This window comes from Calonectris borealis, unplaced genomic scaffold (assembly GCF_964195595.1).
Source record: "Calonectris borealis unplaced genomic scaffold, bCalBor7.hap1.2 HAP1_SCAFFOLD_169, whole genome shotgun sequence".
Classification (NCBI taxonomy): Eukaryota; Metazoa; Chordata; class Aves; order Procellariiformes; family Procellariidae; genus Calonectris; species Calonectris borealis.
This window is the reverse complement of record NW_027441555.1, coordinates 61,309-122,500: the sequence shown is the minus strand read 5'-3', so window position 1 is coordinate 122,500 and position 61,192 is coordinate 61,309. Positions and strand designations below refer to the sequence as shown.

The 61,192-nt window shown below is 51.6% G+C and overlaps 4 long non-coding RNA genes across 4 annotated transcripts; all 4 read right to left on the bottom strand.

Moving 5' to 3' along the window:
- Window positions 1-1,285: 1,285 nt before the first annotated feature.
- LOC142077167 (uncharacterized) lies at window positions 1,286-7,231 on the bottom strand. The gene is made up of 4 exons (XR_012671589.1): window positions 5,676-7,231; window positions 3,383-3,626; window positions 2,453-2,568; window positions 1,286-2,336 (listed from the first exon to the last, which is right to left on the bottom strand). It is a non-coding gene; the product is annotated as an uncharacterized LOC142077167 (long non-coding RNA).
- Window positions 7,232-20,390: 13,159 nt separating this feature from the next.
- LOC142077166 (uncharacterized) lies at window positions 20,391-21,014 on the bottom strand. Its single transcript, XR_012671588.1, has 3 exons — window positions 20,954-21,014; window positions 20,818-20,870; window positions 20,391-20,432 (listed from the first exon to the last, which is right to left on the bottom strand). It is a non-coding gene; the product is annotated as an uncharacterized LOC142077166 (long non-coding RNA).
- A 1,168-nt stretch (window positions 21,015-22,182) lies between these two features.
- LOC142077164 (uncharacterized) lies at window positions 22,183-22,515 on the bottom strand. Its single transcript, XR_012671586.1, has 3 exons — window positions 22,473-22,515; window positions 22,336-22,389; window positions 22,183-22,228 (listed from the first exon to the last, which is right to left on the bottom strand). It is a non-coding gene; the product is annotated as an uncharacterized LOC142077164 (long non-coding RNA).
- Window positions 22,516-23,694: 1,179 nt separating this feature from the next.
- On the bottom strand, window positions 23,695-25,648 carry LOC142077165 (uncharacterized). Its single transcript, XR_012671587.1, has 3 exons — window positions 25,468-25,648; window positions 24,837-24,958; window positions 23,695-24,135 (listed from the first exon to the last, which is right to left on the bottom strand). It is a non-coding gene; the product is annotated as an uncharacterized LOC142077165 (long non-coding RNA).
- Between the last annotated feature and the right edge of the window lie 35,544 nt (window positions 25,649-61,192).

The window sequence follows — 61,192 nt, the reverse complement described above, 5'->3', positions numbered from 1 at the left end:
GTGTTTGCTGGAGGACTTCCGGTGTAGTTGGAGGACTTCCAGACTACAGAGACGAACGTCCGGTATTGTGCTCTATGGTCCGGAAGTCCGTCTCTATGGTGCAGCAGTCCTCCGGCTGTACTCTATGGTCCGGAAGTCCGTCTCTGTGGTGCGGCAGTCCTCCGTCTGTACTCTATGGTCCGGAAGTCCGTCTCTGTGGTGCGGCAGTCCTCCGGCTGTACTCTATGGTCCGGAAGTCCGTCTCTATGGTGCGGCAGTCCTCCGGCTGTACTCTATGGTCCGGAAGTCCGTGTCTATGGTGCGGCAGTCCTCCGGCTCTACTCTATGGTCCGGAAGTCCGTCTCTATGGTCCGGCAGTCCTCCGGCTGTACTCTATGGTCCGGAAGTCCGTCTCTATGGTGCGGCAGTCCTCCGGCTGTACTCTATGGTTCTAACGGTTCTCTCTGTGGTCCAGACGTCCTCCAGCTGTGTGCAGTGGTAGCTTTTTTAATTCCCCAGAATGTGCATTCAATTTGTGTGCCTTTTTGTGTTGTGGGGGAAAAAAATTTTGCATCTTCTTTGTATAATTTGCTGCTTATTTTGCATGGTAACTAATTAATTAGTATTCTTAGAGGGAGTAAGGAATGCTTACTGTAGTCTTTGGGCTTTTTTGATTATTCAAATCAGAGATTACTCCCACTTGGAATACTAGTAATGTGTAGTCATGGTATAAGAAACAATTAAAAATAATAAATCTGGTGCAACAGTAGAAAATGGCACACACCCTGGGAGTAATTTTTTAAAAATACTATTATTTTGTAATCTATTTGTGTTAGTTACTCCCAGGAAGCATGCCATTTTCTACTGCTACTATTTACATTTTAAATAGCAAACACACACAAAAAAAAACACACCACAAAAGCCCAAACACCAAGACTGATGTGCACAAAAAAAACCCCACAACCGCCAAAGACCAAGACTGACACGCACAAAAAAAACAAAACCCCCAAAGACCAAGACCAATGCATGCAAAAAAAAAACCACCCACACAACCCCCCAAGGCCAATACAGAAAATTCCCTCCTCCAACCCCACAGGAAACTCAAAAAAAACACCACACCAAGACACAAACAGAGAGAGACAACAAAATCAAAGACCAAAACAAAGCAAAACAACATCAATGACAAAAACCAGAGAGACAACATCAAAAGACACCAGACAGACACACAAAAAAACCCCCTAGAGACAGAGAAAAAAAAAACCACCAGAGACAAACACAGACATTAAAAAAACACAGGAGACACAAAACAGATCAAAGAAAATTTTATTTAAACTTTATTGCAAAATCATTTTCTTTTAAGATACCTTAGAACCCTATTAAGGAGTGGTTTAACTACCATAATTAGCTCTTTCTGCAATTAAGGTAATTGAACACAGCCATATTACCATTCCATCTTTACTGCCTAGTTTGATATTTTCCTTATGATACTACTCAGATACAATTCATGCCTGCTAGTGTCTTACTAAGATCAGTGTTTCAATTGCACATCATTTATGCCGAAGTAGTATTCTACATTTCTTTAAAACTACTCAAAGTAATTAAAAAACTTTACACAATTACTAATAGTTTAAATATACTTAGGAGCCAGTAATGCACATGCTTTCTTTTAACCTGTCAATAGCTACATTTATCTATAGGTATTGACAACTCTCCCTCTAATGACTAATTCTCATTTAAATTATCACATACAAACATTATTGCCATAATAGTCCTCAAGCAAGAGCTGTCAATGCCTGTAACAATTCCCCACCACCACCACCACCACCACCCTCCAATTGGCAATTTTGGTTAATAGGTATTAACAACACCCACTTAGTTTTGTACTTTCATTTGTTATTTCAGTTTTTACTGTGATTCCAATAGGGATACATTACTGCCTGTATTTTGTTTTTATAATTTTCAATTTAAAATTGGTCCATTGCTAATTCCAGTAGATTTTCCCATATTATTTTTTACATTTCAATTCTACAATATACTTGTACTACAGAGACAAAAATTACTCTCAGGTTGATCAAATACTTGCTACAATTACATTTATTCACTTCTCACTCTTTGAAATTCACTCTTTGAAATGCATTTGACCTCTAAAAATTCATCATTACCTTTACAGTCGGCGCAAGTATTTAGTGCCTGTGATTCTATACCTAGTAGTCTTTTCCACGTTTCTCCCTCCCATTACATTCTCAGTCTATTGCTTTACATCTCTGTTTGCCTCTTCGAGGCGACATCGTCTCCACAATTGGGATTCCTAGGCAGAAAGTGACCGAGCTCCGCTCATCTCAATGGGCGCCCTACTTCTGTGCTTGCGCACAAAAATAAAAAAAAAAAATCATAAAGTGTCATTACATCAGAAACTACAAAGCCCCTCAAAAGAATTTACAATCCTAACAGTAAACAATAAAGTTTAGCCCACCTGCTTCACAAGCTGGTCCTCTTCAACACTGACAACCTGCTCCAATTTCCCCACACCCTTCAACTGCAAGATCATCAATCATCTTCCCATGACCATTCGCTACACAACATACCTCCCTGCAATGACAGGCAAATGCCACATTCCAGCACAGCGCTCCCCAGGAATGGTGTTCCCAGAGGCCTTGAAAAAACCACCCTCTCTGCAAAAACTTCAGCCCGAGCCCAACCTCCACCCAAACATTGGCAATCAACTCCCTTACAGAGTTGCTGGGACCGGGGCAGGGGGGGAACACAACACACACACCCAACATACACACCCCTAGACGGGGGGGCAGGAGGGGTGGTGTGGAAATCCCTTGTCTAGGTTTTAATATAATTTTTTTTGTAACTCTCTGAACACAAAAAAACCACTCAACTCCACACACAACCTGCAAAGAAACATAAAAAAACACCACATAATGAAACAAGGTTATATACATTCAAAACACACCGCTCATTCAGCTACCACACAAGCTACCCCTCACTCTTGCCGATCCATTCTGCGACCAGCCTGCCACAATGGGACATCACCCCGTGTCTGCGCCGCTCCCCAGGAACAGCATTCCCAGAGGCCTCAAAAATCACCCTGCCTGCAAAAACCCCGGCCCAAGCCTGACGTCTGCCCAGACATTGGCGATGAACGTCACCTTGCAGAGCAGCCGGGACCGGGGGAAAAAAAACCCCAGCTGGGGGGGTAAAAAAAAGAAAAATCCCCCAGCCGGGGTTTTTTTTTTATTATAATTTAAAAAAAAAAAATACTACTCTCAACATTAAATACAACCTGCGATAAAATACTTCACACATACAAGATTAGGCACATTGAAAAACTAACACTCATTCAACAACCACTTGCTTCACCCCTCACTCAAAACACCATTGTTTCACCACCCACCTGCCACGATGGCATATTGCCCCCATTCTAGACCCATCCCCGGAACTGTCTCGCCACACACTTCAAAGCAACGTTGCCGTTCCGTACAACTCCAAAGTTTCAGCCTTCTTAACAGCAAGCCGAGGAAGACGCTTCGCTACATTCACCGGGCCTGCTCCTTCTTCACTTAATTTGGACGCTCTGGCAAGATGCGCTCGAGAATTTTCTCCACGGATCCAAATCACCCTGGGGCACCTGCAAAAAACTACAAAAGGGACTGTACACCCTGCTTAGCAATACCTACTGGCTATACAAAAAAACATCCCAGACAACCTCCATCCAAACAGCCTGTGCTAATCAAAGCATGTAAAGCAAGTCACCTGGATGCTGACCGATAGCTTGACATGACTAAAAGCCTGTCTTGTTTTGCATATGCCTTCTAACTGCAGATGGAAAAAAAACCACACCAGATATTAAGCCCTACATAGACAAGTTAAGGCAAGTTCAAGATACAGTCCACTCGACTACCTTGCAAACTGCCACTCCCAAGAGGCCAGAGTGCAGCCTCTAGCACCCACAAAACACAACGAAAGTAACTGTGGCCGCTCTCTAGAGCTACTTGCCCAGAGATGGACTGTACAGTCTTTGCCTAAAGAATCTGGCCAGATCAACATATAACCATATCACCATAAAGCTATAATATATTTATTATTGCTACGCTCCCAGGCAGCGCAGCTCCAACCCTGACACACAGACAGAGACTGCACGCAGACGCCACAATGTGATCGTGAGACACGAGAAGACCACAAGCGAGAATGACTGCCGTAGGGAAGATGCCTCCAGCACAGAAGCCCTAAGGTGCCACAATGGCACAAATGCTCTATAGCGCCCCAGGAAAGAGAGTCAACTGCCACAGCCCATGAGAGAAAACTACCATCAAACCCAGAACGATGGATGCATGAGAAGCTGGGCTTTAAGACCGTTAAGGACACGGGGGTGAAACCTCTAAAGACAACTGTGGAAACAGAACTCCTGAGAGCAGAGCTGCTGGCACCACCTGGCTCACCGCCGCAAGAGATACCCCTCAGAAACATCTATGATGCAACGCTGACCAGGCATGTCCATGCTTGAAGCTACAACGGCAAGATAAGAAGGGCTCAACAGGCACTATGCTGATGAGACAATGCATTTGAGACCCTGGGGAGGGCTACCGAGGCGCCTGCTGATCTTAAAGAGCTATGGAGACATCAAGGCCTGAGAAAACTACGGTAGAAGACACAGAAGAGAGTCCTCAGAAACTACACAACACCACAGACGCAGGCTGGAACTGCCAAGCCCGGCACACACCAGCATCATGCTGAAGAATAACCCGCTCCCTTTACACCTTCCCAAAAGGGACTGTTGCTGGACAGTTCTCTCCCCTACGCTAACTTCATAACTCCTTCCTGCAATTCCCAACCTTGTTCCCTCCCCAGCCCTGGTCCCTCAACTTAGTTTTCAGAGGGCCAGGGATCTCAATCCATCTTAAAAAAAAAAAAAGAAAACAAACCCAAAACACTAACTAGGATGTTGCTGCACTCACCTGGTTCCTCTTTATATGCAAAAAAAAAAGCCACACCCACACCAAAAAAAACCCCACCAAACCACAAGAGTACTAGTATTCAGCATCACACTAGCCTCCTCCTCAAAAGCACCATAGTGCTCTGCTTACCTGCTCCACACTAATTCCAAAGTCAGATGCTGCAACTGTCACTCGTCGCACCCAAGATGTCAAGAGACACAAAGTTACCGTTGCGCTTGGGCGAAATCACCAGCCCCACGCTCCTCCTCGCCAGCACAGCTCCCGCAAAACCAAAAGGTAAATGGTTAACCGAGATGCCATGTCATACTTGCTTATTAAATGGTGACCCAGCCGACAACCTCCTCACCTTCTCCGACCGCTTCTCAGTGGGCAGCTATGCCCCTCTGAGGCTACCTGCGGCATGTGGAAAAACCCAAACTAAAAGCACAGCCTGCCTGCAGCAATTCTCATCTTCCCCACCTTTACCTTGGCCTTTACCTGCACACCCAGCCCCCATCATTTGGGGCTGCCATGTTGAAGCTTGTGTACCACCTGTAAAGCCCAAACAGCAGGTAAAGCTTATAACTTCACCGACAATACACACCTGAAAAGTAACTGCTACTTCAGCCCACGAGTCATTGTTCAACTTGCCTGAGTCAACTCCCACGCCCATATCCCACTTGCCTCATTGCTTTGCATCTTTGGGAAAAAAAAACCACAACATTATGCAGTCATACAACCAACAAGACTCACCTTCCCTCCAACACCAAAGGCTGACGCGCTTTAATCACAGAATCACAGAATACCAAGTTGCAAGGGACCTCAAGGATCATCCGGTCCAGCCTTTCTTGGCAAAAGCACGGTCTAGACGAGATAGCCCAGCACCCCGTCTGGCCAAATCTTACAAGTGTCCGATGTTGGGGAATCTGCCGCTTCCCTGGGGAGATTATCCCAATGGCTGATTGTTCTCATTGTGAAAAGTTTTCCTCTTGTGTCCAATCGGAATCTCCTCAAGAGTAACTTGTACCCATTACCACTCATCTTTTCCATGTGACTCCTTGTAAAAGGGGAGTCTCCATCATCTCTGTAACCACAATTTACCTACCGGAACATGGTGATGAGGTCTCCCCTAAGCCTTCTTTTCTCAAGACTACACACAATTCTCTCAGCCTTTCCTCATGTATCAGGGTTCCCAGTCTTTTGATCATATTTGTGGCCCTTCTCTGGACCCTCTCCAGCCTGTTCACATCTTTTTTTGTATAATGGGGACCAACACCACACACAGTATTCCAGGTGTGACCTGGTGAGCGCCGAGTAGAGGGGGATGATGACTTCTATCTCTCTGCTGGTGATGCCCTTGTTGATGCAATCCAGCATCATCTTGGCCTTCTTTGCTGCAGCAGCACACCGTTTGCTCAGATTTAGCTTGTTCTCCACCGGGACCCCCGGGTCCCTTTCCACAGCTGCTCCCCAGCTGGATAGTTCCCAGCCTGTACCGCACTCCTGGATATGCTTTCCTAGGTGCAAGACCTAACTTTTGACTTTGTTGAACTTCATAAGGTTCTCATTAGACCATTCTTCCAGCCTATCCAAGTCTTCCTGCAGAGTGGCTCTCCGCTCCAAAGCGTTCGCTTGCCCACTCAGTTTGGTATCATCATCAAGCTTCATCAGGGTACGCTCGATCCCATCATCCACATCACTTATGAAGATATTTAACAGTGTTGGGCCCAATATCGATCCCTGGGGGATCCCGCTTGTGACAGGTTGCCAGTTTGAAAAGGAGCTATTTACTACCACCCTCTGGGGGTTGCCTGTCAGCAAGTTCCCCACCCACCAAACAGACCGCTTGTCTAGACTGTAACACATCACTTTCTCTAGGAGGCTGTGGGAAACCATATCAAAAGCCTTGGAGAAATCCAGGACCATGTCCACCGCTCGCCCCACATCAACCAAGCAGGTCACTTTGTCATAGAAGGCAATCAGGTTTGTCAAGCATGATCTGCCCTTGGTGAATCCATGCTGGCTTTTCCCAATCATGTGCTTCATTGGACTTGTGGTACCACACAGGAGGATTCAATCCACAGCTTTCCCAGGGACTGAAGTATGACTGATGGGCTTACAATTTCCTGGATCCTCCTTTATGCCCTTCATGTAGATGGCGTGACATTAGCCTTCTTCCAGTCTTCTGGGACATCACCCAATCTCCGCAACTTCTCAAAGATTATGGAAAGCAGCCTTACCACAACCTTCTTACGGTGCTACACTCGCCTCCTCTGTCACTCTTTGGTGTATGGCTCCTTCCTAGGTATCTGCAAAAACAATAATATCAAACAAGTCACCCGGTTGCAGAGCAATAGCTTAACAATTCCAAAAGTCTTGTTTCCATTTAAGAATCAATCTGCTTCACTACCCCTGAACAGCCCCTCCCACACGGCTCGGCTCATCCCCATAAAACACCATTGCAAGAGCTGTCCACACAGCCTGCCAACAGCTACCGAGTCCGAGATGACTGTACAACCGTTGCCTCGACGGTCTAGGCATATCAACATATTAACCATAGACTCTTATGGCTATTCCACCTCCCCCTGACTCTACACTCCCAGGCAGGGCTGCTCCAAGCCACACACACATGCACAGACCAACACTATACAGAACACTACAAACAACGCGCCTCAAAGAGGAGAGAAAACTCTCGGCAAGAAGAATGACACCTAAACGGAAGACGCCGTCGGGCAAGAAGACCTGCAGGGCTGTGACATGACGAGGCTCTATGGCAACACCAGAGAAAGAGTAGAACGTCATGACCCATGACAAGAAGCTGCTTTCAAAACTGAGAAGATGTATGCGCAAGAAGCCTGGCCTCTAGACCTAAGAGCGTAAGGATGCAGGGAAACAATCCCAGTCTGCAAAAATAGATGTCTAGAGAGCAGAGCTGCTCACGCAGCCGGGAAGGCTGCCGCAAAAGAGGACCGTCGAGAAACTTCGAGACACGAGACCGATCCACGCTTTCAGCTTGTAACGCAAGAAAAAAAGCGCCCTATTGGCCCTATGCCAATGAGTACAGGCGTTCAAGATCCTAGGGATGGCGCCTGAGGCATGTGCTGTGCTCCTCGAGCGCAAAGAGGACATCGAGACTCGAGGAAGGCCTAGGACACAGAAGACAGACCACACAAACTGCACAACAACAGACACAGGCTGGAACTGCCCTGCCCGGCTCATACTAACATCATGCTGATAAGTAACCTGCTCCCTTTAACTGCCCAAGAGGGACTGTCCCTGGACAGTCCCCTGCCCTACACTGTCTTTAAAACCCCTTCATACAATTGCCAACCCGGTCCCCTCCCTCCCTCGACCGATCTCCAGCACCAGTGCCTCAACTTAGCTTTCAGAGGACCGGGAGTCTGAATCCATCCTCTACAGGAAAAACCACAATCAACCCACTGGGTTAATCCTGCAGTCGCCAGGTTCCTCTTCATCACCTGCAAAAAACAAACACCAATGCATGCACAACAGTGCCGCCAGTCAGCGTCACATCCGTCAACATGGACCTTTCCCACAACATCCTCCACCTCAGACACACCATTGCATTCCACTCACCTGCTCCACGCCGATTCCAGAGGCGGACGCTGCAGCTGTCATCGCTTGTGATGCCTAGGATACCAAGAGACACAAAGTTACCATTGCACTTGCCAGAAACCCCCAGCCCCATACTCCTCCTCTCTACTACCCAGCTCACCTCAAATGCTCATCCAATTCCAAAGGCAGCCCGCACGGCACCTGCAAAACCACAGAGAAACACTTCAGTTGCCATGTAACACTTTGCTATTAGACGCCAACCCGGCCCACAATCGCCTCACCTTCTCGGACCCCTTCGTCAGCATGCGGCAGAGGCACCCCTTTGAGCCTGCGTGCGACACCTGCAAAAACCCAAGCGTAAAGGCACGTGCTGAGATACTGCCTGAAACTGCAGCCTGCCCACAGTGATTCCTATCTCCCTCTCCTTTACCTTGGCCGCTCAGCTGAGCGGCCTCCATCAGCTTGGGTTGCCACATTGAAGCTTGCGCACCACCTGTAAGACACAAACAACAAGGCTTGCTTATAACTTCACCAGCAATACAACACCTGAAACATAACCGCTACTTCAGCCCACCAATCACCGGTCACCTTGCCCGAGTCAGCTCTGGTGCCCATATCCCACATTGCTCTTTGCTTTACACCTTCAAATTAAAAGAAAAATAGAAATACCATAATGTAGTCGTATAGCCACCAGTCACATCTTCCCTCTAATACCACCCACCAACCCACCTTCTTCTAGTGCTCCGCTCGCCTCTTGACCATCGCCCTGCACTGCTCATCCCTCTGCATCTGCAAAAACAATATTGAATGAGTCAGCCGGATGCAGAGCAATAGTTTAATAATTCCAGAGGACTTATTTCCGTGTAGGAATACTATCTAGAATCTAACTATACATCCTATCATTAAACAAAATTTAGAAGTCAAACATTTAGCCCTACACATACAAGCCTTAACACCTTTGAGACTCAATTTCCTTCACTACCCCTGAACAGCCCCTCCCACACGGCTCGGCTCATCCCCATAAAACACCATTGCAAGAGCTGTCCACACAGCCTGCCAACAGCTACTGAGTCCGAGATGACTGTACAACCGTTGCCTCGACGGTCTAGGCATATCAACATATTAGCCATAGACTTTTATGGCTATTCCACCTATCCCTGACTCTACACCCTCGGGCAGGGCAGCTCCTAGCCACACACACATGCACAGACCAACACTACATGGAACCCTGTTGGAGAAAGTTAGCCAGACTAGGCCGCGGTGGGAAAATTCTGAGTCATGCTGACAAGGGAGAAAAGAAAGTCATGCTGACCTTGCTCTGTGCAGATAAGCAACTTTGAGGAAGTACAGTATAAGAAAAACAGGATGGAACCCGGACCACGTAGCAGTAACCGAAAGTAGGAGGAATATGATAATGTAATTTTTAGAGCTAAGCCAATGATTGTGAGACAAGTATGCATAAGGTAGAACTTAGTGTATAAATATGTGTAGGGTTTTACAATAAAGTTGAAGCTGGCCTTATCACTCACATTGAGTCGACTGCCTGCCTTCCCTCGCTCGTCGCAAGTGGCGCCCGAACAGGGACCCCCCATCCCTGTTTTCCACCGGACAGCGAGATCGGAGAAGCACTGGTAGCAGCGACCAGGGAGCAGAAGATCAGTAGACGCTGTCGCGGCGTGCCTGATCCGTGCTTGAACCCAGGATGATTAAAAGGGGTTCGCCGTCCGATAGAAGGCTACCCGTGGGAAAAGGCTGCAAACGACCGGATAATTAAGAGGGTCAAGAGAAGCGCGCAATGGAAGTAGAGGTAGCCTTCGATATTTTAAAATGCTTTTTAGAAGAGCGGGGAGTAAGCCAATTAAAAGACCTGGCTGGGTTAATTGCATTAGGGAAAGCGAAAGGGTTTTTTAAAGACCCTGAAAGCATGTTTGAAGTAGACGAGTGGCGTTCTTATGGAGATTGTTTGTGGGATCTAGTAATTGATGATGATAAATCAGCAAGAAAATTAATGAAATCTTGGAGAGATGTTATTAATTGTATAAAAAGATATAAAACTGAAAGGCGAATAGCTACAGCCACCTCAGATCGGCTTGAGCAGTCCGATCCTGCCGCTGGACGTCTCACAGCAGAGGGTGACTACTTTTCACCTCGGCCTTCGGGAATTCCTGTTCCCGTTGTTTGCCAACCCTCTCGTCCCCCTCCTGATCCGCCGACAGAAAGGGAGGGGGAGAGGGAGGGTCCAAGTGAAAATGAGAGGGTAGACAGTAGCGGACAGGAGACTGCTCAAGCTGAAAGTCTTCTAAAGGCCCCACCCCCCCCTCCCGTCCCAAGCTCATCAACAGCCGCGTTTAGTGCGGGTTAGTTGGGACAAAATAGCACGAGAAGCTGTTGAACAAAAAGATTTTGATTTATTAGATCAAATTAGCCCTCAAGCCTTCCCGGTAATCTACCAGGTAGATAACGCGGGGGCTATGACTGGGGTGCATCAGGCCCTAGATTGGAAAATATTAAATCAATTGCAAAACACAGTTAATGTGCAAGGCAAATGCTAAACTATATCTGGGGTAGCGGAATGCTATGTCCAGAAGATATTAAGAACATAATGAGGCCTATTTTGAAGCAATCACAACAATTACTTTGGCAAGCTCACTGGCAAAGACTTTGTGAAATATCTGCGCACTTGCCCCGAGCACCAAATGATCATTTAGCTGGAGTAACTGTAGAACAACTAATGGGTATAGGTCCTTTTGCCTCTGTAGAAATGCAGATGCAAACTGGTCCAGACGTGTTGTTAGAATCTATGAAATTAGCACGAGAAGCCTTGCAGAAAGTTAAAACTACACCAGCTCCTCCCTCATATATATCAATTAAACAAGGAAGAGAGGAGCCTTTTGCATCTTTTGTAGATAGAGTCACAGACGCTATTGACCACGCAGATATGGCAGATTTTATGAAAGGACCTTTGCTGAGACAGTGTGTATTAGAGAATTGTAATACTTATACGAAGGGCATCCTTGTCACCTTACCCTTAGACGCCACCATAGAAGTCATGTTAGAGCGAATGAGTAGAGTTCCTGTAGGAGCTCAAGCCATGTTAGTTGAAACAACCAGAGAACTAGGGGAAAAATTAGTCAAGGCGCAGGGACAGGCGTTTGCAGCTCTTGCCCCACTGAAGCCTCCGGATGCCCACCAAAGTAAGACGACTGGCCGACGACAGTATAAGTGCTTCCGATGTGGCTACCCAGGACATCTGCGTCGACAATGTCGGGAGCTGCCAGAACTGTCAAATGAATAATCATAATACTACGGTCTGCCGGCGTTCGGGAAACGGGAAACCGAGCGCCAAGAGCCGCAGCGCGCCGACACCAATCGCGGCTCCGGTCACCTTCAGGCCAACGGCAGCCCCCAACCAAACGACAGTGCAGAGATACCAGACGCCATTGCCCAGCTTCGACCAGCAACCCAACTTCGACCAGCAACCAGGGGGAGCCTCGGATTGGATCTGGCAACAGCAGTAGATGTCACGCTAATTGACGACCGGCCGCGAAAAATTGCTACAGGAATTAAAGGGCCCATAGTTATCAATGGACAATCTCATGGAGCGTTGTTGTTGGGGCGATCATCCAGTGGTCTCCAAGGACTTTTTATATTACGAGGACTTATCGATTGTGATTCAAAAACTCAGTACCCACATCGTTGACCGAGCAGTGGATCGTATTGACCCTGACTTACCTGTGGACTTAACCGTTTTGCACGGCCCCACACATTTTATTGGTGCACTCACGCAGTGCAAAAAGAAAAAGGGGGAGACTGTGAGAGTATTAGAATGGATATTTACCGGAATGCAACCAAAGACTACAATTCAAGATAACGACACGTTTGATTGGAATGTGCTAGATTGAATTTATAGCTGTTACTGCTGTTTAGCTATTAATTCGCAGGCTCTTTTGCTTGCCATGGGCCTTGCTTGCCTTAATGTGTATTAGAGTCTTGTGCTCGTTAGTGGCTGCTTTTTTGCTCTCGCTGCTTGCTGTACTGCTGCACTGCTTATCGTCTTACTGTGCTGTGCCTGGGAACATTCTGATAACAGCAATAGGGATGCGCCTGGGCCGGCAGATGGCCAGGGCATCGCTGCTGCTTCTGTGCTGCTGTGCTGGACAGGCTGGAACTGCAGCGTGAACTCGAATCAAAGGGACTGTGACCTGTGGCTGAGTCCATGCGGGACAGGACACCCCGAGGTGTCTGTGACTGTGGATAAGCCCATGCCCAAGCAGCAGGAACCACCTGAACCAACGGAGGACAAACTTTACAAGGAGCAGCGCAAGTGCAGCAGTGACCCGACCTGAGCCGGCTTTGGTGCCCAGTAACTCCATGCAACGCACCACCTCTGCTGACCTGAGTGACCACCATAACAGATGGAGCCCAAAGTCATGGACTAAATGAATGCAGTGGACATTTTGTGTACATTTATGGATATTTTATGGACATTTTACAGGGGATTGTGTGGGCCTGTCCTACGTGTAGCCACCATGGGCCTGGTCTCGGAATCGGCGTGAATCCCAGGGGACTCGAGGCCAGAGAATTGTGGCAAGTGGATGTGACTCACGTTGCTGACTTTGGCAGACTGAGATATATACATGTTACGATTGACACCTATAGCAAATTTATATGGGCCACGGCACAAACAGGAGAACGAGCACTCCACGTAATGCGACATTTGACTAGTTGTTTTGCAGTTATGGGAGTGCCACAAACGATAAAAACTGACAATGGCCCTGCATACACAAGCGCCAAAGTGAAACGTTTTTTCCAAACGTGGGGAGTGCGACATACTACTGGTATTCCACACTCACCCACGGGACAAGCTATCATTGAAAGGGCGCATCAAACGCTGAAACAATATTTGCAAAAATTTAGGGAAATCTCAGATGTACAAGAAAGACTTGTTAAGACTCTTTTTGTGCTAAATCATTTATGTATTTTTGCAGATCAGAAAGAGCCACCAGCATGGGTGCATGGTTATCCTAAAGAAAATAAGGATGACAAGCCAGTTTTCGTTATGTATAGAGATCCAGCAACCGGACTGTGGAAAGGTCCAGCAGAAGTGAAGTATATGGGTAGAGGTTATATGTGTGTACTTACTCCCACAGGGCCGAAGTGGATTCCAAGCCGCTGGACCAAAGCTGCTGTTGCTGATGATGATCAATGCAGCTCTGTCTGTACTGATCCCAGCGATGCCGTTGCCCAGCCGTGCGAACTTATGGGTGGCGTGGGCGAATAAAACTGGGACGACAGACTTTTGCCTGAGTTCAGCTACGGCAACTGAGCCCTTTAAAACATGTCTGATAGGCTTTCCTGAAATTATTGCCAGAGATTTTGATAATTGGACGTCTGTAACAGTTAATTGTATAAATGTTACTGTAGCAAATTGCTCGGTACAACTAATAAGAGCCCTAAATCACACTCTCCCTTGGGACCCCCAAGAAATTGACCTTTTGGGGTCAGAAAAAATTGGAAATGCAACTGATAACGTTACTACTCAGACATGTTTTGTGTTTGGCAGCTTTAGCCGCTTTGCCGCACAGGCCCAGACCTTTCAGTCATTGATCGGCATAAGCAGCCGCACTGATGATAACAACCCTTTTGTTAATACCACCGGTTGGACTGTTGTTTCACCTTTTACGAAAGGATTCGAAATAGGCCAATATTGTGGGAATTATAACGCTTCCAAAACACTCAGTGCCTATGGACGGAGTATGAAGGGAACCAATAACTCTTTGTGGAACAATGATACGGCCAAAGCTCTTCCCCCCGGATATTTTTTGATCTGTGGGGATCGAGCATGGCCTGGCATTCCAAAGAACGCCTTTGGAGGGCCTTGTTATGTAGGTAAATTAACTCTGCTCACAGTTAGCTGACAAAGTTGGCTCAATATAACTACAGTAGCGACAAATCGACACAAAAGGTCTATACATCAATTGCAAGCAGATTGTAACAACAATATAGAATTATGGTCAACCACAGCCAAGGTATTTGCTTCCCTAGTGCCCAACATAGGCACTGAGCAAGCGCTGGCTTGGTATTTTATTAACAATTATAGTTATAGTAAAAATAGCATATCACTGTATTTTAAATAATGTTGTAAAAATGAACCACAATGTACTGGTGGTCCAAAAAGAAAAAGGGGGAAATGTTGGAGAAAGTTAGCCAGACTAGGCCGCGGTGGGAAAATTCTGAGTCATGCTGACAAGGGAGAAAAGAAAGTCATGCTGACCTTGCTCTGTGCAGATAAGCAACTTTGAGGAAGTACAGTATAAGAAAAACAGGATGGAACCCGGACCACGTAGCAGTAACCGAAAGTAGGAGGAATATGATAATGTAATTTTTAGAGCTAAGCCAATGATTGTGAGACAAGTATGCATAAGGTAGAACTTAGTGTATAAATATGTGTAGGGTTTTACAATAAAGTTGAAGCTGGCCTTATCACTCACATTGAGTCGACTGCCTGCCTTCCCTCGCTCGTCGCAGAACCCTACAAACAACATGGCTTAAAGAGGAGAGAAAACTCTTGGCAAGAAGAATGACACCCGGATGGAAGACACCGCTTGGCAAGACGACGCATGGGACTGCGACAGTGATGTGAGGAGGCTCTGAGGCAACCCCAGAAAGAGTAGAACGTCATGGCCCGTGACAAGAAGTTATTCTCAAAACTGAGAGGATGTACAAGCAAGAAGCCTGGCCTCAAGACCTAAGAGCGTAAGGATGCAGGGAAGAAATCCCAGTCCATGAAAAGAGACTGCTAGAGAGCAGAGCTGCTCACGCAGCCGGGAAGGATGCCGCAAAAGAGGACCGTCTGGAAACTTCAAGACACAAGACCGATCCACGCTTTCAGCTTGTAACGCAAGGAAAAAGGGCCCTATTGGCGCTATGCCAACGAGTACAGGCATTCAAGATCCTAGAGATGGCGCTGGAGGCTTGTGCTGTGCTCCTCGAGCACAAAGAGGACATCGAGACTTAAGGAAGGCCTAAGACACAGAAGACAGACCACACAAACTACACAACAACAGACACAGGCTGGAACTGCCCTGCCCGGCTCACGCTAACGTCATGCTGATAAGTAACCTGCTCCCTTTATCTGCCCAAGGGGGACTGTCCCTGGACAGCCCTTTGCCCTAACTAACTTTAAATGCACCTTCCTGCCGTTGCCAATCTTGTGTCTCCCTGCCCCCTCCCCAGCCATCGTCCCTCAACTCAGCTTTCAGAGGGCCGGGAGGTCTGAATCCATCCTTGACAAAAAACACATTGGCTAGCTGATATTTTCCTGCAGTCACCAGGTTCCTCTTCAGGATCTGGAAAAAAAAACACCAACCAACACACACACCAGCAGTAAGCATCATGACAGTAGACGCCACTCTCTTCCACAACACCCTCATCCTCACAAGAGCCCTGGCATTGCACTTGCCTCTTCCACGCCGATTCCAGAGTGGGACACTGCGGCCGCCATTACTTGTGACACCTAAGATACCAAGACACACAAAGTTAACATTGCGTTTGTGAGAAATCACCAGTCCCATGCTCCTCCTCTCTACCCCCCAGCTCACCTCAAATGCTCATCCAATTCCAAAGGCGGCCCACACGGCACCTGCAAAACCACAGAGAAACACTTTGCTGAGTTGCCGTCTAATACTTTAGACGCCAACCTGGCCCACAACTGCCTCACCTTCTCGGACCCCTTCGTCAGCATGTGGCGGCGGCGTCCCTCCAAGCCTGCGTGCGGCACCTGCAGAAACCCAAGCGAAAAGGCACGTGCTGAGATACTGCCTGAAACTGCAGCCTGCCCACAGTGTTTCCTATCACCCTCTCATTGACCTTGGCCACTCAGCTGTCCAGCCTCTATCATTTTGGGTTGCAACATTGAGGTTTGTGCACCACCTGTAAGAGACCCAAAGAACATGGGTTGCTTATAACTTCACCAGCAATACAACACCTGAAGCATAACCGCTCCTTCAGCTCACCAATCACCGCCCACCTTGGCCGAGTCAGCTCCAGTGCCCATATCCCACGGTCCTCCTCCCTTTGCACCTTCAAATAAAAAAAAAAATACAGTAGTGTAGTCATATAGCCACCAGTCACATCTTCCCTCTAATACCACCCATCAATCCTCCTTCTTTTAGTGCTCTGCTCATCCCTCTACATCTGCAAAAACAATACTGAATGAGTCACTCGGATGCAGAGCAATAGCTTAACAATTGCAGACGACTTGTTTCCATGCAGGAATACTATCTAGAATCCAACTATACTTCCTGCCATTAAACAAATTTTATAACTCAAACATTAAGTCATACACATGCAAGCCTTAACGCCTTTGAGATTCAATTTCCTTCACTAACCCTGCACAGCACCTCACACATGGCTCAGCTCATCCCCATAAAACGTTATCAAAAGAGCTGTCCATGCAGCCTGCCAACAGCTACTGAGTCTGAGATGACTGTACAGCCTTTGCCTCAACAGTCTAGGCATATCAACATATTAACCATAGACTATTATGGCTATTCCACCTACCCCCGACTCTACACCCCCAGGCATAGCAGCTCCAAGCCACACACACACACACGCACAGACCAACACTACATGGAACCCTACAAAAAATGCACCTCAAAGAGGAGAGAAAACTCTCGGCAAGAAGAATGACACCCAGATAGAAGATACTGTCGGGCAAGACGACCTGTGGGACCATAACGGTGACGTGAGGAGGCTCTGTGGCAACCCCAGAAAAAGGAGTAGAACCTCACGGCCCGTGACAAGAAGATACTCTCAAAACTGAGAGGATGGATGTGCAAGAAGCCTGGCCTCAAGGCCTAAGAACCTAAGGATGCAGGGAAGAAATCCCAGTCCGTGAAAATGGACAGCTGGAGAGCAGAGCTGCTCACGCAGCCAGGAAGGATGCTGCAAAAGATGACCATCCGGAAAGTTTGAGACACGAGACTGATCCACACTTTCAGCTTGTAATGCAAGAAAAGAAGTGCCTATCAGGTGCTATGCTGATGAGTGAAGGCATTCAAGGCCTTAGGGATGGCACCCATGCCCCTCAAGCGCAAAGAGCAATGAGGACATCGAGACCTGAGGAAGGCCTAAGACACAGAAGACAGACCACACAAACTACACAACAGACAGGCTGGAACTGCCCTGCCCAGCGTCATAGTGAAGAGTGGCCAGCTCCCTTTATCTGCCCAAAGCAGACTGTTCCTGGACAGCCCCCTGCCCTACACTACCTTTAAAACCCCTTCATGCAATTGCCAACCTTGTCCACTAAGCCTTATCCACTAGCTCCCCCTGATTCCTCTCCAGCACCAGTGCCTCAAAACTTAGCTTTCAGATGGCCAGGAGACGGAATCCATCCTCAACATGGAAAACCAGTCAGCCCACTGGATTAATCTTGCAGTCGCCAGGTTCCTCTTCATCACCTGCAAAAAACAAACACCAATGCATGCACAACAATGCCATCAGTCAGCATCACATCAGTCAACATGGACCTTTCCCCCAACATCCCTCACCTCAGACATGCTGTGGCATTCCGCTCACCTGCTCCACGCTGATTCTAGTATCAGAGGCTGCAGCTGTCATCGCTTGTGGCGCATATGGTACCAAGAGACACGAAAGCACCTGTCCTGTGCTCCTCCTTTCTGCTACTCAGCTCACCTCAAACACTCATCCAGTTCCAAAGGCAGCCCGCTCAGCACCTGCAAGATCAGGGAGAAGCATCATGGAGAAGATTCACAGAGTTGCTATGTAATACTTTGCTACAAGATGCCAACCCGGCCCACAATTGCCTCACCTTCTCAGGCCCCTTGTCAGCACACAGCAGCAGAACCCCTCCAAGTCTGCATGCAGCACCTGCAGAAACCCAAGCAAAAAGGCACATGCTGAGATACTGCCCGAAACTGCAGCCTGCCCACACCAATTCGTGTCTCACACTCCTTTACCTTGACAGCCCTCCCACCTGGCCTCTGTCAGCTTTGGTTGCCACGTTGATGTTTGTGTACCACCTGTAGACCCAAACAACATGCATTGCTTATAACTTCACCAGCAATACAACACCTGAAAAATAACCGCTAATTCAGCCCACCAATCACCACTCACCCGCTCGCCTTACCCAAGTCAGCTCCGGTGCCTATATCCCACATTGCTCTTCACTTTGTCCCTTCAAATTAAAAAAAAAAACCACTGTAATGTAATCATATAGCCACCAGTCACATCTTCCCTCTAATACCACACACCAACCCATCTAGTTACAGCACTCTGCTCCGCTCTCCTCTGTCGCCCTGTGGTGCGCAGCTCGTCCCTCTGCATCTGCCAAAAACATAATGATCGAACAAGTCACAGGGTTGCAGAGCAATAGCTTAACAATTCCAGAGGACCTGTTTCCTGTTAAGAACACCATCTAGAATCCAAACAAACATACATCCTGCCGTTAAAAAAAAAAACAAACCCAACCGACAACGTTGAAGCCCCACACATACAACACCTTTGAGATTTAATCTGTTTCACTACCCCTGAACAGCCCCTCCGACACAACCCTGCTCATCCCCATAAAAGCTATTGAAAAAGCTGACCAAGCAGCCTGCCGATGGCTACTTGATCTGAGATGACTGCACAACCTTGGCCTCAACAGTCTAGGCATATCTACATATTAGCCATAGACTCTTGTCGCTATTCCACCTACCCCTGACTCTACACCCACGGGCAGGGCGGCTCCAAGCCAAACGCACACACGCACAGACCAACAGTACACGGAATGCTACAGACAACATGCCTCAAAAGGCGAGAGAAAACTCTTGGCAAGAATGACAACACCCGGACAGAAGACGCCATCAGGCGAGACGACCCGCAGGACCATGACGGTGATGTGAGGAGGCTCTATGGCAACCCCAGAGAAAGTATAACGTCGTGGCCCGTGACAAAAAGTTGCTCTCAAAACTGATAAGATGTACGTGCAAGAAGCCTGGCCTCAAGACCTAAGAGCGTAAGGATGCGGGGAAGAAATCCCAGTTCGCAAAAAAAGTGGATGGCTAGAGAGCAGAGCCGCTCAAGCAGCTGGGTAGGATGCCACAGAAGAGGACCATTGGGAAATTTCCCAGATGGGAGACGAATCCGCGCTTTAAGCTAGTAATGCAAGAAAACAGGCACCTGATTGTCACTATGCTGATGAGTACAGGCGTTCGAGACGCTCGGGATGGTGCCCAGGCACGTGCCGTGCTCCTCGAGCGCAAAGAGTAACATGGACACCAAGACCCGAAGAAGGCCTAAGGCGCAGAAGACAGACCACACAAACTACACAACAACAGACACAGGCTGGAACTGCCCTGCCTGGCCCACGCTAGTGTCATGCTGAAGAGTAGCCGTCTGCCTTTAACTGCCTGAAGCAGACTGTTCCTGGACAGCTCTCTGCCCTACACTGTCCTTAAAACCCCTTCATGCAATTGCCAACCCAGTCCCCTCCCTCACCCAGCGCCAGTGGCCCAACTTAGCTTTCAGACGGCCAGGAGTATCGATCCGTCCTCAACAAGGAAAACCACAATCATCCCACTGGATTAATCCTGCAGTCACCAGGTTCCTCTTCAGTATCTGAAAAAAAAAAACCAACCAAACAAAAATCAATGCATGCACAACAGTGCCGTCAGTCAGCATCACGACGGCCAACATCAACCTTCCCACAACACCCGCCACCTCAGATGCGTGTGGCATTCCACTCACCTGCTCTGTGCTGATTCCAGAGTCAGACGATGCGGCTGTAGTCGCTTATGATGCCTAGGGTACCAAAAGACACAAAATTACCGTTGCACTTGCCAGAAATCACCAGCCCCATGCTCCTCCTCTCTACTACCCAGCTCACCTCAAACGCTCAGCCAATTCCAAAGGCAGCCCCCACAGAACCTGCAAAACCAGAGAGAAACACTTCGCTGACTTGCCATATAATACTTTGCTATTAGACGCCAGCCCGGCCCACAACTGCCTCGCCTTCTTGGACCGCTTGTCAGCACACGGTGTCACCCCTCCGAGCCCGTGTGCGGCGCCTGCAAAAACACAAGCTAGAAGGCACATGCCGAGATACTGCTGGAAACCGCAGCCCATGCCGATCTCTGTGTCTTCCGCTCCTTTACCTGGACAGCTCGCCCATCCAGCCTCTGTCAGCTTGGGTTGCCACCCTGAGGTTTCTGCACCGCATGCAAGACGCAAACAACACAGATTGCTTATAATTACATCAGGAATAGAACACCTGAAGAATAACTGCTACTTCAGCTCACCAACCGCTGCTCACCTTGCCCAAGTAAGCTCCGGTGCCTATATCCCATGTTGCTCCTCGCTTCGCACCTTCCAATTAAAAAAAACTTTACTATAATGTGGTCATATAGCCACCAGTCACATTTTCCTCCTAAAACCACACGCCAACCCACCTCGTTACAGCGCTCCGCTCTTCCATCACCCTTGGGTGTGCAGCTTGTCCCTCTGCATCTGCAAAACCAATATCATCAAACAAGTAACCCGGATGCACAGTGATAGCTTAACAATTCCAGAGGACTTGCTTCCTGTTAGGAATACCATCTAGAATCAAACTACAGCCTGCCATTAAACGAAAGATATAAATCAAACATTAAGCCCTATGCATACAAGCCTTAACACCTTGGAGGTTCCATCTGCTCAACTACCACTATAGCTCACTCTCCCACACAGCTCCAGTCATCCCCTCTGCACCTGCAAAACACTACAGAAATTGCTTTCCTCACCTGCTGCTGACAGCTACTCAGTCAAGATGACTGCACAACCTTTGCCTCGATAGTCTAGGCATATCAACATATTAACCGTAGACTCTTATCGCTGTTCTAACTACCCCTGACTCTACACCCACGGGCAGGGCGGCTCCAAGCCAAACGCACACACACACAGACCGACACTACACGGAACGTTACAAACAACACACCTCAAAGGTAAGAGAAAACTCTTGGCGAGAAGAATGACACCCAGACGGAAGATGTTGTCAGGCAAGACTACCCATCTCACGGTGACGTGAGGAGGCTCTACGGCAACCCCAGAGAAAGAGTAGAACGTCGTGACCCATGACAAGAAGTTACTCTCAAAACTGAGAAGACGTACACACAATAAGCCTGGCTTCGAGACCCAAGAAAGGTAAGGATGGAGGGAAATGATCCCAGTCAGCAAAAATGGACAACTATACAGTAGAGGTGCTCACACAGCCAGGAAGAACGCTGCAAAAGATGACCATCTGGAAAAATCCAGGATGCGAGAGCGATCCACGCTTTAAGCTAGGAACGCAAGAAAACAAGCACCCGATCGGCGCTACGGCGGTAAGTACAGGCATTCGAGGCCCTAGGAATAGCGCTCGAGACCTGAGGACGATCTAAGACACAGAAGACAGACCACACAAACTACACAACAGGCTAGAACTGCCCTGCCCGGCACATGCTGGTGTCATGCTGAAGAGTAACCCGCTCCCTTTACCTGCCCAAAGGAGACTGTTCCTGGACAGCCCTTTGCCCTACAGGAAATGTAAATCCCCATTCCTGCAATTGCCAACCTTGGCCCCTGCCCCCTCGCCAGTGCCAGTCCCTCAACTTAGCTTTCAGAGAACTGGGAGGTCTGAATCTATCCTTGACAAAAAACAACTCATCTGGCTGATACTTTCCTGCAGTTACCAGGTTCCTCTTCATCATCTGCAGAAAAGAAATACCCGCAACACCAGCAGTAAGCATCATGACAGTAGACGCCAACCTCTTCCACAACAACCTCATCCTCAGAAGCGCCGTGTTGTTCCGCTCACCTGCTCCATGTCGATGGCAGAGTCCGAGGCTGCGGCCGCTGTTATTTGTGGCACCTAAGATACCAAGAGACAAAATTACCATCGCACTTGTGCGAAATCACCGGTCCTGTGCTCCTCCTCTCTACTGCCCAGCTCACCTCAAATGCTCATCCAGTTCCAAAGGTGGCCTGCATGGCACCTACAAAACCAAAGACAAAAGCTTCATGGAGCTGCCGCAGGATACTTTCCTCTCGGACACTGACTGGGCTGACGCTCGCCTCACCTTCTCAGACCACTTGTCAAGGTGCCGCTTTGCTCCTCGGACGCTATGTGCGTCACCTGCAAAAATCAAAGCAACAAAGCAAATAACGCATGCCTCACTTGACTATCCTGCTTATCCTAGACCCGTTACTTAACTGCAAGAATAACTCAAACCACCCACCGACATACAAAAATTACAGTTACTGCCAGATGACTCAAATATAAATAAAGACCGATTGGCCAAATGGCTAAAGAAGTACGGATAGCAAATGACCGTGGCTGGTGTAAGACAGACTCTTCCTTTATGGATAAATAACTCTGTGAGCTACAGCATGGAGAACCCCTCAGTAGACAGCATGCTCAAATGAGAACACTGACATATACGGGACAGTAGATTGGGCTGCCAGAAGCTACTTGCAGACAGAATGCTACTACTAGATAACATTCCACTATAAAGTCTTAAACCAAAACTGCATAGTAGTTACAGGAGAGCTGAGTGCAGACAGATGCCAAATATGACTTGATGGTCACAAAATCTAATGAAGACAGGCACCAAAAGTCTAATAGAGACCGCTCAGAGCCAAATGCTTGATGAGAGATGCTTCTTGCAAAAATATGAGCTCGATGAGGAAAAGCCAAAGGTGATGCAGACCGAGCTATTAAAATCTCAATACAGAAGTACGCATTACTTCAGGTGGCGGGATGGTTCTGCCAGGTTGGTCTGACCCAAGCACTGGGTTCTAACACCTGTCCAGTGGTATACGTGATATCTCACAGCCTCCCATCTAATAGACAGCTCCCCAGTCCAGGACCCTGTTATACATGTCCCAGCCCCCCTCAGCCCCATGATGAAAATCAAACAGTGAAAATAAGGACTCTGCTTCATCACCTTGGCCTCCGAAAAAAGCTTGCTTCCTCTGCTGATGGTCGACACCAATATCCTCGAGCTGTTCCTTGAATGTGGGCTGTACTGCCTTGGGTGCCTGTACTGCCAAAGGAAGAGAAAATAATTATGCTCTTTGAACATGCTCCATCATCCTCTTGTTCTTCAAGAAATCAAAAGAAAACTATCCCGATTTGTGCAGGAGATGGCTGAGGCCATCCCCATAAATGGAAAACTCTGCTATGGCCCTGCTTTGCCTGTCAGCGACAGTGTCCACCATCGGGGTGCCACAAACCCCTTCATGAGTCGCTAAGAAAATCATACAATTAGTTAAAAACATCTGGCAAATAAGATATGACCTAAAACCATGTGTACCCCACCTTACCCCAAAACCAGTCAGACAGCTGGCTTCCTCCCACACAAAACTCAAATCTTCAACAAATAGACAGAACAGAACAACATTACATCAAACAGAACAAAATCCTTACCCTCTGACACGCTCCGAAAGGGATTAGTGCACCCACATAATATGTACTCACACTCCCCACCCACGTACCGGCTTCCTCAGGGTCAGCCCTGTAAAGACGGGAGGAAGCCCGACTCTACCTCCCCGGGTGCCCCGGCATGCCACACCCCTCTCTGCCACTCCCATTGAGCGAAAACACTGGTGATGATATCTGGCAAAAAAAGAAGAGCAAAGACAGTCACAGGGACCTGCATGTCAAAAAATGACCTGACTTAACCTGCAGGAATAAACAAAAGAAGTCCTACAAAAAAAATTCTAACTAAAAAACCAGAAAATATTAAAAACCCATGAAGCTCAAAAAGACAGGACATTGTACCACACAGCAACCAAGACTGCTAGACAGATGAAGCCGTGAGGACAAGATGTCTGCCACAAAAACAGCTTGAGCCCAATTACCTATAAAGCCCTTTAGGGAATTACAGCAGCAGTCGGCCAATGGAAAAACCACGACGGTGTGATGTGGTGACTCAGAGATCTAAAATGGACACCCTTTCGCTACAGAAACTGATACTAAAACAAGAACAAGAGAACTGACGACTGACTAGAGCAAACTTCATTGGATGCTTGAGGAAAAAGGCACAACTGGGAAAACAAAAAAAGCTTGTGTGTCCAGGACTGCAGTAAAGGAAACACCCTTGTCTGGAGATTGTTATGAGCACAAACACCACACATCTCCAAGAAATTCTAGGGAAGACAGCAACGCAAGCCTGTGCTGAAAATAAATGCCTAGCCAATACCACAAAGTAACAATGACTGTGACATCCAGAAGGATGCAAAAAATAAGTAAGTAAAAGGTACAGAAGTAAAGACCTCAGAGTTCTGGAGGATATATTTTGATGTACCTTAACATACCTAATGCTTTCCGAGATGAGACTTCTCTGACGTTCAGCCCTCTATGTTGTAATGCGGAGGCCCGGATGGTTTACTCTGCATCTCCCGTGACTTTGTTGTATCTCCCATCAGCTGCAGACAGACTAAAACAGAACAGACCTCATCAACACCCAAATCCAACTGCAAAACCCACCTCAGTAAGGCTCGTGAACACACCTCCCTTTCCCAACCATCCCCTGGTCCCAGAATTTTAGAAACCCCTTCTCTTCTCCTCAACTGTCAGGGAAGGAACTCCACTCCTTCCTGACAGCTCCTGCTCTGTATTTGCACCCCTGAACCCCCTGTGTCGGCCGCTCCTCGGGAGCTGCTCTTCCCAGCTATGCCCAGTCTTCTGCAAGCACCTCCTGTCTTCCATCTTCCCACAGACTCTGACCTCTGCTACAGCCCCACAAAATAAGTGAAGTCCTGACGCTTATAATCTACGAGGGGCTGGCCGCAAGCTGCATTGGTTCTAGAGACAACATGATACCCTGTGGGCAATTGGGAAAGGCCATAAGCCGTTCCATACGCTGAAAGACACTATGTCTTATGTCCCTGCTACTTTCTTGAACAATGCTAGAACTCCATATGCAGATGCATACAAGATGCTCACCTCAACCCCTGCTAAATACTCTCACCATTGCTCCTATCAAGAGATGATGTCAACAGCTTCTGCAACATACAGCAAAGCTGGTGAAAAACAAGGTTCCATCTTCAATAAAGTCAGGAATTCTAAAACAATACAATGCACCTGGAATAAAATAAAAACCAAAACCATATTATTAAACCATCTTTCCACCTCTGAACACCAAATACAAACCTACTGACCTGGAAAAAAAACCCCAACACATACAAGTGTACTTTCTTCTACACATGTAGCTGAACCTTGACTTGTCCTGAAGCCCTTAGCTTAAACAGACACCTCTGCTTCTCTAAATATCAAAACATGACTACCCAAATAGCTTAGACAGCTCAAAAGCTACTTCCAAAGTGGCAATCAGCTGAAGGAACAGCAGACCACCACCTCCAGAGAAGCCCAGCAGCAGAATGAGCTGCCTGAGGAGAGGCTGTACCTCATATACCCCAGGCCCCGCCCACCACCCTTCCCACAATCACCTGGCAAGGGGGAGGAGCGAACCACCAGAAGGGATAAAGGCAGCCAGAGGAGCAGCAGGGAGTTTTCTCACCTGCCTGAAGTTTACAGCATACAAAGCACCAAACAGAGGAAGCCCCCCTTACAGCAAACGACCATACCTGCTCTTTTACTACAACTGCATCTATTGCATCAGCAATGTGACCAGGTAGGGACTTAAACTTAATTTTTCTGGGGCGCAGATAGAAAAAGATAGATGTCATACTAAGCTATGCAGGAAAGTAGATCATTCAATGCAATAAAAATATCATTATTAAGAATTATGTGCTTTGGTTTCCTCTGAAAAACCCAAAATGCTATGGGGTTAGACTTAATTTCTAGCAACACCATGCATGCTACCTAACTTTCAACATACCTGTATTCTGGATAGGACTGAACGACAAAGCAGAATTAGATCCTGTAAGAACCCCTTCTCAAAAATATCTCTAGATGCAAAGCAAATTATTTGATGTAAATCACCAACAATTCAGAGACCCCCCAGGGGCACCTAGAGACGCCCTGGAGCAAACCAAGAACCCCCAGAAGCACCCCAAGACCCTCAGGAGCATCCTGTGGGCACCCAGGACACCCAGGAGCACCCCAAAAACACCAGAAGCACCCCATGAGCACCCAGAGATCCCCAGGGGATCCACGAGGGCACTCAAGAGACACAAGTACTCTCCAAAGACCCCCCAGGAGCACCCCATGGGCATCCAGAGACCCCCAGGAGCAATCAAAGACCCTAGAAGCATCCCACAGGCACTCAGAGACCACCAGGACTGCCCCAAGGGCACCCAGAGATCCCCAGGAGCAGCCCAAGGGCACTCAGGAGACACAAGGACTCCCCAAAGACACCCCAGAGGAACCCTAAGGATACCCAGAGACACCTAGAACACCCCAAGACCCCCAGGAGCACCACAAGATCTCCAGGAGCATCCTGTGGGCACTCAGAGACCCCAGGTACCCCTAAAATGCCCAGGAGCACCCCAAGACCCCCTGGAGCATCCTGTGGGCACCCAGAGACCTCCAGGAGCACCCTAGGAACCCTAGAAGCATCCTGTGGGCACCCAGAGACGCCCAGGAGCACCCCAAGCCGCCTAGGAGCACTCCAGGGGCACCCAGAAATCCCCAGAAACACCCAGATGGCACGCAGGAGCACCCCAGGGGCAACCCAAGGCTACCCAGAGCCACGTAGAACAACCCAAGACCCCCAGGAACACCCCATGAGCACCCAGAGACCCCCAGGAGCACAACAGGAATGCCCAGAAGCACCCCAAGACCCCCGGAAACACCCCATGGGCACCTAGAGAACCCCAGGAGTACCCCAAGACCCCCCGGAAACACCCCAAGAGCACCTACACACTCCCAGGAGCACGAAGAACTCCCAGAAGCACCCCAAGACCCCTGGAAACACCCCATGGGCACCTGGAGAACCCCAGGAGTACCCCAAGGCCCCCCGGAACACCCCAGGAGCACCTAGACACTCCCAGGAGCACGAAGAACTCCCAGAAGCACCCCAAGACCCTCAGGAGCATCCTGTGGGCATCCAGAACCCCCAAGAGCACCCTAAGAGCAACGCAAGAACACGAGGAACATCTTGTGGGCACTCAGAGACACCCAGGAGCACCCCAAGTCTCCCAAAGAATCGTATGGGCACACAGAGACCTCCAGGAACACCTTAGGAGCATTCTAAGGGTACCCAGAAACACCTAGAACGCCCCAAGACCCCAAGGAACAACCCATGGGCACCCAGAGACCCCCAGAAGCACAATAAGAACCCCAAGAAGCACACCAAGACCACCAGGAGTGCCCCCGGCGCGCAACCAGAGCGCCCCATGAGCACCCCAAGGACAGCCAGGAGCCCCTTAGGAGACCCGAAGACACCCCAAAGACCCCCCAGCAGCACCCCAAGACCTCCCAGGAGCATCCCAGGGGCACCCCAAGGCTACCTAGACATGCCTAGAACAACCAAAGACCCCCAGGAACACCCCATGGGCACCCAGAAACCACCAGGAGCACAACAAGAACATCCAGCAGCATCCCAAGACCCCCAGAAGCATCCTGTGGGCACCCAGAGACCCCCAGGAGAATCCCAAGAGCCCCAGGAGCACCCCATGGTTGCCTAAAGACTCCCAGGACCACACCAAGACCCACAGAGCATCCTATGGGCACCCAGAGACCCCCACGATCACCCCAGGAGCAGTCCAAGGGTAGCCGGAGACACCTAGAAGACCCCAAGAAACAACCCATGGGAACCCAAAGACCCCCAGGAGTACAAGAAGAACACCGAGAAGCACACCAAGACCACCAGGAGTGCCACAGGAGCAGAATCAGAGCCCGAGGAGTGGAACCAGAGCCCAAGAAGCAAAACCAGAGCCCCAGGAGCGGAATTAGCGTCCCAGGAGTGGAACCAGAGCTCGAGGATTAAAACCAGAGCCCGAGAAGCAGAACCCGAGCCCGAGGGATGGAACCAGAGCCTGAGCAGTGCAATCAGAGACCCAGGAGCGGGACCAGAGCCCAAGCACCAGAACCAGGACCCGAGGATCAAAACCAGAGCCCCAGGAGCGGAACCAGAGCCCCAGGAGTGGAACTAGAACCCAGGCAAAAAACCAGAGCCCGAGCAGCGGAACCAGAGCGCCAGAAGTGGAACCAGAGGCCTAAGAGCGGAAACATAGCCTCAGGAGCAGAACCATAGCCTGAAGAGCACAACCAGAGCCCAGGCAGTGCAACCAGAGCCCGAGCAGCGGAAATAGAGCCCCAGGAGCGCAACCAGAGCCTGACCAGCACAACCAGAGGCCAAGCAGCGGAATCAGAGCCCGAGCACTGCAACCAGAGCCCCAGGAGTGCAACCAGAGCCCGAGATGCAGAGCCAGAGCCCCAGCAGCGGAGCCAGAGCCCCAGCAGTGGAAATAGACACCCAGGAGCAGAACAAGAGCCCGAGCAGAGCAACCAGAGCCCGAGCAGGGCAACCAGACCTCAAGAAGTGCAACAGAGGCCCAGCAGTTGAACCACAGTCCAAGGAACAAATCCAGAGCACGCGGAACAAAACCAGGGACAGATGAAAAAAACAGGGCCTGAGCAACAAAACCAGAGCCCATGGAACAAAACCAGGGCCCGAGGAACAAAACCAGAGCCGGCGGGAGAAAACCAGAGCCCGAGGAAGAAAACCAGATCCGAGGAAGAAAACCAGATCCCAGGAAAAAAACCAGGGCCCGCGGGAGAAAAGCAGAGTCCGCGGGAGAAAAGCAGGGCCCGAGGAACAAAACCAGAGACCGAGGAAGAAAACCAGAACCCCAGGGACAAAACCAGAGCCCGCGGGAGAAAACCAGAGCCCGCAGGAGAAAACCAGGGCCCCAGGAACAAAACCAGGGCCCCAGGAACAAAACCAGGCTTCCGTAGAACAGAACCAGGCTTCCGTGGAACAGAACCAGGGCCCGCGGAAGAAAAGCAGGGCCCGTGGGAGAAAAGCAGGGCCCCAGGAACAGAACCAGGCTTCCGTGGAACAGAACCAGGCTTCCGTGGAACAGAACCAGGCTTCCGCGGGAGACAACCAGAGCCCGCGGGAGACAACCAGGGCCCGCGGGAGAAAAAACAGAGCCCGCGGGAGAAAAAACAGAGCCCGAGGAACAAAACCAGGGCCCCAGGAACAAAACCAGGGCCCGCGGGAGAAAAACAGGGCCCGCGGGAGAAAAACCAGAGCCCGCAGGAAAAAAACAGAGCCCGCGGGAACAAAAAGATTTGACGTGCTTGACCTTGACGGCACATTTGTGCAAGACAGGGTCAAGGAATGGGGCATCCTCGGGGTCGCTGAGCCATGGCTGTGCTGGGGACACGCCAAAAACATGCCTCAGCACCAGAAAAACACACTTCAACACACAAAAACACACCTCAATGCGCTTAAAACACACATTTCTGCATCTCAATGCACTTGAAGTATGTCTTTACAGGCCAAAACATGCCTTGATATGCTTAAAATGTGTCTACACATTAAAAACATGCCTTGACACACTTACAACATGCCTTCACTTGTTAAAACATGAATCAATGCACTTAAAACATGCCTTTACATATTTAAGACATGTTTACATGCTAAAACATGCCTCGGTGCACTGTAAAAATGCTTTTACATGCTGAAACACGCCTCAATGTGCCTAAAACACGTTTACAAACTAAAAACATAGCCTGACATGCTTAAAATAGGCCTTTACATGTTAAATACATGCCTTGATGCACTTAAAACATGCCTTTACATGCTAAAGCATGCCTCCACATGCTAAAAACATGCATTTACATGCTAAAAGCATGCTTTGATGTGTTTAAAACATCTTTACATGCTAAAACATGCTTCAGTGAGCTTAAAACACACCTTTTCAAGCTAAAAACATGCCTCTGCACAAAAACATGCCTTGACATGCAAAAATGTGCTTTGACATAATTAAAACACGACTCTGACACACTAAAAACACGCCTTGACATGGTAAACGTATGCCCCAACATGATAAAACCAGCCTCAAAACACCCTAACATCCAGAAAACATGCCCCAACACCAAAACCACAGCCCAACATGCTATAATCACACCTTGACACACTAATAACACACCAGTAGGCACCATGTTGTGACATGGGGATATTGCAGGGTGACCTGGGGGCCCTGGACCAGGATTTGGGGCATTTTAGGGTAATTCGGGGGGGGGCTTAGGGGTCCCAAGGCAAATTAGAGCCATTTTGGGACAATTCAGGAGGGGATTTGGGGTCCCCAGAGCAGAATTTGGAGATATGTGGGGCAAATCTGGTGGGATTTGGAGTCCCTGGGCTGCAATTAGGGACAATTCTGGAGGGATATGGGGTCCCAAGGCAGAATTTGGGGCATTTAGGGGCAATTCTAAGGGGATTTGGGGTCCCCAGCACAGTATTTGGGGCATTTTGGGAATACTCTGGGATGATTTGGGGACCCTAGCACAGAATTTGGGGCATTCTGGGGCAATTCTGGCAGGATTTGGGGTCCCTGGAACAGATATTGGGGCATTTAGGGCCTCGGGGACGCACTTAGGAGCATTTTAGGGCCATTCGGGGGGGATTTGGGGGCCCCAGACTTGAATTTGGGGCTTTTGAGGGGCAATTTTGGAGGAATTTGAGGTATTTGGGGGCAATTCTGGGGGGAATTGATATCCCCAGGGCAAATCAGGGGCATTTGGGGGCAATTCTGGGGGGCTTTGGAGTCCCTAGGACACATTTTGGGGTTCTTCTGGTGGGATTTGGCTTCCCTGGGCTGCAATTAGGAGCAATTCTGGGGAGATTTAGGGCCCCTGGAACAGAATCTGGGGCATTTTGGAGGAATTTGAGGTGATTCTGGAGAATCTGGGGCATTGTGGGGCCGTTCCAAGGGAATTTGGGGTCCCCAGGGCAAGTTATGCGCATCTGGGGGCAATTCTAGGGGGATTTAGGGCACCTGGAGTCAATTTTGGAGTATTTCGGGGCAATTCTGGGGGGATTTGGAGTCCTGGGATCCCGTTGGGGTGATTCCAGGGGGATTTAGAGTCCTTGAAGTTCATTTGGGGGGATTTTGGAGCAATTCTGGGGGGATTTAAGGCATTTGGGGGCAATTCTGGCGGAATTTGGGGTCCCTGGATCAGAATTTTGAGCATTTTGGAGCGATTCTAGGGGGACTTTATGTCCCCATCACAAATTAGGGGCATTTTTTGGCAATTCTGGGGGATTTAGGGCCCCTGGAGTCCATTTTGGGGTATTTTGGGGCAATTCTGAGTGGATTTGGGGTCCCTGGAGTGCATGTTGGGGGTATTTATGGGGGGATTTAGAGCCCCCGAGGTCCATTTGGGGGGATTTTGGGGCAATTCCAAGGGGATTTGTGGCTTCTGGGGTGCATTTAGGAGCATTTTAGGGACATTCTCAGGGGATTTGGTGTCCCCAGACCAGAATTTTGGACTTTATGGGGCAATTCTGGGGGGATTTGAGGCATTTTGGGGCAATCCTGGGAGGATTTGGGGTCCATGCATCAGAATTTTGGGCATTTTGGGGCAATTCTGGGGGGAATTGGTGTTCCCAGAGCAAATTAGGGACATTTGTGGGCAATCCTGGGGGGATTTGGGTACCCCAGCACAGAATTTGGGGCATTTTGGGGCAATTCTGGGGGGATTTGGGATCTGCAGAGCAGATCTAGGGCCATTTTGTGGTAACTCTGAATGGATTTGGAGTCCCCAGCCCAGAATTTGGGGCATTTGGGGGCTATTCCAAGGGATTTAGGACCTGGGAGGGGACCCAAGCATCCAGCTCCCCACTCACACCAACCCAACACCTCCCTGGATGCCTGGGTCCCACCTTGGCCACCCGTCCTTGCTCCAGCACCAGCTCCTGGGTCTTGATGTTCTTGTGTTCCTGCTCCTTCTCCTGTCATTTCTTGTGCCAGTAACAGATGTCCAGCGTGGGGCCCTTCTCTGGGGGAGAAGGGGGTCACAGGGAGACCCAGGCATCTAGGAGAAACCCCTGCCCCCACCCTGTCACCCCTCTGGTTCTGGGATCCCCCTCACCAAGGAGTCCGGGCATCCGGGCACACACCCCCAGAAAGGGACCCAGGCGTCCGGGACCCCTATTTCTCCCCCCTCAATCTCAACCAGAGCCCCAACAACCCCCTAAAAGGGGACCCAGGCTCCCAGGCCCCCCGGTCCCCCAAGAAGGGATCCCAACACCCACCCCTCCCCGCCAAAAGGGGACCCAGGCATCCCCATAGAAGCCACTCAGGTATCCCAGACCCCCTATTTCTCCTTCTCAAGATCAACCCAGGCCCCTCAAAACCCCTCCCCAAGAGGGACCCAGGCATCTGGGACCCCCCAAAAAGGGACCCAGGTGTCCAGGGACCCCCCCAAAAAAGGGACCCCAGCACCTAGGCTCACCCCGGCCCCGCAGGCAGTACCACTCCCGAATGGCCTTGGCCGTCTTCTCAGTGATGTTGACGCAGTCGCCTTGGAACCACTCGTTGCAGTTGTTGCACCCGCTGCGGGGGAGGGGAGCACCTCAGCCAAGGGACCCAGACGCCCGGGACCCCCCCACCCTCCCACATAAGGGACCCAGGTGTCTAAGGAAGCCCCATAAAGAGGAACCCAGTAATCCAAGGGGGACCCAGGCATCGAGGACTCCTCCACCCTAACGGACCCAGGCATCCGGGAGCCCCCCACCCTCCCCCATAAGGGACCCAGGCATCCAGTAGAGGCCCCAGGAGTCCGGGGAAGGGACCCAGGCATCCGGGGAAGCCCCATAAGGAGGAACCCAGGAATCAGGGGGACCCAGGCATCTGGGGAGGGGACCCAGGCACCCGAGGCTCACGTGCGCTTCCCACAGGTGTATGCACTCTTCTGTGATGTCCAGACCAGGTCCTCTAGTCTGGTGTACTGTGTAATGGCCCGTATAACGTGGGACTGAAACCAAGAACTTCTGACAGACTAGCACAGACTTTTGAAAAATGTATCTAACCTTGATCCAGCCAGGATACACAGATTTCATTTCACTTCCATGGTTCACTTTATCAACAAGGGCCAAATTTAAATAAAATGCAGAAGTCACAAGAATTCAGTCCTCAGGCAGTGAAAAGAAATCTGAGAAACTGTTCAGGAAACTATTCTCTTGAAACAAATGCATTTTTCATGAAGCAAAATGAGAAAATAGTATTTGCTGTTGGGAACTTTGAACTGTCTTTGCCCTTATCCTCAGAATATTCAAAGAAGCAGATGTATTCACCCAACAGCATCATCAATTTCGGGCACTGGAATAAAAACGCTGTAGAACATTTCTAAAGGGACTCAATGTTTTTTCTCTCTTGGAAGAGCTCGGCTCTGCAGCATAAGCAAACATTTTCATTTCAGGTCACTGTATCTGACTTACTCTTCTTCATATCTTAGGCATTGTAGGAAGCAATAATCATCACGAACAGTGCCTACCCACACTCAAATTATTAATTGCAATCATAGATGAATTTTCCTATATTGCTTCAAATAAAGTGTGAATACATTTCACATTAATCTATGTCTGAAAAATAGCTCATGAATAATTCATTCAATGATAATTCCTCCAATCAATCAGAGAGTGATTTAAATACATTTTATTAGAGTTGGACTAACTGTTCATTATTGCTTCACTGAATTGCATGTGAGAAAATGTCAAAATTGTTCCAAACTCTTCTATTACTAGCAACTAAAATTATTCTTGCACCAGAATTTCCTACTCAAGGAAAAAAAAATCAGACTGGCTGCATAAAAATTCCCTACCGCTATCCAAATACACACACACATATATATATAAAAAAAAAATAAATAAATACCTATCTCTGAGGAAGAATAGGAGGTCTGTCCCACTTAGAGATGCAAACTCAGTGAGAGAAAGAAGCATCCCAAATCTAATCTCATCCAAACAAACCCCAAGCTTTTGTACGCACATCTTCTGGCTGTGGTTTTGAAAGTTTACCCCTTGGAGCATACCTGGCAGCAGGTGAAAGTGGTAAGTGCTCCAAATCCATTTCATGTAATTGCAACTGTGACCTCCCTGCCGCTGTCCTCTAGGAAAGAGTCTGAGACATGCCACGTGAGGAAAGTTGAAACCAATTGATTATTCATTTGTGTTATAATCATCCCCTCCTGGATTAAATAAGAGGCTTCCATTGCATAGCAGATTTCCACTTCACTAAATCCTGGGGTTTACTTTGCTTTTTCAGATTCATTTTTATCCTTCTTCCCCCCTCTTGCGCAAGCCTCACTGTCTTCCTTTTCAACTGCAATTATCACTTTTCAATACTAATACTTTCCCAAGCAGCCTAGATTTTCACCCCTTTGTACTGAACCAGATTCCTCAACATTTGATCCAGTAAGTGGCTTATTTTACCCTCTAATCTCTCATTTGCCACCTCTGCACACAACCTGGATCTTTCCCTACCTAAACAAGCCATTTTCCACACTCTCATTACCTCTTCCTTTGTACTTCTCACCTTCCTTCCCTAGTGCATAGGATTACCAATTCCGTTTCTCTCCAATAAACCTTGTTCTTTTCTTGGTTTACCTCTAATCTTATTTTCTCAAAATATATTTCAAGTCTTTTTTTTCCTATTTAATTCATGTTTAATGCTCAGGCTTTAGATGAGTTCTTTGAGCTGTTGCTTTATATAGTGTAACAAAGAAAATCAGTGATAATGAAAAAGCGTACCGAAATACACAAAACAGAAGTATAAAAGATTTGTTCCAATCTTTGCATGCACACATATAGTGTAGTTAAGCTATACTATCTCCCTACTGAGCTCTGATGAACCTCCATCTGTAGCGGTACACAAAATAGAAAAAGGCTTCCTTCCTTCTGGCCTTACAGAGAGAGGGAGGGAAGTTCTTAATGCCTCACGTTGAGTTAAAATTACCAGCTATTTGTAAGGTTAGAACCATTTTTATTTCGCAAATAAAGCGAAATTAGACCGCTTTGGATTAGACAGCCAGCATCACCAGACACAGACAGCCTGAATCCTACCACAGCCAAGTTTATTAAACTCCAAAGACAACTTGATGTGTTCCTTTAGACTTCACTGATTTTTCCCCCGTGCACAGCCCCCCCACAGTACCACCTCTCGGCCCCTCCGGGGCTCTGCAGCCCCCCCCAGGCCAAACTCCCCAGATGCTCACAGCCCCTCCCCAGCCTGGAGCCCCCCCAGTCCCCTTCCCCGGGGCCTGCAAGTCCCCCCCCGCCTGCCCCACTCCTCAGCCCCCCATGCCCATGGCCCCTCAGACTCACTACCACCACCACCACGATGATTGATGATGAGGATGAGGATGCCGATGCCGCCACCGCCGCCGCTGCCTGGCTGCAGACCCTGCCGCGAGCCCCGTTGAAATAGCCTCCGCAGCCAATCAGCACACGGCTCCACCAGGCTGCCCACGCGGGGCACACGGGGAGTTGTAGTCCCCGCCCCAGAAGCACACATGCACGGTGTTTCATGCAGCGCGGGTGGCTGTGCAGGGACCTCTGTGCCATGGTGGTGATTGTGCAGGACCCTCGTGCGACAGTGGTGGTTGTGCAGGACCCTCATGCAATGGCGGTGGTTATTTTTCTCAGCAGTAGCCTTGGGTTCAGGAGCAAAACAGCTGGTGTCTGATACCGCCACAGTGTACCGCCTCAAGGCCACCTCCAGTTCCTACGTGGCTCCCACAATGTGCGTGGACCCCCCCTGCAACAGGTGCAGATGTGCAAGGACCCCCGTGCAATGGGGACTGGGATTGTTATAAAGAAGTCTGATTCACTGTGTTCTTCTCTCTGCAGAGCCTCGTTCCGCAGGAGCAGCTCTGCGCCAGCAGCTGAAGGAGCTGGAGCCTCAGGCTGCAGGAGCTGACCCAGCCTGAACGTTCTGATAAATCTAACGCTGCAAACACAGAACTCACTGAATCCAGCAGATGGGAGCGGGACAAAGAAGAGAAGGACCAAGGAAACAATTCCTGGAATCACAGAAGGGTTTGGGTGGGAAGGGACCTCTAAAGCTCATCTAGTCCAACCCCTAGCCGTAAGTAGGGACACACTCACCTGGACCAGGTTGCTCAGAGCCCCATCCAGCCTGACCTTGAACGTGTCCAGGGATGGGGCATCCACCACCTCTCTGGGCAACCTGCGCCAGTATCTCACCGCCCTCACCGTAAAACATTTCTTCCTAATACCTAGTCTGAATGCCGCTGGCAGGCAGGCACAAGCTGACCCTCGATGGCAGAGAGAAAGATAAAGGAGCACTGTGTAGCAAAGAAAGACGGGAGGCTCTGACGGAACAAGAAAGATGGAAAGGGAGATAAAGTGGAATATCTACCAGATATTGAAACTAAACGAAACCTTACAGATTGGGTGGGATCAAATGGACTGTTACGAACCTATATGAAACAATTTAGAGGAAAACGGAATGCTAATCCATTAATAGAAAGAAATACTGGATTCCATAGTTTTGCTAGGTGGTTTCTCCCCTGGTTAGGAGTAAGTGAATTAGAGAAGGCTTTAGTAAATATATCGGCCGCTCTAGAAATTTTAAGTAATAGCACCGCTGAAGCTATCAAAGCCCTCCAGGAAGAGGTTTCCTCCCTGAGTAAGGTAACTCTCCAAAATAGGTTAGGTTTGGATATGTTGTTCGCTCAGCAAGGAGGGTTGTGTACGGTTATAGGAGAGCGATGTTGTACATATAACAATCATGAGCGACAAGTGGAAAAGGACCTATCTCAAATTTGGAAGCAAGCTAAACTTTTCCATGAAGTAACTAGAGATGATACATCTTGGGGCCTTCAGGAACTATGGGAGAAACTTACCTCTTGGTTACCGAATTTAACATGGCTTAGACAACTGTTTATTATAATAATAATTATTATTGTTATGTTTATAGCTCTCTGTATTACAGTTCGATGTAGTCTCTGGTGTTTCAAAAACACAGGAGACTCTTACAGTGAATGGAAGAAAAATCAACTACGACGTAGACTGGAGTCCAATAAATATTTCGAAAAGACACTAGATAAAGAAACATTATGTTAAACCGAACATAGTAAAAGAATTTACTAACTCTTCAGAAAAGGGGGGAATGAAAGGGTGAACGAGAAGGGATGAGTGATTAAAGAATTGAAACTATGGGCGAAATGACTTAGTACATTAGTTGCAACATTTTTGTAAGGCTCAGCGGAGGAATCGCAACAACAGCTCCTGATAAGAACCAGGAGTTTGTTCGAAGCCAGTTGAAACCAACCCTGTGATTTGGGTAAAGGCCAAGGAACAACTGAGTCTGCGCAAAGACGGGGGTTATTAGCGGTGACGAAGAGGAACCGCTAACCTTCATCCCCACGACCCCCGACGACCACCACCAGGAGGCAATGCGCAAGCGTAGATAGGAGGGGCTCATGGAAATAACGTCTTGAAGCTTATTTTAATACAAAGCGGGGATAGGTCATGCATATGTATAGGCGTATTATGTATATGCAACATTTCGCTGTATATATTTCTGGCAAGTACTATGTTGAGGCGCGCACGACTTTGGTGGGGTTACCCCCCGTGCTGCCCAGCGCTGAATAAACATACCTACTTTACTATCTCACAGATTGTGGAGTCTGTTTTCCGCAAGTCAATGTGTAGTCATGGTATAAGAAACAATTAAAAATAATAAATCTGGTGCAACAGTAGAAAATGGCACACACCCTGGGAGTAATTTTTTAAAAATACTATTATTTTGTAATCTATTTGTGTTAGTTACTCCCAGGAAGCATGCCATTTTCTACTGCTACTATTTACATTTTAAATAGCAAACACACACAAAAAAAAAACCACCACAAAAGCCCAAACACCAAGACTGATGTGCACAAAAAAAAACCCACAACCGCCAAAGACCAAGACTGACACACACAAAAAAACCAAAACCCCCAAAGACCAAGACCAATGCATGCAAAAAAACCCACACCCACACAACCCCCCAACGCCAATACAGAAAATTCCCTCCTCCAACCCCACAGGAAACTCAAAAAAAAAAACACACCAAGACACAAACAGAGAGAGACAACAAAATCAAAGACCAAAACAAAGCAAAACAACATCAATGACAAAAACCAGAGAGACAATATCAAAAGACACCAGACAGACACACAAAAAAAAACCCTACAGACAGAGAAAAAAAAAACCACCAGAGACAAACACAGACATAAAAAAAACACAGGAGACACAAAACAGATCAAAGAAAATTTTATTTAAACTTTATTGCAAAATCATTTTCTTTTAAGATACCTTAGAACCCTATTAAGGAGTGGTTTAACTACCATAATTAGCTCTTTCTGCAATTAAGGTAATTGAACACAGCCATATTACCATTCCATCTTTACTGCCTAGTTTGATATTTTCCTTATGATACTACTCAGATACAATTCATGTCTGCTAGCGTCTTACTAAGATCAGTGTTTCAATTGGACATCATTTATGCCGAAGTAGTATTCTACATTTCTTTTAAACTACTCAAAGTAATTAAAAAAACTTTACACAATTACTAATAGTTTAAATATACTTAGGAGCCAGTAATGCACATGCTTTCTTTTAACCTGTCAATAGCTACATTTATCTATAGGTATTGACAACTCTCCCTCTAATGACTAATTCTCATTTAAATTATCACATACAAACATTATTGCCATAATAGTCCTCAAGCAAGAGCTGTCAATGCCTGTAACAATTCCCCACCACCACCACCACCACCCTCCAATTGGCAATTTTTAACCACAGGTATTAACAACACCCACTTAGTTTTGTACTTTCATTTGTTATTTCAGTTTTTACTGTGATTCCAATAGGGATACATTACTGCCTGTATTTTGTTTTTATAATTTTCAATTTAAAATTGGTCCATTGCTAATTCCAGTAGATTTTCCCATATTATTTTTTACATTTCAATTCTACAATATACTTGTACTACAGAGACAAAAATTACTCTCAGGTTGATCAAATACTTGCTACAATTACATTTATTCACTTCTCACTCTTTGAAATTCACTCTTTGAAATGCATTTGACCTCTAAAAATTCATCATTACCTTTACAGTCGGCGCAAGTATTTAGTGCCTGTGATTCTATACCTAGTAGTCTTTTCCACGTTTCTCCCTCCCAAGAAAGATGGAAAGGGAGATAAAGTGCTACAAGGTGCTGTGGAAAACAAGGAAGGTCTCAGGAGGCATCGTGACTGTGAGAAGCGGGGTGTTGAGGGGGGCTGACGGATAGGCTTGGGGATGACAAGAAGGAACTCGGGTGATCATCTGAGCAGAATACAGATGGTCTAGGGTGGCCGGGGACTGAACACAGGAATCCTAGATAGTGTAGAGGAACCAATGAGTGCTCTACGGCTCAAAGTGCTACAAGATGGATGTGGAGCACAAAGGAGGTCTCAAGAGGCATCATAACCAGGAGAAAAAATGTCACGAGGCAGCCAGAGAGACAGAAAAAGGATTGGGGACATGCTGATTAAATCCAGAGGGAATTTGAACCGAGTAAACGTCATCAGAGGGCCAGAGAACAAAAGAGGCACAGCTAGAGGGAAGAGTGGACCCAAATGACTGGGCTGGGTCACAGATATGGACTCAAGAAGTCTTCTGAGGGAACAAGAGGGGTGCAAGGTCCACTACAAAGCTAAAAGTATACTAAGGGCAACCTCAAAGGCATCAATAGGCATCATGACACCATTAGAAGGGTCCTGATTGGGCCAGAGAGACCAAAGGCGGCTCAGGAACACAAGGAGGAAGTCTGGAGGGGATTTGAACAGAGTACAGATGTCCTCAGGAGGCCGGGGACCAAATGGAGGCACCCTGGATGGCAGACAGGATGATAAGAACGCTCCAAGGCACAAACAAACTCGAGGACAAGGTTTGGAGGTAATAAGAGGGGATCAAAGGTGGCTACAGAGCTAAAACAGGGCTGTGGGACACAAAGGCGGCTTCAGGAGCCACAGTGTCCGGGAGCGGAGGGGTCATGAAAGGCTCGGAGGGATAAGAGAGATTGAAAGGGAGGTAAAGCCCTACCAAAATGCTGTGAAGCGCAAGGAAGGTCTCAAGAGGCACCCTAGATGGCATAGAGAAGAAAGAGAATGCTCATTTTTGGGAACAGAGATCTTGGGCGTAATTGCGACAAAAATAGTCCAAAGGGGCCTTACGGAGCTAAAAGTGGAACATCTTGGACCTCGGGAGGCATCATGATGGTAGCAGAGGGTTCTGAGAGGGACAGACAAAAGAAAGCTCGAGGACATGATGAAGAAGTCCAGAGGGGACTTGAAAAGACTATAGCTGTCCTCAGGGATCAGGGACTGAACAGAGGTATCCTAGCTAGCATAGAGGACAACCTGAGTGTTCTGGAGATGACAGATGGCATCAGGAAAGGTTCTCAGGGAGCAAGAAGGTTGCAAAGTGCGCTACAGAGCCAAAACACAGCTGTGGGGCACAAGGACAGTCTCAGGAGGCATGATGACGGGAAAAGGGTGCTGAGAGTGAAAGAGGGACAGAAGGTGGCTCTGGGACACAATGCAAAACTCAAGAAGGTGTTCCAGCAACGTACAGATGTCCTCAGGGGATGAGCGACTGAATGGAGACATCCTAGATAGCAGTGAATAAGGTGAGAGCGCTCTGGGGAACAGAGAAAGCCTGAGGAAGGGTTTTGTCTGAATAAGAGAGACACCAAGAGGGCTGCACAGCTCAAAGGGTGCCATGGGGCATGAGGACGGTCTTGGGAGGCGTCATGACAGGAACGAGAGGGCTCTGGGGGGCGAGGGGAACATGGACATAGAGACAAACAAAGGATTGCTGACACAGTGAGGTAGTCGGGAGGGGATCTGAACAGAGTACAGATGTCCTCAGGGGACGGGGGACCAAACGGAGGCATCTGACATGGCGGAGGGAAGGTAAGAGTGCTCTGGGACAAAATGAAAGCCTGAGGAAGAGTTGTTTCTGAATAAGAAAGATACAAAGCCTGCTGCAGAACTAAAGGTTGGTGCATGGAACACAAGGACGCTCACAGGAAGCATCGTGACAGCAATAGAGGGGTGCTGAGGTGGCCAGAGAGACAGAAGGCGGCTCGAGGGCACAAAGGTCTGAACAGAGTACAGATGTCGTGAGGGAGACGCTGACCCATGGAGGCAAGCGAGATGGAGGAGAGGACAAAAAGACTGCTCTGAGGAAGAGGGACGCCCCGAGGAGATGTTCTGACAAACCGAGAGGGGTACAAATTACGCTCCAGTGATAAAAGCGTGCCAAGGAGACCCTCTAAAGCCTTGGGATGAACTGAGAGAAGAGGAAAAAAATAAAAGGCATAAAAAGAAAATTTACAAAGTGACAGGCTACAGGACAGATAAGAACAAATTAAAAAATTAACACAGTTAACTTGATAAAAGTAGACATTAAATAAAAATTTTAAAAACAACAGGAAAGAATTAAAAAGTAGCAATAGACAACTTGATAAAAGTAGACATAGAAAGAAAATTTCAAAAGCGATGGGGTACAGAACAGACAGGAAAAAAATTAAAAATAGGGACAGGAAACTAGATAAAAGTACACATAGAAACAAAAATTCAAAATTGAAGGCATTAAGAGAGGAAAAAATTAGAAGATAGGAAAAACAAACTAAATAAATGGACACATGGAAAGCAAATTTCAAAAGCAACATGACAGTGAGAACAGACAAGGAAGAACTAAAAACAGGGACAGGAACCAGATAAAAGCAGACAGAGAAATAGTATCATAAAAGGAACAGGATTAAGAAATTAAAGGAAGAAATTAAAAAATAGGAAAAGCAAGCAAAATTTTAAAAAGAAAAAAAAATTGAAAAGCGACAATATACAGGACAGACAAAATGAATTAAAAATATAGACAGTGACCTGAACTGGATAAAAGTAAAAATAGAAAGAATGTAAAAGCAACAAGATACAGAACAAACAAACAATAAATAAAAAGTAGGGATAGACATCTTGATAAAAGTAGACATGGGAAGAATATTTACAAAGCGACAACAGGACAGAGGAAAAAGTACAAACAAGGACTAGATAAAGAGAAACGTAGCAAGAAAAATTAAAAAGCAATACAATACAGGACAGACAAGAAAGAATTAAAAAATAAAATGAACCACATAAAAGGAGACATAGAAAGAAAGCTTAAAAATCGACATCACTAAGGAAAGAGAAGAAAAAATTAAAAAATAAGGATAGAGTAAAAAAGACAGAAAAATAGAAAGTAAATTTCTAAAACAGCAGAGTACATGATAGAGGAAAAAAATAAAAAATAGAGATAGTGAGTTTGATAAGAGTAGACATAGAAAGAAATTTAATAAAATAATCAGGGTACAGAACAGAGAAGAAAAAAATGAAGAAATAAAGACAGTGAACTGCGTAAAAGTTTACACAGAAAGAAAGCTGAAATACTGGCATCATTAAAGGAAAGAGAAGAAAAATGAGAAAATAAGAATAGGGTGACACATAGAAAATTTAAAAAGCAGGACAAAGGGATAGAGAGAAAAAAAAATAGGGACAGGAAGAAAAGCAGAATAACCAAGAGAAGAAAAAAAAACAGAAAGGGAACTGCACAGAGATGGGCAGCAGGACAGAGAGCTGGAGAAAGAAAAAACAGGAACGAGAACAGGGACAGAGGGATAGAGAGGCAAAGAGAGGGACGGGGACCAGGACAGTGGGATATAAATGGAGAGGGACGGGGAGCAAAACACAAGATTGCAGAGAAAGAGGTCCAGGGAAGTGGAAGGAATGACAGAGAGAAAAAGAAGGGGGCAGGGAGCAGATCAGAGAGCTGGAGGAAGAAAAGATGCTGCTGGGGAGCCGGACAGGATGACAGAGCCAAAAGAAATGAATAGGAAGCAGGGCAGCAGGATGCAGACAGCAAAAATAATTGTAGGCAACAGGACAGAGGGATTGACAGAGAACTAAGGGACAGGGAGCAGGACAGAGGAATGGAAGGAAAAAATATTGATGAGCAACAGGACAAAAGGATGCAGAGAAAAAGAAAGAGGGAAAAGGAAGGAGGGAGAGAGAGAGAGAAAGATGGGGACAGAGCATGGGACATGGAGAGACAAAAAGCAGGACAAGGAACAGCACAGAGGGACTCAGGGCAGGGTGGGGGGAACCAGATGCAGATAAAGACAAAGAGATGGAAAAGGAAAGAAAACAATGATGGGCTGCTGGACAGAGATGGAGGAAGAAAAACTAGGGCCAGAGGAGGGAAGAGAGAAAGGAAAAAAAGGACAGCTAGCTGGACAGGGGGATATAACTAGAAACAAGGAGACAGGCAGCGGGACAGAGGGATAAAGGCAGAATAACCAGGGAGAGGAATCAGGACAGATGGACAGTGAGACCAAAAAAACGGGCAGGGAGCAGGACTGAAAGATGGAGAAAGAACCATTAGGGGCACAGGGGTAGAGAGAGGAAAATACAGGCTGGAGGAAGGACAGAGGGACAGAGAGAGAGTGACAGAACCCGGACAGAGAGTGGGAGAAAGAAAAACCCGTGACAAGCACCAGGCCAGAGGCGGGGGCAGGGGGAAAGGAGTACAGGAGGAAGGAGAGAGGGATACAGGAAACAAGCGAGGGACAGGGAGCAAGAAAATGGGATACAGAGAAAAAGAGAGGGATGGGGAGAAGGACACTGGAATAGAGAGGAAGCAAGAGCAACAGGGAGAATGACAGGGAGATGGAGCCAGAGGAAAAACAGGGACCAAAAGGAGGACAAAGAAATGGCAAAGGAAAATTAGGGATGGGGAGCAGGACAGAGGGGTGGAGAGACAACGAGGGACGCAAGGATAACAACAGAGAAAGAGGGAGGGAGAGAGGGAAGGAAGGATGAGGAGCAGCACAGCAGGATGGAGAAAGAAAGAGAGGGATGGGGAGCAGGGCAGAGAAATGGAGAAAGAAAATACAGTGATGGGGAGCAGGACAGGGGGCTAGAAAGAGAAAAATAAGACAAGAGAGAAGACCGAGGAGCAGAGAGAGAAAGAAAGGTCGAAAGAAAAGGTCAGAGAGGCAGCGAAATCAAGAAAAACAGGGACAAGGAGCCCTGCCGAGAGATGAAGCAAGAAAATGTAGGGTCGGTGAGCAGGACAGAGGGATAGAGAGACGGGGCGGGGGGAGGAGAGGAAGAACAAAGGAGCGACACAGATGGTGACAGGGCGCAGGACATACAAACAAAGAGAGAAAAAGGACAGGGAACAGGACAAAGGGATTGAGAAATAAAGAGAGGGTCAGATCTGTACAAAGAGAGCAAGAAGGGGGAAAAAAAACAGCAATGGGCTAGAGGACAGAGACAGAGGAAGAGAAAAAAGGGCCAGGGAGCAGGACAGAGGAGGAGAGAAAGGAAAAAGGGAGAGCTGGCTGAACGGGGAGGTATAGCAAGAAGCAACTGGACAGGCAGCAGGACAGAGAAATAAAGGCAGAAAAAACGGGGACACGAAGCAGGACAGAGGAAGAGTGAGAGGAAACAAGGGGCAGGGAGCAGGACAGAGGTGGAGAAAGAAGCATTGGAGCAGAAGGATAGAAAGAGAAAAAAGAAAGACAGCAAGAAGGATGGGGGATAGAGGGGAGAAAGAAGGACAAGGAGCAGGACACTGATTATCAGAGAAAGACAGGGACAGGGAGCAAGACAAGGTGATACAGAGAGAGAAAAAAGGGACAGGGAGGCAGGACAAAGTGAAAGGCAGCCAAAAATAAGAGACAGGGAGCAGGACAGAGATGGAGGGGAAAAAGCCTACAATGGGCAGCAGGAGACAGGAAAGGAGAAGAAAAAAACTGCACTGGGCTGCAGGACAGAAATGGAGTGAGAAAAAACAGTGACAGGGAGCAGGATAGAGTGACAGAGAACAAAAAAAACAAAGAGGGAACAGGGCAGAGAAACGGGGGGAAAGGCAAGAAGGACAAAGAAACGGGGGGGGGACAGGAAGCAGGACAGGGAGATGGAACAAGAAAGGAAAAAAGGATGGGGAGGCAGAACAAAGGGAAAGAGAAGCAAGGACAGGGAGCAGGGCAAAGGGATGGAAGATGAAAAAATAGTGATGGGCTGCAGGATAGAGACGGAGGAATTAAAAAATACACACAGGGGGCATGACAGAATGACAGAGAGAGAAAAAAGGGACAGAGAGTAGAACAGCATTGGAGGAAAAAACCAACTATGATGGGCAGTGGGAGAGAGCTACAGAGAAAGAAAAAATACTGAGGAAGAGAGCAAGGAAAGAATGGAGAGCTAGCTGGACAGGAGGATACAGTAAGAAAGGATGGGAGAGGGCATGGGACAGAGAGAGAAAGACAAAAGATAGTGAGAGGAAGCAGGGCAGAGGGACAGCAAGAAAAAAAAGGGACAGGGATCTGCACAGAGATGGAGAAAAAAGCAGCAAAGACAGACGAGAAGAGACAGAAAGAGCAACGGGGAGCAGGGCAGAAAAAGAAAAATCAGGGCAGCAGCGTGATGAGGATGGAGGAAAAAATCTGGGATGGTCAACAGGACAGAGAGGAATATGAATATGGGTAGGGAGTGGGACAAAGGGATATAGCAAGAAACAACAGGACAGAAAGCAAGACAGAGCAACAGACAAGAATAATAACAAGAGAGAGAAAGACAGAGACCATGAGAAGCACAGGGGGTTAGAGAAAGAAAAAGGTATTAGGAGCCCTGCAGAGAGATGGAGAACAAAAAAAAAAAAAAAGAGGCAGGGAGCAGCACAAAGGGTCAGAGAGAGTGAGAGACAAACAGGAAGAAGGACTGGGACAGTGAGATACACAATGAAAAAAACCAGTGATAGTAAGCAAGACAAAGGGATAGAGAAAGAGATGGAAAGAGAAAGAGAGAGAGGAAGGCAGGGACACGGCGCGGCATGTACAGGCGCGGAGAGGAAAAGAATGCAAGGGAACAGGCCAAAGAAATTGTTGGGGAAAAAAAGACGGATGCAGATCAGGACAAAGAGATGGAAAAGCAATGCAGTGATGCCTACAGGACAGAGACAGAGAATGAAAAAAAAAAAAGGGAGAGGGAGCAGGACACAAAAATAGAGAGAAGAGGAGAGGTACAGGGGAAGAGACAAAAAAGAAAAAAAAACTCACAAGAGCATGTGAAAGAGAGGGGGCCAGGAGAGAGGCAGGGAGGGCCCAGGATGCACAAGAGGGGAGACAGGGCCTCGAGGGCCCGGGACTCATCCTCACCGCAGCTCTCGCTCTTGGTGCTGCCAGGAGACTTTGACAGTTCAGACACTTCTTTCTCCTTCTCTCCTCCCTTCCTCTTCTGCAACTCTGGTCGCTTGGCTGTCCTCCACCTAAGAGAATATATGGGTGTCTCACAGCTCTTACGAGATAAGGCTTCCTAGACAAGTATCCTTGCTCACTCATGCAATGGCTCGTGGCCGTACCGCGCTGTTGGTGATGCATACAAACCCTGTGGTCCGTGTTGGCAGCCTGGCCTGCTGTGCACTACAAAGAAGGATCCTTCCTCAGCCGGAGAGGCAGGCTCTTTCTTGCCTGCAGCAGGAGACAGCTGCCAGCCAGATGGCCTTCGATTTCTTCTTCTTTACGTTTCTATGGCATCTCCAGCTTCAGCCGCGGCAGCTCCTGTCCACAGCCGGTAACACTGCTTTTCAAGGAGCAGCTGGAAGCCCGCAGGAAAACACACGAAACCGGCAACAAAACTAGACCACGTGCCGTGCCGCGGGGGCCGCGGCGGTAGGAAGGACTACACCTCGTCGCACACGCCTAAGAGCAGCCCGGCAGCCGAGTCCGCAAGAACTGCACCTGCCGGCACGCACTGGCAAACACGGCGCAGCCCCCTCCGCGCGGCTCCCCGCGGCGCCGCCTCCGACCCGCCGCGGCCCCCTCCGCGCGGCTCCCCGCGGCGCCGGCTCCGACACGGCGCGGCCCCCTCCGCGCGGCTCCCCGCGGCGCCGGCTCCGACCCGCCGCGGCCCCCCGCGGCGCCGGCTCCGACCCGGCGCGGCCCCCTCCGCGCGGCTCCCCGCGGCGCCGGCTCCGACCCGCCGCGGCCCCCTCCGCGCGGCTCCCCGCGGCGCCGGCTCCGACCCGGCGCGGCCCCATCCGCGCGGCTCCCCGCGGCGCCGGCTCCGACCCGGCGCGGCCCCATCCGCGCGGCTCCCCGCGGCGCCGGCTCCGACCCGCCGCGGCCCCCTCCGCGCGGCTCCCCGCGGCGCCCGCTGCGACCCGCCGCGGCCCCCTCCGCGCGGCTCCCGGCGGAGCCCGCTGCGACCCGGCGCGGCCCCCTCCGCGCGGCTCCCCGCGGCTCCCCGCGGCGCCGGCTCCGACCCGGCGCGGCCCCCTCCGCGCGGCTCCCGGCGGCGCCGGCTCCGACCCGGCGCGGCCCCCTCCGCGCGGCTCCCGGCGGCGCCGGCTCCGACCCGCCGCGGCCCCCTCCGCGCGGCTCCCGGCGGCGCCGGCTCCGACCCGCCGCGGCCCCCTCCGCGCGGCTCCCGGCGGCGCCGGCTCCGACCCGGCGCGGCCCGTCCGCGCGGCTCCCGGCGGCGCCGGCTCCGACCCGGCGCGGCCCGTCCGCGCGGCTCCCGGCGGCGCCGGCTCCGACCCGGCGCGGCCCGTCCGCGCGGCTCCCGGCGGCGCCGGCTCCGACCCGGCGCGGCCCGTCCGCGCGGCTCCCGGCGGCGCCGGCTCCGACCCGGCGCGGCCCGTCCGCGCGGCTCCCGGCGGCGCCCGCTCCGACCCGGCGCGGCCCCCTCCGCGCGGCTCCCGGCGGCGCCGGCTCCGACCCGCCGCGGCCCCCTCCGCGCGGCTCCCCGCGGCGCCGGCTCCGACCCGCCGCGGCCCCCTCCGCGCGGCTCCCCGCGGCGCCGGCTCCGACCCGCCGCGGCCCCCTCCGCGCGGCTCCCCGCGGCGCCGGCTCCGACCCGCCGCGGCCCCCTCCGCGCGGCTCCCGGCGGCGCCGGCTCCGACCCGCCGCGGCCCCCTCCGCGCGGCTCCCCGCGGCGCCGGCTCCGACCCGCCGCGGCCCCCTCCGCGCGGCTCCCCGCGGCGCCGGCTCCGACCCGCCGCGGCCCCCTCCGCGCGGCTCCCCGCGGCGCCGGCTCCGACACGGCGCGGCCCCCTCCGCGCGGCTCCCCGCGGCGCCGGCTCCGACACGGCGCGGCCCCCTCCGCGCGGCTCCCCGCGGCGCCGGCTCCGACCCGGCGCGGCCCCCTCCGCGCGGCTCCCGGCGGCGCCGGCTCCGACCCGGCGCGGCCCCTCCGCGCGGCTCCCGGCGGCGCCGGCTCCGACCCGGCGCGGCCCCTCCGCCCGGCTCCCGGCAGCCCGCCGCTCACCTGTGCGGTGCCGACGCTGCAGTACCTGGCTTCGGCTACGAGACGACAGCAGCAGCGAGCACCCGCCGGACAGCGCTTGCCCAGGGGCGGCAGTGGCGCTGCAGTGCTGCACTTTGCATACGTCTGGCGACAGCGGTATTTCCTTACCGAGGAGCAGCAACGAGCGCGTGGGGAAACACCCCGCAGACACCGCAGCAGGGCATTGCTGTTACGGGTAGAGGCTAGCGTGCATCACAGGGACGCTACCGCGCATGCGCGGCTCCCGAACTGCAGTACCGAATTTTGTTCGCTCGGTGGCAGCAGGGAGCGCAGCAAAGCGCGCCACTGCGCATGCGCGGCATTCGCGCCGCAGTACCGAATTTTGGTCGCACGGTGGCAGCAGGGAGCACGGCAAAGCGCGCCACCGCGCACGCGCAAATCCCGAGCTGCAGTACCGAATTTCGGTCGCACGGTGGCAGCAAGGAGCGCGGCAAAGCGCGCCACCGCGCATGCGCGGCTCCAGAGCTTCACTACCGAATTTTGGTCGCATGGTGGCAGCAGCGAGTACGGCAAAGCGCGCCACCGCGCATGCCCGAATCCCGAGCTGCAGTACCGAACTTTGGTCGCACAGTGGCAGCAAGGAGCGCGGCAGAGAGCGCCACCGCGCATCCGCGGCGCCCGAGCTGCAGTACCGAATTTTGGTCGCACGGTGGCAGCAAGGAGCGCGGCAGAAAGCTGTGATTTTGCTCCTCTAGCTCTCGTTGTCTTCCTCGAGCTCTGGTTTTCTTCCTCGAGGGCTAGTTTTGTTCCTCGGGCTCTGGTTTTGTTCTTCCAGCTCTGCTTTAGCTCCTCGGGCACTGGTTTGGTTCCAAGGGTCTCGTTTTGTTCCTCGGACCCTCCATTTATTCCTCAGTCTCTGGTTTTGTTCCTCGGGCTCTAGTTTTGTTCCTCGGGCTCTGGTTCTGTTCCTCGGGCTCTGGTTCTGTTCCTCCAGCTCTGGTTTTTCTACTCGGGCTCTGGTTTTGTTCCTCGGGCTCTGGTTTTTTCCCTCGGGCTCTCGTTTTGTTCCTCAGGCCCTGCTTTTCTTCCTCGGGCCCTGCTTTTCTTCCTCGGGCTCTGGTTTTGTTCCTCGGGCTCTGGTTTTTTCCCTCGGGCTCTCGTTTTGTTCCTCGGGCCCTCCTTTTCTTCCTCGGGCCCTGCTTTTCTTCCTCGGGCCCTGCTTTTCTTCCTCGGGCTCTGGTTTTGTTCCTCGGGCTCTGGTTTTGTTCCTCGGGCTCTAGTTTAGTTCCACAGGCTCTGGCCTGTGGGCCCTCCTTTTGTTGTGTGATTAGACCTGGTGTGCTTCATTTGTGGCAAGTCCACCGAGCACCCAGGCCTGAATAAAACAATCTCTCTCCTGAGCGTGTGGAATTGGTTCCTTCCACGCCGGGCACGAATCCGCTTTTCGGACAACACCTAGCCCCCAGCACCCGCACCAGCAGCACCAGCAAGCCCAGTGCCCAGTACGCAGCAACCTCAGGGCCCAGCACCCAGCCGTGCCCGCCACCCGGACATGCCCAGCACCCAGCAACCCCAGTGCACAACACCCAGCACCCCCAGCGCCCAGAAACCAACACACGCACACACCCAGCACGCCCACCGCCCAAAACCCAGCAGCCCAACATGCCCAGCACACAGCACCACCACCGCCACCACCCCCACTGCCCAGTACCCAGCACCCACACATGCCCAGCACCCAGACATGCCCAGCACACAGCACCACCACCGCCCACCACCCCCACTGCCCAGTACCCAGCACCCACACATGCCCAGCACTCAGACATGCCCAGCAGGCAGCTTCTCTGCTGCCCACCGCCCAGCATCCCGACCGCCCAGCACCCAGACATGCCCAGGCCCCGCCACACAGCACCCACACTGCCCAACACCCAGCACTCACACATACCCGGCACAACCAGGGCCCAGCACACAGCACACGCACATGTCAGGAATCCTCACAGCACAGCACCCAGCAACCCCAGCACAGCCACCCAGCACCGCATATGCCCAGCACCTAGCACCGCATATGCTCAACACCCAGCACCCAGTACCTCCAGTACCCAGCATCCAGCACCAAGACATACCCTGCACTCAGTTATGTATAGTAGCCAGCAATACCAGGGCCCAGCACCCCAGTACCTAGAACCCAACACTGCCACTGCCCAACACCCACCACCCGGACGTGCCCAGCACACAGCACCCCCACTGCCCCACACAGCCAGCGCCCAGTACCCAGCACCCAGACATGGCCAGCACCCAAACATGCCCAGCACTCAACACACCACTGCCCAGATCCCAGCAAACCAGCCCCCAACATCTCCAGTGATCAGCACATAGCACCCGGACATGCCCAGCACCCAGCACCCGCAGCGCTCAGCATCCACCACCCCCAGTGCTCTGTACTCAGCACACCAAACACCTACCATCCAGCACGCCCACACGGCTCACACCCAGCATCCCCAGTGCCCAGCAACCAGCATACCCAACACCCACCATCCATCACCCCCACACGTCTCACACCCAGCACCCCCAGTGCTCTGTACGCAGCACACCAAACACCCACCATCCAGCTCCCCCACCACCCAGCACCCCCAGTGCGCAGTACCCCGCACCCAGACATGCCCAGCACCCGGACATACACAGCACTCAGCACTGTCCTGCTTCCGGCTGGGACAGAGTTAACTTTCTTCCCAGTAGCTTGGGGGGTGTGCTGGCTTTTGGGTTTGGTGTGAGAGGAGCGTTGATGGCCCCTTAATGCTTTGGCTGTTGCTGGGCGGTGCTTGCACCGGAAGACTTTTGTTCTCTCTTTTTGGCGTCCCACAGGAAGCTCGGGGGGGGTGGGGGGTGGCGGGGGGGGGGGGAGCACAGCCGGGGTAGTTGACCTAGCTGGCCAATGGGGTATTCTATAGCATGTGACATCCTGCTCAGTATAAAAAATGGGAGGGGGCGGGGGGGGGAAACGACACCCCCTCCCCCCGCCCCAGTTCATGACACGCGGTCGGCAGCGGTGAGCAGTTGCATTCTGCATTGCCTGCTTTGTATCGTCTGTTGTTGTTGTTGCTCTCATTGTTATTATTACTGTTCTACTTCGTTTTATTTCAACCATTAAACTGTTTTTATCTCAACCCAGGAGTTTTCCTACTTGTGCCCTCCCGATTCTCTTCCCCATCCCACGGGGTGGGGGGGGCAGGAGAGCCAGCGGCTGCGTGGGATTTTTTTGCAGGCTGGGGTTAAACCACGACATGCACCCATCATACCCTCCACCCAGCACCCCCAGGGCCCAGCACTCATTCCCAGACATGCGCACAACCTAGCACACCCACCGCCAACACACAGCCCCTGGACATGCCCAGCACCCAGCAGCCCCACTGCCCAGCACCGCATTGCCCAGCATCCCCAGCGCCCAGCACCCTCACTGCCCACCACCGAGAACAACAAGTGCCGAGCACACAGCATCCGGACATGCCCAGCACCGGGGCACACCCAGCACCCACAAGACCCAGCACCCGGTCATGACCAGCAACTGGAAATGCCCACAGCCAGCACCTCTAGCTCCCAGCAGCCACCAACCCCAGTCGTGCCAAGCACCCAACACCCCGGTGCTCAGCACCCTGCACCCGGTCGTGTCCAGGGCCCACCACACAGCACCCACACTGCCCAACACCCAGCACCCACACATACCCGGCACAACCAGGGCCCAGCGCACAGCCCACGCACGTGCCAGGAATCCAGCATCCCCAGAGCACAGCACCCAGCAACCCCAGCACAGCCACCCAGCACCGCATATGCCCAGCATGAAGAACTGCATATGCCCACAACCCAGCACCCAGTACCTCCAGCACCAGGCATCCAGCACAAAGACCTACCCTGCACTCAGTTATGCAGAGTACCTAGCAATACCGGGCCCAGCACCCCAGTACCTAGCACCCAACACTCCCACTGCCCAACACCCACCACCTGGACATGCCCAGCACACAGCACCCCCACCACCCCACACCGCCAGCGCCCAGTATGCAGCACCCAGAAATGCCCAGCACCCAAACATGCCCAGCACTCAACACACCACTGCCCAGATCCCAGCAAACCAGCCCCCAACATCGCCAGTGATCAGCACATAGCACCCGGAATGCCCAGCACCCGCAGCGCTCAGCACCCAGCACCCCCAGGGCCCAGCAGCCAGCACCGCAGCATCCCCAGCGCCCAGCACCCGGTCATGCCAAACACCTGGACATGCCCAGCACCAAGCACGCCTGTGCCCAGCACACAATAGCCCCAGCACCCAGTAGCCCCAGCACCCAGCAGCAAGAGATACCCTGCACCCACTTACGCATAGTACCCACAGCGCTCAGCAGCCACCATCCCCAGTGCTCTGTACTCAGCACACCAAACACCCACCATCCAGCACCCCCACACGTCTCACACCCATGACCCCCAGTGCTCTGTACGCAGCACACCAAACACCCACCATCCAGCACCCCCACACGTCTCACACCCAGCACCCCGAGTGCGCAGTACCCCGCACCCAGACATGCCCAGCACCCGGACATACACAGCACTCAGCACTGTCCTGCTTCCGGCTGGGACAGAGTTAACTTTCTTCCCAGTAGCTTGGGGGGTGTGCTGGCTTTTGGGTTTGGTGTGAGAGGAGCGTTGATGGCTTTGGCTGTTGCTGGGCGGTGCTTGCACCGGGAGACTTTTGTTCTCTCTTTTCGGCCTCCCGCAGGAAGCTCGGGGGGGGTGGGGGGTGGCGGGGGGGGGGGGGAGCACAGCCGTGGTAGTTGACCTAGCTGGCCAATGGGGTATTCTATAGCATGTGACATCCTGCTCAGTATAAAAAAATGGGAGGGGGCGGGGAGAGGAAACGACTCTCCCTCCCCCCCCCCGCCCCAGTTCATGACACGAGGTCCGCAGCGGTGAGCAGTTGCATTGTGCATTGCCTGCTTTGTATCGTCTGTTGTTGTTGTTGTTCTCATTGTTATTATTACTGTTCTACTTCGTTTTATTTCAACCATTAAACTGTTTTTATCTCAACCCGGGAGTTTTCCTACTTGTGCCCTCCCGATTCTCTCCCCCATCCCACGGGGTGGGGGGGGGAGGAGAGCCAGCGGCTGCGTGGGGTTTTTTTGCAGGCTGGGGTTAAACCACGACATGCACCCATCATACCCTCCACCCAGCACCCCCAGGGCCCAGCACTCATTCTCGGACATGCGCACAACCTAGCACACCCACCACCAACACACAGCCCCTGGATATGCCCAGCACCCAGCAGCCCCACTGCCCAGCACCCCCAGCACCCAGCATCCCCAGCACCCAGCAGCAAGAGATACCCTGCACCCGCTTATGCATGGTACCCAGCACTCCCAGGGCCCAGCAACCAGCACCCCGAGTACTTAGCCTCCAGCACCCACACCAGCCAGCACCCAGCAAGGCCGGTACCCAGCAACCTCAGGGCCCAGAACCCAGCAGCCAGCCATTGCCCAGCACACAGACATGCCCAGCACCCAGCAACCCCAGTGCACACAACCCAGAAGCCCCAGCGCCCAGAAACCAACAGCCCCAGTGCCCAGCACTCCCAGGGCTCAGAAACCAACATTCGCATGCACCCAACACTCCAACCACCCAGCACGCGGACATGCCCAGCATGCAGCACCACCAGGGACCACCACCCCCAGCACCACGCACCCAGCACTACCACTGCCCAGCACCTGGACATGCCCAGCACCCAGATGTGCCCAGCAGGCAGCTTCCCTGCTGCCCACCGCCCAGCATCGCGACCGCCCAGCACCCCGACCGCCCAGCACCTGGACATGCCCAGGCCCCGCCACACAGCACCCACACTGCCCAATACCCAGCACCCACACATACCCAGCACAACCAGGGCCCAGCACACACACATGCCAGGTTAAACCATGACATGCACCCATCATACCCTCCACCCAGCACCCCCATGGCCCAGCGCTCATTCCCAGACATGCGCACAACCTAGCACACCCACTGCCAACACACAGCCCCTGGACATGCCCAGCACCCAGCAGTCCCAGTGCCCAGCACCCAGCAGCCCCAGCATCCAGCAGCAAGAGATACCCTGCACCTGCTTATGCATAATACCCAGCACTCCCAGGGCCCAGCAACCAGCACTTAGCCCCCAGCATCCACACCAGCCAGCACCCAGCAAGGCCGGTGCCCAGCACCCAGCAACCTCAGGGCCCAGAACCCAGCAGCCAGCCATTGCCCAGCACCCAGACATGCCCAGCACCCAGCAACCCCAGTCCACACAACCCAGAAGCCCCAGTGCCCAGAAACCAACCACCCCAGTGTCCAGCACCCAGTACACCCAGGGCCCAGCAACCAACACCCGCACATGCCCAGCACCCCCACCACCCAGCACACCCAAAGACTATCACGCCCAGCGCCAAGCACCCAGCACCGCCATTGCCTAGCACCGGGACATGCCCAGCACCCAGTACCACCACCACCAGTGCACAGTACCAAGCACCCGGATATGCCCAGCACGGAGACATTCCTACCAGGCAGCTTCCCTGCTCCCCATCGCCCAGGACCTCCAGTGCCCATCACCCAGCACCGGGACATGCCCAGCGCCCACCACACAGCACCCATACTGCCCAACACCCAGCACCCACACATACCCAGCACAACCAGGGCACAGCACACGCACATGCCAGGAATCCAGCACCCTCGCAGCACAGCACCCAGCAAACCCAGAGCACACACCTAGCACCGGATATGGCCAGCACCGCATATGGCCAGCACCAAGACATACCCTGCACTCAGTTATGCATAGTACCAAGCAATGCCAGGGCCCAGCATCCCCAGTACTTAGCACCCAGCACTCCCACCGCCCAATACCCACCACCCGGACGTACCCAGCACCCCCACTGCCCATGCCCAGCACCCAGACATGCCCAGCACCCAAACATGCCCAGCGCCCAACACACCAGAAAGCAGCAAACCAGCCCCCACCATCCCCAGTGATCTGCACATAGCACCCAGCACACGCTGCGCTCAGCACCCACCACCCACAGTGCCCAGAAACCAGCATACCCAATGCCCAGCATCCAGTACCACCACCCCCCCAACTGCCCAGTACCCGCACGCGGATATGCCCAGCACCCGAACATACACAGTACCCCTAGGACCCAGCACTCAGAACTCCAGTGCACTGCACTGTCCTGCTTCTGGCTGGGACAGAGTTAACTTTCTTCCCAGTAGCTTGGGAGGGTGTGCTGGCTTTTGGGTTTGGTGTGAGAGGAGCGTTGATGGCCCCTTAATGCTTTGGCTGTTGCTGGGCGGTGCTTGCACCGGGAGACTTTTGTTCTCTCTTTTCGGCCTCCCACAGGAAGCTCGGGGGGGGGTGGGGGGGCGGGGGGATGGGGAGCACAGCCGGCGTAGTTGACCCAGCTGGCCAATGGGGTATTCTATAGCATGTGACATCCTGCTCAGTATAAAAAATGGGAGGGGGCGGGGGAGGGGGCTCTCCCCCCCCCCCCGTTCACGACACACGGTCGACAGTGGTGAGCAGTTGCATTGTGCATTGCCTGCTTTGTATCGTCTGTTGTTGTTGTTGTTCTCATTGTTATTATTACTGTTCTACTTCGTTTTATTTCAACCATTAAACTGTTTTTATCTCAACCCGGGAGCTTTCCTACTTGTGCCCTCCCGATTCTCTCCCCAGTCCCACGGGGTGGGGGGGGGAGGTGAGCCAGCGGCTGCGTGGGGTTTATTTGCAGGCTGGGGTTAAACCACGACATGCACCCATCATACCCTCCACCCAGCACTGCCAGGGCCCAGCACTGATCCCCACACATGCACACAACCCAGCACACGCACCACCAATGCACAGCACCTCGACATGCCCAGCAGCCCTGGAGCCCAGCACACAGCACCCAGCAGCCCCAGCACCAGGACATGACAAGAAGCCAGTCCCCGCAGTGCCCAACAACCCACGACTCAGCAACGGAACATGCCTAGCACCAGGCACCACCAATGTGTAGCAAGGAGTGCTAGGTGTGGTGGATATGGCACATTTGGGGTGCTGGAGCTGGCTGGGTGTTGGGCAGCTGAGAAGGGTCTCTCAAGGGAAGGTGAGAGCCACCAACATCTTTCAGTCCTGCCTGTTAGTTTATGGGAGCCCGAAGAGGGGATCGACTGCTTTGCAGTTGGGCTGTGGTAAGGTTGCTGGTTGGGTGGTAGAGCGAGAGCAGCTCCCTCGGAAAGGGCTGCCACGAAAGGCAAGAGCCAGAAACAGCTTTCAATCCTGGTTCTTTCTGTGTTGGAGCGCCCTCTGGTGGGAAGCCGTTTACGAAATGGGCTCGAGAGATGGTAAGGCAAAGGTTGATATTTAGGTTTGAGAATAAGGGAGAGGGGTGGTGGGACCGTGGTGGGTCCATGTGGTGGGTGGCGTTAACTAATGCAGAAGGATCTCGTTATCTACGCAGAACCTCAAACTATCCCTTATCCTCCTCAGAGGCAAGCTCCGAAACGGCCACCCACCTCCTCCGGCTCAGGCACAGAAATAGCCAGGAATCAAGGACGATGCAGGCCCTCACGATCTCTTGGCAGCCACTTCTCAGCCCCATCAACACCGTGGCACTGTACCTCTGCTCGCACCTAACAGCGACCTATCCCTTACCCTCATCAGGGCCAAGCTCCGAAGTGGCCAACCACCACATGGAGCTAGGCACTGAAGTAGCTAGGAACCAAGGCGGATGCTGGCCCTCACGGTCCCTTGGCAGCCCCTTCTCAGCCCCACCAACACCGGGGCTCTGTCGCTGTTCTCCCACTTATCCTCGACATATCCCTGACCCTCACCAGGGCCACCTCCGAAGCGGCCAACCGCCACATGGGGCTTGGCACTGAAGTAGCGAGGAAACAAGGTTGATGCTGGCTCTCACGATCACTTCGCAGCCCCTTCTCAGCCGCACCAATGCCGGGGCTCTGTCTCTGTTCTCCCACCTTACCTCAACCTAGCCCAGACCCTCATCAGGGCCAAGCTCCGAAGCGGCCACCCTCCACGTGGAGCTTGGCACTAAGGTAACCAGAAATACATCTTGATGCTGGCCCCCACCTTCCCTTGGTAGCCCCACCAAAACCGGGGCTCTGTCTCTGTTCTCCACCTTATCCTCGACATATCCCTTCCCCTCATCGGAGCCAAGCTCCGAAGAGGCCACCCTCAACATGGGGCTCCGGCACTGAAGGGCAGCCCCGTCTCAGCCCCACCAATACCGGGGCTCTGTGTCTCTGCTCGCACCTAACAGCGACCTATCCCTTACCCTCATCGGAGCCAAGCTCCGAAGCGACCACTCCCCACGTGGGGCTTAGGTACTGAAGTAGCCTGGAATCAAGGTTGATGCTGGCCCTCACGATCTCTTTGCAGCCCTTTCTCAGCCCCACCAATACCAGGGCTCTGTATCTGTTCTCCCACTTAGCCTCGACATATCCCTTACCCTCAATAGGGCCAAGCTCCGAAGAGGCCACCCTCGACATGGGGTTCAGGCACTGAAGTAGCTAGGAACCAAGGTTGATGGTGGCCCTCCCCTTCCATTTGCAGTCCCTAGGCAGCCCCACCAACATCGGGGATCTGTGCCTGTTCTCCCTCCTAACCTCAACCAAGCCGAGACCCTCATCAGGGCCAAGATCCGAAGTGGCCACCGGCCACATGGAGCTAGGCACTGAAGTAGCCAGGAACAAAGGCTGATGCTGGCCCTCACGGTCCCTTGGCAGGCCCTTCTCAGCCCCACCAACACCGGGGCTCTGTGCCTGTTCTCCCACCTAACCTCAACCGAGCCCTGACCCTCATCAGGGCCAAGCTCCGAAGCGGCCACCCTCCACGTGGAGCTTGGCACTGAGGTAAGCAGGAATCCAGCTTGATGCTGGCCCTCACCTTCCCTTGGTAGCCCCACCAAAACCGGGGCTCTGTCTCTGTTCTCCACCTTATCCTCGACATATCCCTTCCCCTCATCGGAGACAAGCTCCGAAGAGGCCACCCTCAACATGGGGCTCAGGCACTGAAGGGCAGCCCCGTCTCAGCCCCACCAATACCGGGGCTCTGTGTCTCTGCTCGCACCTAACAGCGACCTATCCCTTACCCTCATTGGAGCCAAGCTCCGAAGCGACCACTCCCCACGTGGGGCTTAGGTACTGAAGTAGCCTGGAATCAAGGTTGATGCTGGCCCTCACGATCTCTTTGCAGCCCCTTCTCAGCCCCACCAATACCGGGGCTCTGTAGCTGTTCTCCCACTTAGCCTCGACAGATCCCTTACTCGCATAAGGGCAAAGCGCCGCAGCGGCCACACTCCACATGGGGCTTGGCACTGAGATAGCCAGGAATCAAGGGTGGTGCTGGGCCTCACCTTCCATTTGCAGTCCCTAGGCAAGCCCACCAACACCGGGGCTCTGTGCCTGTTCTCCCTCCTAACCTCAACCTAGCCGAGACCCTCATCAGGGCCAAGCTCCGAAGTGGCCACCGGCCACATGGAGCTAGGCACTGAAGTAGCCAGGAACAAAGGCTGATGCTGGCCCTCACGGTCCCTTGGCAGGCCCTTCTCAGCCCCACCAACACCGGGGCTCTGTGCCTGTTCTCCCACCTAACCTCAACCGAGCCCTGACCCTCATCAGGGCCAAGCTCCGAAGCGGCCACCCTCCACGTGGAGCTTGGCACTAAGGTAAGCAGAAATCCAGCTTGATGCTGGCCCTCACCTTCCCTTGGTAGCCCCACCAAAACCGGGGCTCTGTCTCTGTTCTCCACCTTATCCTCGACATATCCCTTCCCCTCATCGGAGCCAAGCTCCGAAGAGGCCACCCTCAACATGGGGCTCAGGCACTGAAGGGCAGCCCCGTCTCAGCCCCACCAATACCGGGGCTCTGTGTCTCTGCTCGCACCTAACAGCGACCTATCCCTTACCCTCATCGGAGCCAAGCTCCGAAGCGACCACTCCCCACGTGGGGCTTAGGTACTGAAGTAGCCTGGAATCAAGGTTGATGCTGGCCCTCACGATCTCTTTGCAGCCCCTTCTCAGCCCCACCAATACCGGGGCTCTGTAGCTGTTCTCCCACTTAGCCTCGACAGATCCCTTACCCTCATCAGGGCAAAGCGCCGCAGCGGCCACACTCCACATGGGGCTTGGCACTGAGATAGCCAGGAATCAAGGGTGGTGCTGGCCCTCACCTTCCATTTGCAGTCCCTAGGCAAGCCCACCAACACCGGGGCTCTGTGCCTGTTCTCCCTCCTAACCTCAACCTAGCCGAGACCCTCATCAGGGCCAAGCTCCGAAGTGGCCACCGGCCACATGGAGCTAGGCACTGAAGTAGCCAGGAACCAAGGCTGATGCTGGCCCTCACGGGCTCTTGGCAGCTCCTTCTCAGGCCCACCAACACCGGGGCTCTGTGTCTCTGCTTCACGTAACATCGACCTATCCCTTACCCTCATCGGAGCCAAGCTCCGAAGCGACCGCTCCCCACGTGGGGCTTAGGTACTGAAGTAGCCTGGAACCAAGGTTGATGCTGGCCCTCACGATCTCTTGGCAGCTCCTTCTCACCCCCACCAACACCGTGTTTCTGTGCCTGTTCTCCCACCTAACCTCAACCTAGCCCTGACCCTCATCAGGGCAAAGCTTCGAAGCGGCCACACTCCACATGGGGCTTGGCATTGAGATAGCCAGGAATCAAGGCTGATGCCGGACCTCGCCTTCCGTTTGCAGTCCCTAGGCAGCCCCACCAACGCCGGCGCTCTGTGTCTGTTCCCCCAGTTATCCTCGACATATCCCTTCTCCTCATCAGGGCCAAGCTCCGAAGCGGCCATCCACCACGTGGGGCTCTGGGGCAGACGTGGCCAGGAATGAAGGCTGATGCTGGCCCTCACGATCTCTTGTCAGCCCCTCCTCAGCCCCACCAACCCCTGCTCCCTTCTCTTTGGTCTCCCACCTAAACATCAACCTACATCTTACCTTCAGCAGAGCCAGGCTCTGAAACGTCTACCCACCAGATGGCGCTCCAACACAGAGGGAACCAAGATGACTGGCGTTCGTTGCACTCGCCTGCCCCGGCAGCCCTTTGAGGTCCCCACCACCACCGGGGCTAGGCGCTTGCCGTAGCACTCAACCGTCAACCTTGCCGCAGCCCAACTGCAAAGCAGACAAGCGCCCCGTCGAGCTCCCACACACGTTTTGCCAGGACTGAAATATGTTCGCAGTGCTCACCTTCCCTTTACAGCCCCTTCTCAGCTGCCCAGCACCCAGCCATCTCCAGCACCGCAAATGCGCAACATCCAGCACACCTAGCACCCCTTGGGATCTTTGGCAGTGCTTGGTGCTGGGCATGTGTCGGTGCTGGGTCGTGGGGGTACTGTGTGCTAGGCCCTGA